Raw genomic sequence first — 72,089 nt, forward strand, 5'->3', positions numbered from 1 at the left:
TTTCAAAGAAAATGAGAGGAAATCAAGGATGGAAAGGCTTCTGTAGATCAATTAGACAAGCTCTGTTCCCTCCAGAAGAGGGCAGGAAAGGAACATTTACTTCTTATTCCCCTAAGAGGCTTTCACTTCTCCCTTGAGAACCAGTTTCAGGCTAACAGACCTCACTGTTAGGAAACATTCCCTGATATTTTACTTAACACTTCAGTTGCTTAAAGTTGTTAATCCAAAGTTAGTTGGATTATATATAGTCATGCTCTTCACAATCCAAAACAGTTTCTGAAAGGCTGTTTACCCTCTAAAATACTTTCTCACATCAACACTCATCATCATTCAGCCAGGCTTTACATCCCCTAAAGTCAACAAGGTAATCTTCCTCCTGGTTTCAGTGGTCTTTTTGTCTATTTCGTCACTAACTTACCTTTTTCCCACAAGCTAGGAGCTATTGTGACATCTTTTTATTGAGCTTGTCTCTCTCAAAGGTACCTGTGCAATATGCTCCAAGAGGAACCATATTCCCAAATTCACTGCAATATTTTGTCTCTATTATTTCAAGACCCTCCACTGAGGGAGATGTCTTTAGTTCTTCCCATGGAAAGCCTTCCTGCCATGTGAGAGCACTTGGAAGACCCAACTCATTGCAGTGTTCCATAACCCCTAGCATCATGAACTCATGTGAAACTAACTACTTAATTGCAAATGAGCTTTTTGGAAAGGGATCCAAGTTTGGAGAGAGGTGGGGGTGGAAGAGAGGGTGGCCAGTGGAACTGTTTACTTAATTTTCCCTCTGGCTGTGACACTCCAGGGAATGACTTGAACAAAACCACAGCCCATATGTACAGTTGGCAACAATCCTGTGGATTTGCAGGATTCCCTCTAGGTTTTTACTTCCTGTTCAAACACACTCCAGAGCATGTCACTGTGGATCATGCTGACTTTTTGAAACTGTGTGAATGTTAAGGATAACTCTACACAGAAACAAAACTGAGTCCTACTACACAGAAATCATTGGCGAAACTGTTCTGTCCTTGGAAATGCTGAGACCACTGGACTATGATGAGAAGGCAGTTCATGAATCTACTGAACTGTAATAGTACTGAGTTGAATACAGGTGATAGCAGAAGATAGAGCTGCTTCCACAAACATCAGAATCACTGCTGATAGCTTCCTCACTGCTGATGGCTAGCTGCTCTGCTAAGAAGCCATGCTTGCCATTGGCCACAAAGATCAGCAGTGCAGTAGCATGAAATGTAGCTGATGTACCAGAGAGCTGAGAACAAAAGATCTCTGGATTAATATAAACTTATACATTGACTTCTGTGACCTTGGCTCTAGTTACATTTTTGCCTATGTTTATTTATCTGAGTAATAAGCATAATACTTATTATCTACCTTATCCCATCATTATGATGTTTCATTTAATAATGTCTGTACAATGTTATAAAACGGTAAATATTGTATGATGGAGGTGGGAAGTAATATAATGTTGAGATCAAAGAGAAGAACAAGAGGGCAGACTCAGCAGAGGTAAGCTGGCATTCTTTTCTTAATATCAAGGAAATTGCTAATTCAGGCACATTGAAAATCTGACTTCAATAAAGCAAAGGTGGAGCCTATCAGACAAGCAATAAGGAAGAGTAGGACTTCTTCAAGAGAAGAGTGGGTTCAATGTTAGGGAAAGAGGGAAAAAAAAAAAAGATATTGACTTCCCCAAAAAAAGGAAAGGAGAAAAAAGAATAAACACACTGAAGATGAAAAAACTCAAGCCTCAGTTAACTATCAGGGGATGGCACAAATAGCTTAGAAACAGAAGACACAACAGAAATAAAGAAACAATGTAAAATAATGAGCAAGGAAGATTGCTGGTCCATCCGAGCAAGAATCATCTGCTGTCGTCTTTGTACAGTACCTAATACACCAAGGTTGTATTCTGAGATGGCTCTCTGATGTGCAATTGAAATCAGCTACTAACATTCAGTAGTTGCATCAGCTGATTGCTATCACAGCCAGAATAATACTTAAGGTAAAATATAATATTTATACTTGTTATTTTTGGCTTCTAGAAGCTGACCAGTAGTCATAGTTGCTGGAGCAGATTCAGGGGTCTTGGAAAGGCATGTGTAGTAAGAATTAATCTATTTTTGACCTGTTTTAAAAATTCACTTAGGAGTCTAAATTCAGCTGAGACCACTGCCACAGTGTCTTTCAGTAGTCCTCAACTCTAATGCAGCTCCCACAGGACTCAAATTAATATTGACAGCAGAAATAACAGAAGTAAGCCAGTATTAATCATTCTTAAATTCCTAGTCTGTAGGAGTCAGAAGAATACAAAAATGTAACTTACCCAGCTGCCTACCTTGCCCACAGGTATTCCAGGAGCATGAGAAAAGCTATGGGGCCACCTTTGCTAAAGGTGTTTAGGTACTTAATCTCATCAATTTCAATAAGAGTCATGCGCCTAACTGCTGTTAAAAATATGGACCCAAATAATTCAAATACCAAACACTTTATTCAGGAAGCTGTTCTTAATGGGAATTCAAAAATATCGGCAGAAGTAGGCTTCTTTCTTTCTTAGGCTTTGATCCACAAAAGCAGTTACATGTGATTCACCATTAAGAAGGAATATATGCCTATTAATTAAAACAATAATAGCCAAAGGATATGTCTTTATGATGTATTCCATTCAAAGAGCTGTTTCATTATGCAGTACTAGCACCTGGAGAATGGATGTTACTCACATTTCATACTTAAGGAAATTGACACCTAGGAAGATTAAAAGACTGCTATAGGATTCACGAAAGATGCAAGAGAAGTAGGAATTTATTGGGTAGTTGAATCTGGTCATTGTAGTTTTTCAGCCAATCGTGTCCTAAAATTCCTTTCTGAAACTTGTAAAGCACCATCTTAAATAGACAACTGAGGCATTTCTGCCCCTATGCCTACAGTCTGACAGATCCCTAAACTGCAGTAGGATTATAAGATTTGCAGATGTATCTTTACATATGGCTTAGCTTAAATGCAAAATTAAATAGTTTGCTGAGCAGGAGCTCAAGTTTCCTGCCACAGATTTGGGGAGGTTTAGCACTGAAGCCATACTGCCTCCACTTCACTCATAAATGCTGCTTCCTGGAAGTGACCTTGGTAGACAGCATTGCTCTCCATTTCCTAGGTCAGCCTGTTGAAAGACAGGAGGCACTGCAGGGCATTGCATCTCCCCTCATGTTGTTGAGTCATCCTTCACTTGCTGTGTGGATCCCTGCCAGCCAGCCACCTGAACTGCTCTGGCATTTTCCTGGGCAGGCGCAGATACCTTCTGCATCTCAGCCCTCACATTCCACACTGTTTGCAAGCACATGAATAACTCATGGCATTTCTCTGGTTATTTTTCCCTAGCCTCCCTAATTTACTAAAATTGGACTGAGGCTGAAAGCTTTTGCTGTATGAGAAAATCCTTGGAGACCTTGTGGAAGTTCCCTTGGCTTGGTGCTGTCAAGAAGAAAGAGGTCAAGGGTATTTCCATTCCTGGCAGGTCCTCAGACTTGTACAACAGAAGACAAGTCAGTTAAACTTTCCACAYCTTATTTTACCTGATAGTGAACAGACAAACAAGATATCTCACTCTACTACTGTGAATTCTGTGGTTTAATACCATAGTGCTTCAGACTCTTCTGAAGGCTGACACAGAAACACAAAATACCTCCCATTGCATGAGCTCAGAAAGACCCACACTTGTCATGGGTAGAGGACTGCCTTCCTAGGGACTTCCAGGAAATCTACAAAACCCTAAATCAGCACACCTTCCTTCTCCTGAGCAGATATTAAACAACAGCACTCCAGGTTGTTCTGTCTGTCACAAAGAAGTTCTTGTCATTGCTGGAGTCCTGATTGATATCTAACTTAAAGAATACATATATATCTATTCCTCATCAGGAATGTAAATACATGCATCTTCAAAATCCTATATGTGCCCCAAGTTCCCTGAAGTCTCAAGTTTTCAATGTTATGATATGCTTGAGTTTTTTGCTAAATAAGGAACACACGGCTTCTCAAAATCTAATTATAATTCAGTATTCCTGTGCTTCTCAGAGGTCTAYGCTCATCTCCTGCTCAGTAGTGAGGCAAAGCCAAGCTCAGATGTGGTCACAAACACAAGACACGAAGAACAGTGTGGGGAGTCGCTACTTAGTCTGATTCTCTGCCTCATCATGTAAAGCCCATATTGCATTCATTTCCTTCTCCTGCCTATCACAATGAAAACTCATGTCTATTTTGCTCTTATCACCAAGGAGTCTCTCAGTATTGCTTGCTTTCCAAATCTACCCTTCTGCTGACTATTTATATTTTTGAATATTTTCTTCCAGATGTTTGAGAAGTTTATTAACTGTATTTCCAGGTCCTACTGTGCAGTTTGCCCATCTCCAACACTRCGCACTTGTAGAATCTGCCAAAATTTTCATCTTCTAACTAATATTAGGTAGCAGAAGATACCTCAGTCACTCAAGCTCTCTTTGCATATCCATTCCACATTGTAAGAGGCATTACTATAGCACTCCTTTACACATACAACCAGTATTAGCAGCAACCCCTTTGTAACTTCTATCAGACTCCAGCACATTCTAAATATTGTGTTTTGCATAACAATTTTCAGTTCCATACATGTATCTAAMTACCCAGCCAGGATGAATTTAGATTTCACATTAAGTGTTCATAATGCAAGCTCCTTTTAAAGTCTCTCTCTCTCCTGCATCTTTATCCACTAATTAGGTGGATGAGCTTGGACAGGTTTATCTAAAAGACTAAGAATTTTTAACTGTGCCTTAATTACATGAGTTTCAAATGCTTTTAAAACTTTCAGTTGGATGAGACTTTCTTTGGAATTTGTGGAAAGAAAAATAAGTCCAAATACAGCTTTCTACACCTAGCCAAAATGAACTGAGATTGCTTTAGATGTTTAGATGATGGCTAGATGTCACTGGAACAGGCAGTGACACAAAGCATACTAGAGCTCTGCAGCATCCTGGCCTTTACACAGTAAAAGGTAAAAACTCAAGGGGTCTTCAGAAATGAGCAGTCTGTACCATTTCTTTGAAGCAATGCTCAGAGCTCAATTCTTTTCCATATGTGAATGTGTGTCAAGCACCGTGACTCTTTTTATAAGCTGCAAAATGATGGCATGACTGAGTACTACACGGCAGGAGATCAAGCCCTTAGTCCAGTGCTGACCAGTTGGCAGTTCTTGTGATTCAGGTAGTTTGTAGGAAAGTTTTTAGGGTCCATAAGAACCAGGTCTCTGTCTCCAACTACCCTACTTTTCCTAGAATGGAGTATCTCCTATTTCCCCATAGGTTTTTGGCACAACACAACCGGGCCCTTGTGCAGTCTGCATGCTGTGATGAGGACCTGAAAATGTCAGTACAGTGACTGAGTGACACAGAGCATCTTTCATTTGATTGTGCAAAGGAGTCAATAACAATTTACGCAGAAGTTGAATCAGACAASTGGCATGACCACAAGAGACCGAATCTGTGTGCTCACTTAGAGTAGAAACATCATGAATTAATTTTTGCATGCCAAGCACTCTGACACCTGTCTTTGTCTACTGCTCTCCTATTCCCTCTACTGTTACAGTCATTCTGCATATACCAAGGCAAAGCCATTTGCACTCTTGCCTTTGCAAAGCTCACCATTTAATGAGAGCATCCCATGATTAGCTTGCCCTTAAYAGGCTCCTCATCAGCTTCTCCAAAGTAGTTGCTGGCCCTTGGTCTTACTGCCTTAAGGAGTGACGATTTCCTGTGAGGATCTAAATGGAATCTTTCTACTAACTTACATGAAACTGAAGTCACAGCCTTTGTGATAAAGCTGAACTGGYTACTGGCATCATACCATTTATATGACACCTGCTCCTTTTCCATTAGGCTGCCCTATACCCATTTGGATAAGAGTGTGATTACTTTGAAATAAAAATAGACTTACACTGCTGTTCAAGCATGGCTRAATAAAGATGCTTAATATGTAAATGTCCTTCTCCACAGGGTAATCTCTATTATAAATATAAAGAGTATTTACTCCAGCACAACAGTCCCGGTCCAAGGACAGGTGAATTACCTTCACTCTCCCTGTGTAATTCTTAAATACTACATCTTTCTTGTGCAGACAACATCCTGGGGATACACTGATTTTCATATATTTTCTATTTGAGACAACCTGAAGATGGTTTTATGGACACTTGTCTTCAGATCTCTCTCAAGATGTTTGCCACATCATTTGCTTTCAGTACCCCCTCTTCTTACTTCTCTGTTCCCTCTGAATAATCAGTCTTGTCAGATGAGCTGTTCTAGGACATGGTTCCAGAATGCATTACTTCCAAAGCCAAGATGATTTCAGCTCTTATGAAATAAATATTTATACTTCTGCAAGAGCATCTGTAGGAATACCGGCTTAAGGTATTTATGGCAAACGAGTGAAAGTCTTTAGAGGAATGGAGCCAAAATTTGTCTGGACATAGGCATTTAAGGCATGAATACAGGAACAAGTGACAGTGGAATACATACATTTGCAGAGTATCAGTTACTTTGCACCAAATGCACTCATGCACGGTTTATTCAATGACAGAAAGGTAAAGCTKCATAGCCATTCCAGAGTGTATGCCAGGGTAAAAGCACTAAATAGCCATCCCAGAGGGTATGCTGAATAAAAAGCCTGGGCACAGATAGTTATTGCTGATGCGCTAGAAGTTCATACTCAAACTTCTCCCTGCAGAATCCATACTCTTCCCTGCTCTGGTCTATCCTTGGTCTTGACTAAAAGCACACAAAGACACTGCAGATTGGTGCGGAAGTACGGATCTCCTGTATTTGGCTTGCAAAGACCCTAGTCAAAGCTTAGCAAGTGGTACAGCAGCTGTAGTAGGGTTTGTGCTGTTTATAAGCCAGCCACCAGAGAAGGTGTTTCCCAGCCAAGACGCTCGAGCAGGTGTGATTCATCCAGCAGAGGGCAGTGATGCCCACACAAAGCATCGACTTGTGTCCATGTCTACCACCTGCTCCAAAACTTCACGGCCTATAATAGGATGACAAACAATGTGGAAAGATTTTCTTTATGCGGTCCCTTACGAACTAGCCACAAAATTCAGCTTTGCCTCCAACATGTAAATCTCCCTTTGGATGCAGACATAGGGCCCAGTCTGTTGAGCTTTACACCCTTCCAGCTTTAGAAGAGAGCAAGTGTCCTCTGTGGAGGAAAAAGCGTGTTCTGCTATGGTATCTCCCACAGATCCAAACAAAGGAAGTACAAAGCCTTTCAGGGCAAGCTTTTCATTTGCACCTAAATTTACTGGGCTTGCCTACCACTAACTGGTATCAAGTTCTGTTAGTCCACCCATCGTTAGAAGAGCAGTGCATAAGAATGTTCTGGGATGAAGAAATGTGATGGGGGGACTTCTAAATGGCAGTCCTGTTCTAGGAAAATTGGTTTTCTGAGGTAGTCATTAATGCACATGCAGAAAAGTCAGGAGTCACTTTTTATTATGGTCTGAACTGGTTCATTCTTACCTAATTAAAACAAAAAGGGGAGGGGGAAGGCTCATTTTATGCTTGGTTAATGACAAGATTGCAGAAGCTACTTCYTTTCCTCTGTGGATAGTTACATGCTGGATTCAGCCCCACCGAAACTAGGCTGGTTAAACTGTTCCCTTCCATCTAAGGTAATTTCAAGAGACTCAAATAAAAAGGCCAAAGTGGCTGTATTAAATCYGTGATGCCTAAGTCTATTTTAAATCTGATTCCAAATCTGACTCATGAGCCCGTCTCTGTTTTGTTCCAATATAGATAACTGGTCCTACTTTTATTCTATTGATCTTTATCCTTAATGATGATTCAGAAGATCCTGAACGACCTTTTCTAGCACTGAAGTTAGCCCTGCTCTAAGCAGGGTATTAGACTTCAGAGGTCTCCTCCGACCTAAATTATTCTGTGACTCTCCAACTATGTGGTGCATATCCTGCCATTCRAATGGTAACATATTGCGCAGGAAGGAGCCAGAAAGAAGAATATTCAGCCCTTGAATTGTCTTCTGCTGCATCCCCCTATGTTCACATTGCAATCAAGGAACCATTCAGGAACACTTACTTCTTAGCCTAAGACCAGTGTTTAGGAAGTACCTTTTTGGATAAGATGGAGCAGAAGGGAAGAGCAGAACAACACTCTTGACACTTACAGAGACTCTGTAATAGACTATGCACAACAAGACCACAGTGCCTCAGAGCACATAAGCATACACTCACTGCCTCGATGAGACTATTCATGAAACTAAGCATAGGCTTATGTATTTAGTCGGATGAGAACCATACGTCATCTTGTGAGAACCTCAGAGTGTTTTTATAAAACTTAATGAATGAATTGTCCTGACAGACAAATAAGCATTAGTTTCCTCTTGACAGACACAGAAGTAATCAAGATCCAGCTTCACAGTCTCCTAAGTACAACCCACTTTTACTTGGAAAATATAACATACAGCAATGTTTAACTACAGGTAAAAYTTTGTCTTTAAAAAGATTTTTTTAAAAAAAAAATTTAGTCACAAGAGTGCCTTAAATTTGCTTGTTTTCTTCTAATAATGTCAGCTGTTTTTTAAAAGATATGCTCTTTCCCTGTAAACCTGACCTCACTTGCAAGRACAATCACATGCAAAGCAGCAGCAGCGATCAGTAGACCACAGTAAACTGATTAACTGAACTGATGAAAWATGGGCTCTAAATTCCACTATATTTTCTTAAAAGCTGCTCCTCTTGGAGGCCTATATGAACAGCTTAGCTTGAATAGTTGTAGAATCACATGACCTTGTTATGCTTTCACATCAGAGTAATTCTGAATTCCATTAAAGTGAGCAGAATTGCACTGATATGAGATTATAATCAGTTAGAAATGGAAAATTCCTAATAACTTATCCAGTTCATAATCCCAGGGCTTGTGTAGAGTTATTCCTTGCATTAAACAATATTTGTTTCTTTAAAATATGGATAGTGGAAAATGGTGTTTGGGAGTTGGTTTTGTCACTTTATGGGGTTTCTTTGATTCCTCACTCAACTTCTCTTGGGAAAATTTTGATTCCTGAATGAAAATCAAAACATCAACTATATTGCACAAAAAATGAACTATTAAATAAGGTAGGTATACAATCTTATGATGGGTATAATTCTAGGTGCTTCATGTTCCCATTCTTCCCTGCTGAACATGGATCACCATTAGACTATTGGTACCTGGAGAATTTGGAGAAGTTATTGCAAAGACATGCAATGTGGCTGGAAAACTTGGTCTATCACCTCTAGGGCTCTATGACAGAATTTCTAAAGTGCTGTGTTAGAAAAACACATTGTATAATTTTTTTATTTTTTTCTGAAATATTTCTGRTTGCTAGTACAATATCTCAGTATTCTACAGCATGAAGACATTTTTTCCCTAAATCCATTTTTCTATTAGATACACTCTTTTCTAAAATTTCTTTTCCTGATGAAGAACAATTTCAACAGAAATATTTTAACTGGATCTCATGGTAAAGTTGTTCCAAACAGAAGAGAAAATTTTTCTTCTATYTTATGAATGGCTAAATATACCTATTTCATTGTTTTCATACACAAGGACTGCTCATGTATTTGACACAGAGTATCACAGGAGGGGAACATTGCTTTATTCTCTCTCTGCTTACTGAGCATGGCAGACATTTGCTAAGAGCCATTATCGTAGGAACTTAGGGTATGCCATAATCAGTGTGCTGCATCCTACTTCTGTGGCAATCAGTTCCAGATGTTGTAGAGAAAGTCACTGAATTCTATACACCAACAATGATATTCAATCTATACATACTATTTCCTAACCTCACATAGTTAATAGCCACTGAAATAACAACTTACTATGTTTAATTTCCAAAGCTGCTGGACACCTCCAGCATTAGCCTTGCCATTTCCTATCATTTCATTGTAAGTTTCCCATTGTTTGTGGCTTAGAAGAGGAAGATGTTGGTGTAAAAAAGCAGAGGTATTCTGGCCAGAGCAGGGAGCTAGTGCTGCTCTTAAAATACAAACACTTTGCTTCAGAGAAGAGCCTTCATGCAGCCTGGGCTTCTGTACATTACAAGGCCATAAGTCCATGATAGTAAACATTCCTTGATGCTGTTGGAAAAAGCTTACAGAAGTAAGCTTCTAGCCCTTTGGTGTTCAGAGAATCTACCCAAACACTGATTAAAGCATTTTAAAATGCACARTCATCAGAACTATAACATTGTGAATAGAGCAGCAAGGGTAAGAACTCTACAGACCTTTAAGATGGAGCTTCATATAATAGGGACTGCATAATGCAGTTGTCTATAACACAAGGGAAATTAAGTCATTCACCCATTCACCTCTTATCCTGTATGCCAGTGAACTCCAAAATTACTAAGTTATGTGATTTCTAAGCAAAATTTCATAATCAGGAAGAATTGAACAATATAAAGTTCCTACAGAGCAAACTGTTTAGCAGTTTTTACAAATGAGGACAAATACTTAGACATCTAAAAAAAGGCTTCACGAACATACTTTTTTTTTTAATGAATGAACCATTTTTCTTACATCTTTAAAAGCTGGAGACTAAGGCCAAACTGCTTGTGAAAGTCCTTGGTAAAGCATGTGAGATAAATATGACAATAAATCACATAAACCACTGAGCAGATTCTGATACTTTTTCCCTGTGAACAAAAAGTGGTAAGAAATCTCACAGCTGCTGTTCCTGCCCTTCAGCAACTTTTAATTTTTACTGATTGACACAACACCCACGCACCACACCATCCACAAGAAGCATCAGGTCTGTTTCAGGAAAAGCAAATTGCTGGGCATTGTCAAGAACTGGCAGAGGCCACCAGAAACTGCTTCTCCATTCATTTGTTTTTCTCAGATGCCCGAGAAAGAGCTGTCATCACATACCAAACAAAGTGAGCATCAGGCAGCACATATGTTTTGATGTTGGCATACAAGGCCTCTTCCTCCATCGCTAGTGAGACCTATCTGCTGTGACAAGTGAGCAAAGCAAGTACAAAGCTCTCAAATACAACTTTTTGGCACTAGTAGTCTCTGATGATCACTTTTGTCATGAATGATAACTAGTAGCACGACAGAGAGGAGAATTTGAACTTATTCAAACCAAGCATGCTGACTCATAAGAAGTTGTATGCGCCCCCTTAACTATGACACTAAGCAATTTTAGCACTTTATTGTGAATTGAGAAAGGCAAAAGAACTTTGCAGGATGAAGTTAACGCTGTCATTATTTGCCCTGAGATAAATTAATCTTTCAGGAATATGCTGCTTTTTTCACCTATGCAGATCTCTGATGAACATTTGTAGGAGTACTGTGCATGCATGGGCAGGACAACCAGGATATCTCTTGAAACCTAGGGCTGGTATATAAAAAAGAGTTTTGTTATGTGTGTGCCAATCATTTCACCCGGTCTCAAAACCAAAAGGCAATGAAGTGCAGCATATCCTTACTAATGCATTGTACTGTAGTAGCAAAGAATAAAGTATTTCATTGAAGTAATAGGAGTGAAACACATTTTCCACCTGGAATGTGACCAAGATACTGGAATAAATGGCAGTACTACTGAGAAAAGACCATAGGCATTTCAAAGCCATAAGCGGTTAGGAGCTTGGTTTCTCAGCCTTGTCCAAATTCAGCATCTCCAGCAGAACAGCCCCCCTTAACGCTGTGTGTGGGTATTTGGTTCAATGCTGACTCAGAGGGAAGAATGCTACCTACTGAGTCACCAGCCCTGCTTCCTCCAGCACTGGGCTCTCTCTGCTAGCTATCCACTCAAGCCCAAACATGCTTAGCTTACAAGAGCTGACAAGAGCACAGCCCAAAGATGGGTGTCACAGAATGAAAGCCTTGTGAATGCCAGTGTGTCAAGGCAACCCAGACTAGCGTTATTATTTCTGAAGTTTGCTGCTTCATTTCTGAAATAAATGCTGTACTCATCTCCTGAAGTCACAGCACACTGTAGATTTTCATCTCTGCACTTCAGCTCTTCCACAAACATGATCTGCATGAGGATTGCATTGAACAAATTGCTAAGCCTAAACTCATACTGTGCAAAGGCCTCCCAGAAATGATGAGGGAAGACACAAAACCCATGATATGTTTGATCTGGACTGAGCTTACCCTAACTCTTTTCCTTGATATTATACTGAACTCACTTAGGGTGGCAAGAAGAGAGGCTGCACTGGAAATAAAGGGTCCATATTTAATGTATGAGCCTTACTCAAAATAAAACACCGTGGCCACTCAAAGTTTGGAAGTTTTGCTTGGATATGCATTCCAATTTATCAGATTTCTCTTATCTGCAGCATGCAAGAGTAGAAACTTTTTAAATATGGAGTACTCGCATACCCAACACACTGGATCTAGAGATATACTTTGGTTTTAAGATAAAACAAACAAACAAAAAAAATCCTCCACTCACACACATCAGGCACATGTAAAAAATTTTCAGTCTTCAAATACTACCCTCCACAGTCTGAAGCAGGAGCAAGTCCCTTCTCTAGTCTCACAAGGCATCATTATTAATTATTTTATCAGTTTCTGTGGTCTTCTTTAGAAAAACAAAATTTTTTAAAAAGAATTATTTTCAACAAAAATATTCACAGAATCGCAGAATCACAAAATGGATAAGGTTGGAAGTGACCTCTGGAGATAATTTAGTCCAACTTCCCTACTCAAGCAGGGTCACCTAGAGCATGTTAGACAGGGTTGCATCCAGGTGGGCCTTGAATATCTCCAGAGAAGGAGACTCCACAGCCTCTCTGGGCWACCTGGTCCAGTGCTCTGTCACTCTCACAGTGAAGAAATTCCTCCTCACGTTCAGGCAGAACTTCCTGTGGTTCAGTTTGTGCCTATTGCCTCTTGTCCTGTCGCATGGTACCGTTCAGGTTTCCATAAAAAATAAGGATGTAAAGTCTAAACTCAGAAACTCAAATCTTTCTATGTTGATACTTAAAACTTCCAGGTTTTCTTTTTTTTTCTTTTTTTCTTTTTTTTTTAATGAAAACCTGGTGTTTCTGTGGGAAAATCATCACTTCCCAGTCACCTTTATTTTAAGTCTTTGTTCTCAATCAGGCTGATTCTCACTTGCAGTAGGGCCTTTTGCAGTACTACAGAGGTATGCAGGGGTTCACAAAGACGCCTTTCTGGTATTGCGGATCTGCCCTGATGTCTTTCAGTAACACTGTTGTATGGTACCTCCCAGATAGCCTACCTTTTTCTATGTATGTTTGGAAAAAAATGCATGAGATGTCAAATCTATTGGTGAGATTTTTCCATGGTACGAAATCACAAAGGAAAAGCAAGTGTGCAATAAAAGCACAATATACCAAAACAACCTTAATAAGGCTCAGCCTGCAATTGTGCATTTGATATGTGATTGATCCTGAGCTCATTCATAAGTAATTCAAATGCTTTTCCTGGTACATATGTGAAACTCTGGTTAAAATAGTTACACACTGGGAGAGATTCTGTAATGACTCCCTGATTGGCAGAGTAGACAATCTTAATGGTAAGTGTGAAAAAGTCACTTGAGCATATCTGCTGTTTTCTGCCTGCAAAAATTTATCTTAGTGGCATTGGTCCCATTTACAAGCCTTGTGCTTGAGGGAATGAGAAAACCTGCCGAGATGATCATGGGAAAGTTTGTACACAGAGATTCAGCCAGCAATGCACTTGGCTTATCATGCTGCAAGCATAACTGCCTACGGATCCAACTCTGAAGGCATTTAGCCTCCGAGGAGATTGGCTCATTAAGCCCATGGATCTGCTCCCTCTGCTCCATACCTCTGTCCCATGCTGCCTACCAAAGCAAGACAGGCATCTGAGGGGCAGTACAGCGCCATGTGATTAGTGCAGAAACAGGCAGGCTACTCACTCTCAGGACCTGGAGACTGTCTGTCCCAAGGGCCAAATCCTGATGTCATTCCTCATCTTGTGAAACTTGACTGTAAAGTACTTGTCCCATGGAAGTAGCTGAGGAGGGATTCTCTGACCTTGTCAGTTGGTCAACACAATGCTTACATGCAATGCTTCAAGTTAGGTGGTTAAGGCCTCTTAAATGATTTCGTGGACACAGGTACATTCCAGTCAGATGTGTCAGGCATACCATCTTTCCACTGTGCAACTGAATACCAACTATGCATGCGTTCCAGCAGGTTTAGCATCGGCCTTATCTCACTGACTGCTAAACTCCCTTTGTATTGGGCATACTCTAACCCAAAGCCTCTAGCTGGCACTGACAGAAAGATCAAATCATGGCATCATCTGCTTCTCCTCTAATGGAAATCTAGAAATCCTATTATCTGGATTTTACCTACATGGCACAAGTGAGATCTTGTATTTTTAATCATTCCCATTACTATGGGCACTCTGCAGGTATAAATCTTGCCCAGGTGGCACTATTACTGAAGACTAGGGGGTAGCCCATGAAAGGGTGCTGCTTTATTGACATAATTTGTTTTCATGACCCATGCAAGTCTCTGGAGTTGCTTTTGCATTCAGTTGCTTTTGCTGAAAATTTCATCACAGCAGAGCACTCAGGCACTTAGTAATAATATTTTGTATGTACATTGGACTCTGTATATTCCAAGTACAATGCAAACAAACTCATTCATCTTACCTTTTTATCTCATGACAGTTGCCTGCAGCTAAGCTGGTTTGATCTCAGCCTCACAGACTTTTCAACATGGGAATTGTTACCTGACTAATTACCCATCTAAATCACCACTAAGGACTGGTGGGTAGGCTCCACTTTCAGTTTTAACCAGCAATTCTAGTAACTTCAGTGAAATGTCTCTAGGCCTTTGCTGCTGAAGATAATAGGAAGGAAATCCTCGAGAGAAATTTAATTTTTTTTTTCATTATAAAGGTGTTCAGGAGGGGCAAAACTGTTTTCAGAATTACAGATACACTTGCCATTGACTTTATGGGAAATGCAGTCAAGCATCTCTGTATAAAATTTGCCTACAGGGAATAAGAAGCGTAAGCCATACAGACCAGCTTGTATTGCCCCTGCCCTTATTGTTTGCTATGCTGTCCCCTGAGGTCCCTCTCACCTCCCTGAGTGAATAATGAACTCAAAGTAAGATATAGGGACTGTGAAAATAGATTGATCTGCAGAGACAGCTGTGTCTTGGAGGTCAAAACGTTTATGAATTTAAGTGAGAATTTTTCTCCAAGCTGAGTTGAGTTAGAGGACGAAAAGAAATTGAAACAAATAGCAGATGTTGCTGTACAGAGAAGGAGAACATGAGGCAGAGATTAGGCACATCCTAGATATTCTCTAAAAACTGAACGCTTTTTTTGAAGCTCTCTTCAGCCTGGGTAATGTTGGACATGGTGGTACAAAGGTAGTATGGTGAATGGGAGGGACTCTTTAGGGATAACAATCATTCTATCCAATGTGAAAACAAAATTCAAGGACCTCAGTTTACTGAAACTGGCAGGAATAGCTAATCTTTACCCCAAAATACTTCATATTCCTATGTAATAAGTCGGTTCAAAGTGTAAAGACATATACTTATAGATATTTTACCTTAAAGTGGTAGCTCATAGGCTGGAAAGAACAGAAGTAAAGAAACAGTTGGATGTACGTTCAGATACAAGATTACCAAGGCAAGCCACCTTGACAAAAGATAAAAGTGATCCTAGGCTGTAGGAAGAGTGGCATTTCCTGCTGAGACTGGTGAGTAATAACAATTTCCATACTAGGGACTGTGAAGAGGTCTTTCTGTATGCTGCATACAGATCTGGTCACTCAGGCCCAGTGAAGATGAACTCTGACTGGAACAGCTGCAAAAAGGACTTCTATGAAGGTGTACACTACGCCCAGTTCATGCTACCTGAAGCATCACTCAGAGACTCTGAAATTTATTCCCAGGGTATTTTATATGACACTATTTTATTAACAGATCCTTAAAACTTAACAAGGTACTATTATCAGCTTTTTGTACCTTCACCCAGCACCTCACCATTATTCTTGAGTGAAACAAAACACATGGCACTAAACTTAGTATTTAAGATAGTCTCACACCTGCCACTGTTGGTACTGTGTGCCAGGAGAACTCAGGACTCTTCTGAGAAATTACATTAGGCTAGTGTCTCATCTCCAGATGGGAGTAATGTACACCTTCACAGAAGTTCTTTTTTGCAACTGTTCCAGTCAGAGTCCTTGTGATCCACGACAAACATATTTTTATGTTACTATTGTTATTTTGATACCTCCTGTTGTATATGTTGTGCCTTGGCCAGCTTCTGTGTGGTTCTTTCCTGTTTTCTTTCTCTAGAGAGAAATTTGGTCTGCAAACGAGAATGGGAATAAGAGACATTCAGACTCCAGCCTCCACATTGTATTGCAGCACTTCCAACTCCAAATATTTGAAGGTTTATCAACCAACAAGATTGGCTTTCTGACTTTCACTTAGTACTTTCAAGATAAAGAATAAGAACTGAAGTATGTACTTATGGTTCATAAAGAGCCAATCAATTAGTACTATGCATTGCAACATTTGGACCCAGGTTACCCAGTGATATTGAAGTAAAGTCTTCAGTTTGCCATCTATCACTCCAACTTTCTGTGTGATATCCTGTTAATGCATGTCTCTTACCTTTATTTCTGAAATCTGACTGCTGAAATTCAGTCCCATGGGTCTAGGCTCCACAGTCAGTCCTCATTGGTCAAGATGTTTCCATGATAATTTCCCAGTGTTGTACTGCTGTATTAAGCACTGTTTTCTATCATTTATGCCATGTTTGCCGGTGTGTTTTGCAGAATACAATTTTTCAGGTACATCTAACCATAGTTCATTATAGAAATGAACGGGCACATTTAACTAGCCAAAGAAAATTCATTTTAAGAGGCAAACAAAATGTGCATTGAGTGTCCAATCTCTCTCTCAGCCTCTTTCTTCTTGAGAGAGGCCTTGTGGTTGTGTTTAATCACTGATCTTAGTCAACGGTAAGCACATGAATTTTCCACTAGAACCCCCTGGAGTACTTACGGCTTCAACATGGTACTTGAAGATGTTCAGAGAAGTACGTAACTTTAACAGTCAGCTCTAAAAGAGTATATCCACTGCTCATAAAATATCACTATAAAAGTTCCCATGCCCCACTATCCTGACAGAATTGGAGATGACAGTTTTAACACCCATAGAGAAGACTCTTCTTATTACCCTTTAATTTCAGCCTGACTGGAAGCAGATCTGTGAAAATCTCAGGTGAGAAAGACTGTGTAAAGTGAATCTCTCAGTCCTACAGATCCTAGTTTCTGGCAGCTGAGTTTTCATTGCCATCCTGGAGCGTGAAATCTGCCTGGGAGCCTTGAACTTTGGTAGCTGGCTACAGGAAAAGCCTGTCCCCATGAGGTGATGTCCTGCCCAGCCATGCCCAGCCTGAACAGAGGTTCAGACCTGGACGACGAGGCTAGTACCACGATTAGGCACCATCTGCTGAAATCTACCTTCAGCTGCCAACTGTGTTTCAGTGCCTTCTGGCATGTGAAACTACTGTTTGCACACAAGATGTAACTGTTTGACAGTGTAGCCTACTACGTCCTTGTTGCTCCATCTAGTACTGTTATTACTCTCCCAGCCTTTGATAAGGCTAATGCCTGAGATAGCTACTGTACTTTCAAGTTTGCCTCCAAATAAGCGGTTACCTTTCATCTTTGTTTTATAGCCAAGGACAGAGACATACAGGCCAGACCACTGGCTGGCTAATAAGTAATAGGGAATTTTATTRAGTCCCACAGTCCTCTTGATCAGATTATATATATTTTTATACTTGTATAGTATAAATATAGATTTTTGTATTTATAAATTATATTGTGCAAGGAGCAGGCAAGGAGCAGCACATGGTACATGCATACATCAGTGAAATATATATCTGCAAAGGGACTCAGGTGTAACTTGACAGGTAGAGCCTGTCTTTCAGTCCTTTGCTCTTTCCAGTACCCAAATATGATAGCTTAATCATTTTCTAGACACAAATTGTCACCAAGATAAAGTTTATAAAGAAGGACTGGTTACATCACGGAAAAATCTGGTAATATATCAAAGCAAAGAAACTCAAAGTTCAGGGAACATTTGTTTTCCTCAAAGCTTCCCACTTTCCTCTATCCTAGCACTCACAATGCTGGAAATTCCACATGAAGGTTTCTTAAACAAATGTTCATCACCATATGGTTGTCCATCTATACCACATCTGGTAAACTGTGAAAGCTGAAACCCATTTGCTTTGTTTAAGCTCTTCAAAGGTACATAGGCACTGAAATTTTGCTGAAATAATTGAAAGAAGAGTTTCCTGTGAATGGCTTACAGCTTTATATGGCTTACAACTATAGTAAGGCTCATTCAAATTTAGACATAATTTTCCCCTCATCAAAGTAAATTAAGTAAGAACACCTTAATGTTTCTAAGTCACATTACAGTTTATACCCTGCCATGTGAGATGGGGGGTCACTGCATCATTTCTCCCTCAAGAAGACATTGCTTGAAACCCAGCAGAGGCTTTCAGTCTCTCTCCTCTGATTTCCCCCACATAAATCTGGATTGTGTATGTGAATTCCAGCTAGAAAACTAGGGTCAGCTTTTGCTTTCATGTGCATAGCACAGTTGAACTCACTCACATGAAATGCCACCACACTAATATCAGCATACACAGTAGGTACCTCTGGCTTTCCACACGTCAGTTTGTGCTATTTGTTTTGCTGTCTGCCTAGCTATTGTGCTAGGTACTATGCAAAGAATAAGTAAATAGGAGCAAGTGCCAAAGAGGAGGAGTTTGTCCTTCTAAGTAATGCATGGCCTTCTTTCAAGCATTATTAATTGTGTGGTTTCTTGTAAGTGCTTTTTGGGTGGTGGACAAATCACCAAACTTTGAGGTTTGTCATCAGTTATTTTCAATAACACATTAGCCAACAGCATGATTATCTAAATTTGATTGCTTTTTATTTTACATTCTTTTAGCAGAAGACCTTTGGGGGTGATGGTTGAAAGTCTATACTAGGACTGGAGCTACTAAACGTGTTTATTTGTTATGTACTGGTGTCCAGAAAAAGCCCTGAGATCTGCAGAAACTCACTATATGATGCAATGCCAGCCCTGAAGAACTTTCATTCTAAATTGAGAGTTACAAAGGTGCAGGAACAAATTACAGCATACAAGCAAAGCCATGAGAACAAGGGTAAAGTTAACCATATTATCCACAGCTTTCCAGGAGAGTTTAGATGCTCAAAGCTAAGTCAGTGATAATGATAAATTATCACTGATAAAAATGATAAAAATTCACAACAGAAATGCACTAATCGTGTTGGACATGTAACTTTCATGGAAGATTGCTACAGTGCCAAGGCATACATCAAGATATCTGATGACTTTTATAAAGCTGTATCTCTCTTTTATCTTTATTTCAAAAAGTTGAAATTTCTTCTTCTTGATTTTGTTTTAACTTCTTCCTTCTAATTTTTGCTTTATTTTTCTGCATCCCTTCCATATCCCTTTCCCATCCTCCCTCCATCTTCGGTAACATCTCCCTCGGGAATTATTTTGCTAGTATAAATCTATGAAATCTCAACTTTTTGAAATAAAGAAGAAGAGAGAGGGAGAGGGCTTGAAGAATGGTTTGCAGCAAGAACAAGCCTAAGCACTAGTGTGCAACACTTTCTCTTTTGAACTCAAGAGTTGACATAAGTCTGCTTTGACTCATGCCAGAGAGAACAGCCACTACACCTCAGCATGCTGTAGACAAACTACCTGCTACTCTCATCACACTGATTTTTGTGGGCCTGAGTGTGAGACAATCAGGCCAGTTTTGCTATCTTTCTGCCTGGCCATTCCTCGTGATGCCACTGCTTGGCCTCAGGAACAGCCACAAGCTTCACAGCAGAGAAAACGGTGTTAGTAACAACTTCAGCCTGCTACCTCTGCTCCTCAACCACAGCAGATAGGTGCACAGGAAGGGGGCTGATAAACATGTACCTCTGAGTCATAAGACTACCACAGCATGTTTACGCTACAAAAAAGAAAGAATAGCAGACAACCAATGCCTGAGCTGAAATGAGAAAAGCAAACTCAGTAGGTTGTACAGTTGAGATAAATGCACTTTCTTGCACCTCCAACCCTGAACCTACTTGCTGGGACTCCTTTCTTTTCCTTTCTCCAAGGACTGTAACATTTCACACTATGGCAGACTGTTATGGATTGTATTTGCTGAATAAATATTAGTGGCTGTAGGCACTGAGCTTGGAAATAGCAAATCTCCTGGGATCTGAAAACATAGGTTTGCCCCTCAGAATTGCACCACTGCCTCAAAGATCTGGATGAACCTATCTTCCCCATGAAGAGTCTTTGAGTTTGATGTCTTGTAGAAGATACCTGGGGTAGGTTGATGGACTGCGGGGTAGAGTGTGGAAAAAGGGAGACAGAGAAGAAAAGGAAGGGAAAATCAAGCTATCGCAAGCAGAGATTCATAAAAGTTGTTTCCCGCCATAAAGCTTTTGAACAGTGCTGCTCGAGGCCTGTTCAGGCTAAGTATTTGGGGTAGGTATAACAGCTGCAGAATGACAGACAGGAACCAACAGTTGTCTGTGGGGGGATCTTAGACTTGCATATTTGAGGTATGGAAATACTTTGTTTAGCACATGTTTATGCTGGAAAATACATACAGTATATCTTTAGATTCTGTGCTAATGAGAGAAGGACAGAAGCCACCATCTTGTGTATAACCAGACATCTCTCATGAAAAGAAGAGGTGACTGGAGACAGATCTGCATACTCTCAGTTGCCTCTAAAAGGGATTTCCAGGCAGCAAAGCCAGGCAATATAGCTCAACAGTGCCAGTTTTAGTAGAAATTCAAGTACCACTTGAAGGTTTTTATACAGGTGACTGTGTTTAGCAAAGAATTTCTTGGGGGAGGGGGTTGTTTTTAATTTCTACTTTTCCAATATTCCTCTTTAAATCAGATTGACCTCACAATTAGCCTAACAGCACAGGTCAGATGGAGACAAAAGAGAAATTAACTTTCCCTTTGGGAAAGAGGAAGAAAACTTCATCTGTAGAACTGCTCTGTAAAGAGCTATGGTTTTCTTCCAAAATTGTGCCTAGAATGAGTGTTAAGAAGCATCCTGGAAACCAGGAATATTGAGCATACTATGAGCCCAATTACAGATTCTAGAATAAGTTTCCTCACATCAATCACTAGAAGACAAATAAAATGCAGACAATGCTTGAAAACTCCCATCTCTTTCTTTCTTGTGCCTTGAGAACAGAAATTGAGAGAGAAGCTAGACATCTATAATAATTTTTTCTCCTGTGATCATCTTCCTTTCTCTGATTGGTAAAAGTTACACATCAGCAGAAAGAAAAAGCAGGTCATGTTTAAAATCGTTCAAGCTGGGACAAGTAGCAAGATGTCACTGAAGACTGAAACACTATGCTTTTATTTTAAAAATTTCTGTGAAGAATAAATGCAACTGATTTGGAAAAGTCCCAATTACAAAGTATGCATTTTATCCACAGAGACAGTCTCCTCCTTTAAAATTATAGTTTGAAGCTATCAGACTTGCTATCCATTCAGTTTATTCTTGGCAGAGCTTTAACTGCATGCAGGACTTGGCCAGTCAGTGGGTGACTTCCACCTTTTTATGTTTTCTTGATCTTCTATGTTCTCTTGATCTTCTATAACTCATTGCTGACCATATTGTTTTGTTTTGCCATTTTAAAGTAACTATGTGTGGGAGCATATTACATGTTAAATAGCAATTTGCATACCTTAGCTGCACTCAGCCAAGAAGCAGCTGCAGAACCCAACCCAACAAATCACAAGAGGGGGAAAACAAAGAGGAGGCAGCAGGGCAATGTGAAGCTGCCTGCTCGCCTGCATCGCAAGGACGTATCCTCTGGCCAGAGCAGCTGTCCACAGCCTGAGCTGAGTGCAGCAAGCAGTGTCAGCCAAAAGGACCGGAAGATGAGTATTATTTCTAGCAGTTTTCCAACAAACAATATTCTCTCACTCAGATACTGCCCCTAGTTCCACTTCATTGCCATTTCCCATATCTGCCCACCTCTCATCATTAATTTCTTCTGGACTTACAAGAAATCAGGCACATAGAAAGAAAATGCTTTCTGGACAAAAGAAGGACCAGCCTCTTTTCAGAAGAAAAGAGGAAAAAAGAAGTTAATTCTACCAAGCGTGATTGCTACTGATCCCTCCTTCTCTGTCACTGCATAACCGGTTTCAGTGAAGGTAGTTTCTCTCACGGTCTCACTTACCACAGTGTCACTAACAAAAGCACAGTCAAGAAGAAAATATACCAAAAGCTAGAGAATAACTGGATGAGCACTGCTATAAGCTTATGGATTTGCCACCATAGGGGGAGACCATGTGGTTTTCTACAGAAAAAGCCATGGAAAAGTTTTTATCCAGTGTCTACCTTGGGATACAGAGAAGAGCTTGGGTGATTGACAGCTTTTATGCTTTTCTGGTGATATCAGGATATCTAGCAGTGGAAACTGTCCTCCTAAATCCCTTGTTTCACTTAACACCTTAGATAGTCACAGTTGTAACTCTGCCAGCTTAGAAATACCTCCAGCTTTTCCTCTTCCTACAGTATGTAGGACATTGGTCTCAGGGCATCTCTTAAGTGCAACTCATCCGTCACCATTCCAGAGAAGTTAGTCTTAGACTCTGTTGAACTGCACAGATCARCTTGCCAGAAGACAGTGCAAACCAGCCAACAGGGCAACATACAACATCCTCTGCTTCAGTATAAAAGGCAAGCCCAGAAACTGGGCCTGTGCCTAAAAAGCTAAATAAATCTTGAAGCTTTATGGTACTTTGATGAGAACTGGTTTTTAATGTAGATCTTGCTTATCTTGTGAGGTTTGATGAAGATTTTGGCTTTGATTTTAAAAATACGCCTTTCAATAATGCAGCAAATGCAGTACTAGGGCTCCTAGTGCTGGATCAAAATCTTCTAAAGAAATGAGACACAAAGCTGTGGTCTGATACAAAATTCACTCTGTTGATTCGAATTTGTCCAAGCAAATCTGATCCTTATCATTAATGTTCTAAAGTTAGGCTTTGCAGTAGACCAAGGGAGGTCTGGGTGAAGGATGGCATAACAGCAAGGGCATCAGCATATCACATGTTCTGGCTGCTTTGATAGAAAAGCCATTGAACTTCCCTGCCTACTTAAGACCTTATAAAGAGAGGTGAGCACTCAGGGGGTGCAAACATCCAATATTAATGATTATGGAAAGACAGTCTCATTTTGACAGCAACTGTGGACCAGTGATCAGAGGCAGAGCTATGATCCCTGTTGCATGAAGGTTTTCCCAGTTAGCAAAGCCAGTAAGAGACCATTTGAGTTTTAATGTTCTCCAACCTGGCTCAGCTACCATTTCACATCCCTGTGATGCAGGTCACCACACCCTCAGTTCTGCCAGTTCAAGGACTCACTATAATTTGAAACAAGGTATGTGGAAAAAAAGCTCCTCTAGAAGTACTATTAGTGATCAATCTATTCATGTATTTATATCTAACTTAAAATGCTTACCTTTAAAATATATTTTTGTTTATGTTTATTTTTAAGTCAAAAAGCTCAGATCTACAGCACAGTACCACAGGAAAGGGTATTTGCTATGGTGGCTTGTTCCTTCTTCCATCCCCCCACCATCTAGCTATATGCTCCCTCAACCTTGTGTTTTACACTTGTCATTTCACTTCTTTGAGCCACTTTGACTAACTCAGCCACAAGCTACTCAAATAGGTTAGGCGTCTACTGCTCAAGCAAGTTAAAGCAGCCCAGACAACCCAGCCAGATGAGCAATCCCTCACTGATGTCTTGCGGAGCTGTGTCTTTAGGATGCATTTCCTCATTTCAACTCAGTCGAACTAATAGTGAGCTGCTCTCAGCTAGCCTCAAGGCAAAGGGAGCAGAAGGAGCATACACTAGAACTTTACGAAATTCAACTAATGCAAGTGCAGGGTCCTGCACCTAGAGAGGAATAACCTGCTGAAAAGCAGCTCTGCAGAGAAGAACCTGGGAGTTCTGGTGGACAACAAGTTAACCATGAGCCAGCAATGTGCCCTTGTGGCCAAGAAGGCCAATCCTGAGGTGCATTGGAAAGAGTGTTGCCAGCAGGTCAAGGGAGGTGATCCTGATGCTCTACTCAGCCCTGGAGAGGCCACATCTCGAGTACTGTGTCCAGTTCTGGGTTTTCCAGGATAAGAAAGATATGGAACTACTGGAGAGAGTCCAATGTAGGGCTATGAAGATGATTAGAGGACTGGAGCATCTCTCTTATGAGGAAAGGCTGCAAGAGCTGGGTCAGTTTAGCCTGAAGACTGAGGGGGGATCTTATCAATGTGTATAAGTACCTGCAGGGAGGGTGTCAAGGGGATGGGGCCAGATTATTCAGGAGAATAATCCCTAACTCAGCTCTCCACAGGGTCAGAAGCACAGTTATACTCAGCCCAYACAGAAAAACCTCGATGTTTCCCCACAACAACTTTCTGTAGAAGTAACACATTTGTCAATAAAAAAATCTGCTGGATATTGAAAACAGAGGATGGATATATATTTTCAAACAAACAACACAGGGACTATCACCAATTGTGTTACAGATTTTTGCACACAGCTAGGTGAAACCCACTGCACTTTTCCTGTTTAAAAGAAGCTGGCACATAATTTAGAGTCTGCTGCCCCCAGTGCCACACATTTTAGCGATGTGGACACTGACTTTAATTCCATCTTGCTACAGATCATATGTGATCTTACTGACAGCCAAATTCAAGTACAGTAATGAACCAAATTAGTTATAAAGAGAAAATGCCAAACAAATTAGACCCATTCCATAAATGGGTGTAATATATTCTTTATATAATTATTCTTCAAGAGCAATCATAGAAGAGAAAATGGAAAGGGAGGAACAGAGTGACAATTAATAAAATGGCTTCCTGAAATGCTGGCAATTCTATCCAAAGACTTTTTTACAGGAGTATAAAAATAAAATAGAAGCAAGCTGAAAATAGAAAGTGAAGTTATCCTGACTCTTTTGTTTCCACTGATCAAAAGTGCAGAAAGTAAACAAAAAGCACAGAGAAGAGAAAGCAAAGGTTAGTTCAAAATGTTTTTAGCTGTAAGTTATCAGCAGCACACTTGCCAGGGGTTTTAACTCTGTATGTGTGTTTCTGATAAAGGGAAATTAATTTGCACTTACATTTTTAAGTACTGGAAGCATCACTCCAAAATTCTGGCTCTATTTGCATCATTGTCTTGTAGGTTAGTGTGATACTTTGCATAGCATGTGTTTGTCTTTCTAATAAGCAAGGACATCCCAAGAGATCCATCCCCAAGTAGTGTTAAAAGAAAGGAAAACCACTCTAACAATACATGGCAGGAATGAGTAAGTAAGCCCTGCTGCTTGTTGTTCTGCAATATACTCAGCAATTCCAGTGGAGGAAATATTTATTTCAGAAGGGTGCATAGCTTCCGCTGCACCTTTCTAAGGGTTTTCACTGGAGCACTAAAAAACAATGTTGAAAGCTTTAATGATCAGATAATTTTCTTTCCCCTTTGATTCACAGAAGTGACTTTTGTTGTGCGTTTTACCTGCTTAAGCAAACAGCCAGTGCTATTTGATGTATTTCAGGGGCAGAACAGGAAATTTCTTGCAACATCCAGGAACAGCAAAAAATATCACCACCTTTGCAAGTTAGCAACATGGATAAATAAAGGAGCAGATTGGCTGGGTCGCAGGTAGGCGACCTCCCCTCCTCCAATAAAATCTGCCTTCTTAGGCTGGGTCTCTGGAATCCCAGCACTGCTGTTAGGCCAAGAGCAGAGATCCTCATGCCTGTGGTATTTGCTCAGAGGGCATGACCACTTTGGGCAAGTCTTTCATGTGAGTCAGCTTTAGCTGATCCATGGGAAAATTCCTTTGTGTTGTCAGGCAGGGTTTGTTCACAATTTCAAAGGATAATCTGACTGAAAGGAAAATGCATCTAAATTTTAGCAAATTTGGCTCAACTCTTCAATTAAACCTAATGCAAAGCAAAGGATGATCAGTTTTCCTTACAAGTCAACTTTAATAAGGAGAACCCTCAATAAGGTACTTGCGCTTTCTGAAATATGCTGCTCTCTTACTGGATTCTATGCCATCTTTGCTCAAATCAAATGTCATGTGTAGAAATACAGTCAAAATAGATTCAGAAGAAAAATGCAAGTTCTGACTACAACCTCTGGAGAAAGAAAACAAAAGAGTCAGCCCTGCAGACATTCACTCATTTGGTATCCTCTTGTCAGATATGCTGCCTGTTAACTTGACTAGGATCCCAGGTGCTTGGCTTGATCTTATGCTCACTGGAAGCAGGAGATTTGCAGCTGATCTCCACGAGAACAGAGTCAGACTAAGAAAATGCAGGATTTGTGTAACTACCAAAAAAATGATATTACCTCCCCTTATCCTAGGCTTGACTACAGGTTTCACACTTGTACCAGCCCTTTTCTAGTGAAATCATAAGGACACAATTAGTTCTTGGCATTATAAATATATTCTCAGAATAAAAGACTACAGATCTTTAGTTTTATGCATTCACTTCTGTTAAATAATGTCCCTTTTTCATTACAGGTACATGACTAGTTCCATGGTAGCATTCTGAAGCATAGAGAACAGGACAGTTTTGGTGCGGTGTACCATGAACAGACCAGGAAAAGTGATGAGTCAGAATCCTCTGCTTTACTGAAGGTACATTTTTTGTATCCATATACAGAGAGCAACCAAATCTCTCTTCTGTGTCCAGCCAGATCTTCAGTTGCCAAATAAGAGGCAGAAAAGTCAGGCCAAAATCAGGGCCAAATACTTTTCGTCCTCCTCCATTAGTTTACATGGGGAGCATCCAGTAAGCTCTATGCAACTATTGCTGTGGAAGAGCTACTGGCACTGAAGCCCCACTGGGCCATGGCACTGGAAATCCTTACGCTAGTTTATTGCCCACTCAATGGCCATAGTCTAGGTATCCATCAGCTGARTTCCCTGAGAGTACATGAGAGGTCAGATCACATATGTGATCTGCATATACGTGCAACAGGAGTACGAATGACAGATGAAGGGCTCATCTTTTTCTTATAGAGCCTGGAGTAACATAGGCCTTATCCGTCCTTGGGGACCAAGGCACCAGTGCCATGTAAATAAATCGTTGTCCCTATAAACACTTGCCAGATGTTCAGAGCCATTCTGAACTACATCTGAAAGCCAAAAGCTTTCACTATCTATCACTGATTCTTCAACAGTGTGACTGTCCACAACTGACAGTTCAATGCTTAGGGCTTTAATTTTCTTTAAACTGAAGTATTAACCAGAGACAGAAATGTACCCATTGAGGAGAGAGAAGATATCTCCATCTATATCAGAGCCATGCAGGGGACTTCTCACGCTACTCATTGTGCTTGGATCTGTCTTCATAGGAAGATGGGTTTGGAAATAAGCAACTCATATATCAAATCTTATCTTGCAATTACAAACACTATCATCAGTGACATTTACTGGTGACTCTGTCCCACATTAATGCCTATTGCACAGCAGCTGTTTTATAGCCTGTTAGATAGCTATAGCTAGACTCCTTCTCTTCCTCCTCTCTCATCCATTTTGAAGCGGGTATCTGTGTGTTCCAAACTAGTAGGGGTCCAGGAGTATCTTGAGGTTTGTGTTGTAAAAAATGTGCTGAACCATTTCCCCCACCTCCTCTGTCCTGGGAAAATCACACCTGCTCTAGGAAGAATAAGCCCAAAAATGCCAAAAGCCACAAAAGTAGCCGTATGAGAGATGTGAAAGTAAATGCCAGCACTGCTAAGATAGCAAAGAATCTCTCAGGTGAAAATGCCAAAGTAGTGTTTTTAATTCAGGGATTTTGTGAGGCCAACACATCCCATTTTACAGAGAAAGAAACTTGTTCACAGTTCATACAGCTAGGGGGTAAGCTCTTTGTAAAATATATAACTCTAGAAAGATACTTACCTTCTAGGGCAGTTTTGTGTCTTTGGTAAAGTCCTGCTCATTTTTCCATGATGCCTCACCTAAAGAGAGAGTCAGGGACTAGAAGGAAATCATATATGGGTCAGCAGAGAAATTCAGGTCTACCAAGATGAAGTTGAGGGTATCTACAAAAAATGAAGAGCTTGCAAACTGATTACCTGGCACAGTAGTTTAGTCTCAAATCCTTGACTGGTATGAGTTGTCATAAACTATTGGTTTCACTGGACAAAGCCGTGTTGTTTTATGCCAGCTGAGAAGGGCAGTAAAAGGTATTATAATCAGTCATGTCAAGAAATAAGTTACTAATCAGACTTTTTTTCCAAAGCAAGTTTCCAGTCCTTTTTATGAAAATAATCTTCAAAATCCCTTCAAACTCACTACAGATAAAAGTCTGTCAAGGTGAGATTTCCTGCAGAAATATGATTAGTTGCAGCTCCTTTTACCCCTTCTCACTTCAGGCTCCAAATCTTCAGAAGGTCACAAACAAAAGATTCACAGGCAATTTCTGAATCAGACATCAAATTCCATAACCTCACCAGATGAAGGTGGTTCAGGGACTTGGGTGCTGATCAGGAGATCACAGATGGAACGTATTGCTCTGTTATGGACATCAAGCGTGAGCTTGGACATGTCACTCCAGGAAGATGCAGAAGAAGTTACCACAGCCAAACAAGGTCCTGAATATCAGCTGATCTCTAAGAAAAAGTATCCTCTTATAAACCTCCTTCACAGAAACTTGAGACACAGCATTTCATCTCACACTTACAGGGATCTCTTAAAAGTTGCAGTAACTTTCCCTAATGTGGTAAGTCATACGTCGGATGAAAAGTCTGGGAAGAATTCTAATGGCCTGCAAATGCACAGAGAATGGAAATCCCACTAGATGTCCCTCTGCCACTTCATACATTTGCATAGCTTTAACATTATGAACTGTCATGGCTGTGTTCAAGTGACGGACTTGTAAAATGGGATCAGTAGATATTTCCCTGTTATATGGAGCTTAGGGAAGGAGCAATATATAAATGTTTGAGATGCTTAGATGGTATAGTAATGGAAATAATCAGCTCCTGTACATGTGTGGTATCTAATAGTACGCCTGCAAATAAACATAAACTGCTAGATTATGTCCCATTTGTTTCTCAGAGGAGTCTTACTGCAGTTTCTTTTGTTTGCTACCAGCAGAACGATTTACAAGGGAAGAAGAACAGCCACTGGTCCTCAGCTGCTTTACAAGATGTTCTGCCTGCATTGGAATTGTTCGTATGACAAAATACTGTAATCTTCAGCCATTTGGGGGGCACATGCTGTCTGTAAAGATTCCAGTGTCTGATAACATTTTATTGTTTAACAAAGGTTTTATAAAAATGTGTTTCAACTTCTAGGCTGTTTATGAAGAATTTCTTGTGACTACTCATTTGCATACAAATTCCCACTATTCCCACAAATATTTTCAAAGACTTTTTTTTTCTTTTATATGTGTGCTTTGCTGTAACGTGAAGAATGTAAAAAGTAAATATAGTGACAAATTTGGGGCTTGACGTTCTGTAACATAAAGCACTGGAAAAATCATTTAGAGTTAGTGTGTCATATGTACAGCCACTTCCAGAGGTGTTCTCAATAAATGCTGTCAAAAGTCCTTATCATGCATAGAATCCTATACAATCAGTCTAAAGTCTCACATGCTCAGACCCTTCTGGTTACATGAAGCTCTTCAGAGGTCACTTCGGCTATCTTACTGGTCCAGTGGCTCATCTGCTCAGTTTAGAAGATGACTGAGTCAGTCCCAAGGCATATTAGGCACCTAAATCCTATTGAAATAATTGACTATTAGACACTGAGCTACATTAAAGGATCAGCTTCTTGAACACTGTATCAGGTGAAAGAGGGGTACAACATTAAGATTCATACACATATACAGTACATGACAAMACAACAGTTGACATTGGTGGTATCACCCAGTCAGGATCAAAGTGAAGTAAACTGCAGTTGCAAACAATAGAATTTGCAAAGCAGCAGGAGCAAAAATCTCAAGACAAATCAATATTTGTTGAACCAGATGCAGCTGTAGAAGCAGTATTTGATTCTCGTGCCTTCAAGTTATGGGACATTCTTGTGTGATAATCACACCCAAGTTTCTTTTTCGCAGCATTTTACTGAGACACTATTAGAGTAGAAGGGCTTTCTGGAAGCTGTTGAAAAGTCCTACCACAATGTGTCAAAAGGGGAAACCACTAAGCCACAGAATATGTGCCAGAGTCCTGAGCTCTCTTTGCAGTTTTGGGTACAGCCTCTTTACCTCTGTCAAGGCACTTTCATTTAAGTAACTGCCTACAGGTGAGAGTGCCTCATATGAAGCACCTAACCTCACAAAGATCAGCCTGCAGTAATTGACAACAGGAGCCAATTCATCTGAGTGGAGTGAAAGACTCTACCTCAGCAAGCTTCTGGAATAATGAGCTTTCTAGAGGTCTGGAGAGTTTTTATTTCCCCCTTATTTTTCACTTATATCACAGCCTCGGCCTTTCCAGCAATGGCTGGGAGCCAAATTCCCTAAAACTGTTAGAAAGGCAGTTCTCATACTATTTACAGCATACAACATACAGAATTAACAGATAGCTCACGAGTAAGCTCATTCTCATGAGATTTCTGATCCAACTTTGCGCACTGCAGGAGATAGAAAAGTTATGATGGGGCCCTATCATGCTAAGCTCCATGCAAATATTGCATGTCCAGACCAGCATATTGCTTTAAACTAAAATATTTTAATAAAAGATGTGCCAACACTCAAGAAGTAGAAGTGAGGGAGTTCCCTAATGACTTGGTTATCACATGTCCTGGAGGGGTTAGTCTTTCAGAGCTGTTTAGCTTTGTACTAGATATGAGTGAAAACAGAAAGCAGGAGATTCACAATCCCCCTCGCCCCGGGCTGGGCTCAGAAGTGGGACAGGCAGGGCAATGCCTGCCATGGGAGTCCATGCCAGGAAGGACAACAGGCCCAATGGCAGCTTTAGAACCTCTCTGCAGAAACATCAGCACCAAGGGGACTTCACCAGGCCATGCCCTTGGAGGGGTAAGGTACAGTAAGGAAAAGGAGCATTTTAAAGTCTAGGAATGCCTAATGTTGGACTTCAAGATCAAATGCATTGCTCAGTTTCCAAAAAACATTTTGTGGATTTGGCCAAAAGCGCACTTTCCCAGTTTCTGGATTTGCAGACTAGAGTCTGTGTTTTGTTCCCAATTTATTTTCAGGTAACAAAGATGAATGCCACCCAATTATTCTTGGTAAATTCCCAGTCTAAACTATCACTTTCTCTAACCTGAAAATATAAGATAAACTTAAATTCATAACAATTTCGGTTTGCTAAGTAGCTACTTATTTGACGATTCATAAACACTTAAGGTTTTCATGTAAACTTTAATGTGATTTGAAATGATGAGTTATGAACTAATATGATATAGAAACAGAAAACTTTATGGGCCTTACTCAACATGATCAGCAAGGCTTCCATTTATTTTTGTGTGTTTTAACTTAACTTTTAAATTGTGCTAAATGCTCTATTTTTTACCTTTTGCATTAGAAAGTAAGATCTGTTCCTATGTCTACTAGAAGTGAAGGCTTTTTGTTTGTTTGTTTTAGATAAAAGAAGGATCAAATCTCTATTTATTTATATGCCAATTTAAAAGTTCCATCTTTCCATCTGGGAAAATGGTGTCAGACCAAATTTGTTACGTATAGTACGTTTTATTTTTGGACCAGGGAGCTAACAGTAAGTTGAGAGATATTTTTTCCCAGTAGAAAAGATATAGCAAATGATTTTAGACATTCCTGCAATTAGATCAAGTTCTGAATTGAAAGCAAAATAAAGAGGGTCACATCATGAAAGGAAAAAAAAGAAAAAAACTTGTACAATTACAACAGGCACAGTTTTAGTAATAGCAGTTATTGTCATTGTTATTTACTGACTCATTTTCAGATCAGTTGGCATTCATGAGGTAAGACTGATTAACCTAATAGGCAGATACCTGTGTTTTTAAACCGAAATATGGTAATTTTTTGGCAAGTTTTCATTCACCTTTCTCAATACACAGCACTTTGAATTCTGCATTTCCTTCGTGCTTCATCTTCACAGTAATCAATACATTAAAGTTTTTCTGAAAATATTTTTCTGTTGTAGCACAAATCCTAAATAAATATTAAAGAATAGTTCTGTAAAATAATTATAATGCACATTTGTGATTTGTTTTAGAAACCTAACTGCAAAACTTATATTCATCAGGGAACAGAAACATTACCTCTGATATTCAAATATTTGCAACAAAATACTTATGTTGATAATTGAGTTATGGATCATCACACTGATGTAGATTAATTTTAAAGAAGTTGATGAGACAATTTGCAGATCTAGTCAGAAAACAAGAATGCTATTTCACAGCAATTTCTAAAATTTCAAAACATTTTGGTTTCTAAGGAGAAGTCAAAGATGAAACTTTTTGAAATATTCTGCTGAACTGTTTTATTACTCAGAAATATCAAAGTTAAATCCAAGTATGAAGATTGTTTTGTTTCAAGAATGCAAAGACAGAATTAAGATATAAATTATGATTTAATCACACACAATAACATGTCCTGCAAAAGTCAGATCAAATATTTTCTGATATGTTCAAAAGCTATGTCTCTCCTTTGGAAGCTTAAGGCCTGATGGTGGAAAATAGAGTTGCATTAATCATACCTAGTTGCTCAGTGTTAGAATGGACAGACATTTTTGTTGAACCCTAAAACGAAGTTGATGCCATCCAAACAAACATGTTACAATGTTATACATCGATGAGGCTGTGTTTCCCAACAGAAACTGAAATTCAGCACAAATATATGATTGTAATTTGTAAATCAAGGGAATGTAAATGCATCAGTTAAATTATTTCTTCCAACTCTGTTAATCTTCTGTTATTGAATATAGAGTTCAAATCATGTTTATTGAATCACGTTCTGGAAGGAGTTTTCTTAGCCTGAAATACATGTATGAATGGTCTTTCATGAGGTTAGGACATGAAAAAGATTGAGTAGCTAAAGAAAATATTTTTGCAATAAGTCTCTTTGAAAAAATAAAAATGATTATTTCATTTTCTAGTTTGTTTTTATAAAATGGAAAAAAAAAATGGTAAAAGAAGCTTGGTTTGGAAACTCCACACACTTTTTGTACCCTGGGCCAATGCAGCCTCAACAGGGAGATGGCAGCAACAGCATTACATGATGTGAGAGTACCTGGTGCACAGGTAAGTGCTCAGGGGGAGGGAGGCCCAAAGCTTTTTATAATGCCTACAGTAAACCCATGCCTCTGGCTAATACTTAATGGGAGTTGATACATTGGAGCAGCGTATGAAGAGCTTGCTGTAGTAAAATTCTGAGATACTAACATATTACTAGTCAGGAAATGTTAGGATACCTGAAATTTGATAAAAATAAGAGCATCTCTATTTTCCTCATTGATTGGTGATGATAAGTGAAAACTTCCAGCCAAAAAAGAAGCAGCAACTTAAATTTTAAAAAAACTGTCTTTTTTATGTTCCCAGGAGATAAAGACTCTTCAAAAGCAGCATGTGTTTAATCAGAAACAAGTTCTGAAGGAAGATCTGGGACACTTCCACTTTTGTTCAGTTCTCACATAACCTGCACATATATTTGTGTATATTACATCTCTGTTAGCTAATACAGCTTAAATGGAAAGGATTCCTTCTGCTCAGTAAAATCTTCAATGCACCTTCAGAAGTAAGTTAGTATAAAAGCTAAATCCAGCCTCACAGATGTGGTATGTCTACACATTCACATTGTGCAGGAAGTGATCTTACTCCACCCTCAAGACTTTTGCACATTAGCAAAAAGAATGAAACATTAATGAGAAGGTACTTACTATGGCAAATTATAACTATTGAGTAGCTTTTATTATTCTCATATCAAAATCAAGTCAGTATTTCTTTTTAATGAAAAACATTTTTTTCTTCAAAAACTTCTAAGAGAACAGCATGTTTGTCATTCAAAACTTCACAGAAACTCACCTTTTGCCAGTCTATGAAGTTTTGTCCTCCCAGAAAGAGAGCATTTTGGAAGGCTATAAACATTTGAAATCAACATGTATTAACACATCACTTAGCAGTTCTTAATGACAGAAGACCCAAAAGATTCTTGCTACAGTTGGGATGAAAAAATTCTCGGTTCAGAATACCAGACTTTATTTTATTTTTTTAATCTCCACATGTTAATTTCAGTGGCAACCTGAGAAATGCTTCAAAACATACATATCCTAGCCACGCTACTTTTTTTTTTCAAAAAATCTTAGTTCTCTTTTGGAGAAAATATGAGCTGCTGGTGGGATGAGACAGAAATGTTTTTTGGAGTTTCGGAGTTCTGATCAGTTTGTGATATTGTCTTGTTTTGTCAGTTTCAGATACTGGTTTACTGTTTTTATGAAAGCTAACTTAATTTTATGGTCTGTAACCAAACAAATACCCTTGTGTTTGATCACTGGGGCTGTTTCAAAAAACATGCATGACAATTTACTCATTAATTTCTCTCAAAATCTAGCATTTGTCTAAGCAAGGTTCAACAATACCACCTGACAATAGGAGACAGAAGAATTTATTGCTTATGATCTGCTATTTCATAAGCGCTTCTCTAGCAGGAGGAGTACAAAAGTTGCTTAAATACCTTGGCCTGCTAATGTGTTGATCCCTCATTGAGATACATTCTCCCCTTGCCATCTGTTTGATTAAGAGTCAGAGTACTGTAAGAGTTCTTCATTTCAGCCTGCCAGTCTGAAACACACTTTTATCTCTAAGAAACATGCCCTCAAGGGGAAATGCTGAGCGATAAGCCTTCTGCTATGACTGTGCTCACTCCCACACTGGCATTACAGACAACATTCAGGAGAGCTGAAGAAAACAGGGATTAGAACTTCTGATACATATTTGAATTAGACATGTACAAGAATATTGCTCAAATAGCACATTGCCTAAATTTGCATCTGTTCCAGGTCACATCATGTTCAATGTCCATAGGAGGTAAGGGCAAGCAAATGGAAAACAGATTACAGAGTTCATTTTTGCTATCCACAGATTTGATTGTACAATGACACACAAGCACAACCTGAGGCTCCTATATGGACACGATATCTCTACATGGGAGATTCTTCTTAGCTGCCTAGTTGGAAGTATGGAGCACCCACAGAGGATGCCAGTGCACGAGGCTGAAGGCTTGCTGAACCAGTGGTGTCCACAGGAGTGACAGCTTCCACTGTATAGCCTCAGCCTGAAAAGACAAACTTCCAGCAATCTGCTGCCAGAGCTGCAGCAAAGCCGATGGGTGTCCAGAGTGGCACGCTTACGTGCCTCCCACTATTTTCCATGCAGGTTTATGGAAGTAGAAGAGGTGCTAACCTTGCTCTTATCCAGCTCCTTACTAGGACCCCAAGTGCAGCCTCCATGGTTTGGTTGCCTGTTCCTGAGGCCAGATCTTCTATGGTTCAGGTGTGTAACTTCAGATCAGACTTCTGGGAAAGAGCTGTGTGCAGAAGAGCTGTAAGAAGCCTCTCCACTTTTCTCAGTAGTTGCTTTTAAATGTGAGCCTTGAACCTTAGTCCTTGCCTGAGCTACACTGCAGCTATCCTTGTTCCTGGCCACGTACTTCACTGATTCAGACCTTGACTTGACTTCAAACGTGCCTCATCATCCCATATTTGTCTGCCAATCACTGAATTATTGGCTGACCGTGTTCACCACTGCCACAGCTGCATGGCCCTTCACATTCTGATACTGCAGGCCTGCACCTGTGTCAGTGACATTCTGCCCTGTCTGCCTTCCTATTTCCCTCAGCTCCTAGATCACCTTCCCTCAGGAATCAGCACACTCCTGCTGCTCCCTGACACTCCCAACATTTTTGTTGTAGGTGCCTGGCTCACAGCAGCAGCCAATGGCAGGAACTCATGACAGAGAATGATTGAACCTGATTTACTTCCCTCTCATTCTATCTAGCTTGACCCACTGGCTTTAGGGATCTATTTCTGATGCATGGTAACTGAAAGAGAATCATTGCATATGTACCAAGGGAAGAGAAGTCTTCTTTGTCTTTTCTGTCAATAATGCATTATTTCCTGCAATCTGTCCACCTGAGATGTGTCTTGCTCATGTTCACATGACTAGAATTTTTATCACTTCCTAGGGAGATCATAATACAGCTTTAAAAAGATCTCAGCATTAGGAAATATTAAGAAAGAAAAAAAGATCTTCTGAGAAAAAAATCAGAAGCCTATGAATTGAGCTGCTGATCCAGTAGCAGTTTCTGTTTTAAGTTGGGCAATGTTTGTTAACCTTACATGGATTGCTGGCAGTCTGTAAGCCATCAATATGAGGCTCAAAGAAAACTAACCAATATATTCCAGAGAACAATAGAAGAGCCCAGCTTACCAAACATGCAAGGGCCACTGAAAGTCATAACAACAAGGAAGTTATCTGAGTAAGTATGTCTGTATGTTCCCATCCCTTTGAAAACATGGCATGGGCTCTGAAGCAGCTGAGGAACCTCCAAGATTGTCCCATATTTTGTTGCTGTTGTGGTAAGGATATATTTCAGGAAAGATTTCATAGATGTTCATAAAGACAATTTATTGGTGTTTAGCAAGAACTTTTTGTATGAAGATCTGCTCCTCAAGTAATTTTTCACTTTTTGACCTGTATAACAGATAACAATAACAGTTAAAAAAAGTCCCACAAAACCACTTGTTTTCTTGAGAGGCTCAGCCTGACATTGTTGTCCTCTGATATCCTTCTTTTTTTAAGGTTATACAAATATTATTTATTTCATATTGGCATAGTCTTTTTTTAAGCATTATTATTAAAGAAAGGAGAGAAAGAAAAATTTTCATTTAAAGATAATGGAGTACTTCTCCCAGGCCCCTTGCCCACTGCCTGTCCTAGCATTAGAGGGTGTGTGTCTTTAAGGCTGTTTATGTGTTCATGTAACAGGGCAAGTGCATACGTGAAACAAATTTTTGCTGAAGCTTTAAGTCTGTGGGGGAACTTTTTGATGATCGTTTTTAGTTAGCCATAAAATGTTAGCTGGGAAAGTCTTTTCTTGTGTGTGCCAATTCCATCCCCTGCCCCCCTTCTCTCTCTCTCTCTCTTTTTTTTTTTTTTTTTTCTGTCATGGATTTAGTTCCCACAGCTAATGTACCTAATAATGAGACTGGGCAAGTGAATGCCAGTGTAATGATATGAAGCCTTTTTTGGCCCTGACAAAGAACTCAGAGAGTGGCTGGATGGCCTCAGTGGCTGGTCAAATGCTCTATTCATCCTCAGTGCTCTTCTTCCTTCCATGCCACCTAATCCCACAGCGGACTACACCTCAGACTAGGAGAGGTGTCCAGCATGAACTCTGCTGGGCCCCACCATGCCCTCCATTGCAGTGCTTCCTGTTAAATAGTGGCCAACATGGAGACACAGTCAAGGGTTAAGCCCTTGATTCAGTTTTTTAATCACTGTTTCCTAACACACAAAAACCAATTAGAGAGGGAAAACATCCTTTATAACTTACTAGACAGGTTATAAGGACCTTGCTTAGCCCCAGTTCCCCCAGCTTTAGTGAAAAGAGGAGTATTCTGCCTTTTTAAGTAGCATTTTCCCTTCAGTGACTTTTCCCTTCCCTTTCCCCTCTTAATAAACGCTTAGCAACTTATTCCACAGTGTCTGTGTACAAAGAGTTACCACTGAGACAGCAAAATCTACTCCTGCAAGAATTCAATTATAGCACTTTTAACCTCAGCCTCTTGGCCTGCTCCCCAAAGGGAGGTGCTGTTCCACTCTGCATGGGGCCCATTTCACAGGTAAGGCCACCATGACTCCCTTCTCTGACCACTTGGTCTCTGCTGAGACATGATCCAAGCTTCCCATTTCCCAGCAACTCTCCATTTTTATGGCTTAGCCTCAGTTAGGCATTCTCAGCCCACCAAATTCCTCCAAACTCAAGGAACTCAGAGTGTGCAAGGAGAGCAGGTTAAATTTGCTGTGTGCACAAAAGACCTTGGGACAAGGTAGGGTAGGAGACAGATAAAATTTTCATTCTGTCCTAGAAGACATGGTTAAGATTTTTTTTTTTCTTCTGTTTAAACAGAGATCAAAACACATGAAATAATTAAGGGCTAAGCCTTCAGGTGATAAACAGAATTACCTGGCCTTTTACTACATAAAATATTTTTTAAAGAGTTTTTCCTACAAAAGGTATTTTTCTGAAAATTTTCCTTCTTGCAAAAATTTTTCTATTTTTTAAAGTTTAGAGCTAAGAGATTAGACACCTTCAGTTGCTGAAGAAAAAAAAAATAGATTCCTGGTCCCTAAATCTTCTTTTGAAAAGCAGAAGAATTAACAGAAAACAATCTATCAAATCTTCTAATTTTTGTTATGCCAACATTTTTCATAAGAGCAAACAAAATCTTTTTAAAGTTGCTCTGTGGATAAGGAATTTTTGAGAAACCATTTACTTGCCATTTACTTTACCATTTACTTGTATGTTTCTGCTTATAGAGTATCTACCAGCAAATGATCAGCAAATGGTCGTGTTCTCTATACAATACAAAAATATTCAGCACCAAGGAGATTTTTGAATATTTTATTTTCTATTGAATGATTTCAAACAGTTTTCTCTCTGTTTCCTACAGGAAATAAGCTGCTTTGTTGTAACTGGTCTGCTGAGCCTATGGCACTTGCTTCTTTTTCCTAGATGGGTAGCCATGCTACCTCCATGGAAATACTGATCTATCCAAGGCTGAAACCTGACTTCGCTAGTTAGTTCAGACAAATAAGCTGAAATGAGTGGAATAGTAGCATGGTTGGTACATCTGCTGTACTTCTGTAAAATGGCCTTGCTCACTAATTATGGTTTTGATATCAGGCACAGCATAAACATCATTATACAAACACATTAGGTTCTTTGTTCGTTTGTGATGAATGCGCTAATTCAAGCATACCTGTAACTTTAAAAGTCAGGTAGCTTACACATGAGGTTACGTAGTCTACTTTGCTACTACATACACTCGAAAGAAGTTCTCAAGAAGCAATAGTCTGTGCTATAGTTTGTATTTGAGGTGTAGCTTTTTTTTTTATCAAAGCTTTTTACACTTTACTAAAAAACCCCTATTAGCATTTTCTTTTCAGATGCTTTCCTGCACCACAGCTGCTATGACTCTGTATTCGGGAAAGCAGAACTGCTGTGACTGCCATTGAAGGAAGAAGTTGAAAAGAGAGAAGAAAAAAAAAATAAGGCTTTTTAAAAGAACTAGAAGAAAGCATGCCAATTAAATTTTTAAAGAGAGAAAGGGTGGGTGGGGAAAAAGCTAAAAAGCTGGAAGAACCTGGGGAAAGTTGGGTAGGGGAGAAGGGGAGAGGGGAAGGAGCATAACAGAAGTACAGAAATGAAAAATGGGATGAAGGCCAGAGTGAGGAAAGTAAGACTCTGTACAGCAACAAGTGCACACATTGAGTCCAAGTACTGAAGGAGAAGAGGGAAAGCAGGACTTGTAGAAGACATACATTGAAACAAGGAAAGAAAGATCGTTGCAGAACGATCAGAAAGAAGGGAATCTACACAGAAACAGGAGAGAAAGCAAAGAGAGGAACATGTCCAGGACTTTTTTTTTTTTTTTTTTTTTTTTTTTTTTAGTGGAAAGGCAGGAAACAAATGAGAAATTACAGGTAATATGTACTAACAAGGCAATGGGTTCCCTACATGTGTTCAGTCTGTGTCACTTCAGTGCAAGTTTAAGTGACCAAGAACAGTTTAAGATGTATTTATTTCCTTATTTACTGGTGATTCTTGAAAAAAGCAATTTAATATTAAGAACACAGGGACACATTACTGAAATGAACATCAGAAGATTCATCCTCCATCGTAATTACGTTAGAGTCAATACTATGACATATGCCAAAAACAAACCAATGTTAATATTATTTCAGAAAATCCTAAATAATTTGCTACAAACTATTAGACTAGTACAAATAAACAGCTCAGTCTCCTCTTAGAATAACCTTCATGTATCATTCAACACAGCTCGATGCTTAACTTTACTCACAAAAAGTTTTCATTGAAGACGATATAGTTTCCCGTGCCTGTAAGATTAAGCAATGCAGAAGGCTTTGTCCAGTCACAATTCAGATTTCCTGCTGCCAAATCAGACAGTGCAGTCCTTCCATTGCAGCCTTCAGAACTGCAGATTACTTCACAAGCATTAACTGATGAATTATATATAAATACTCATTTCTGCAACTAGATGTAGCTTCTATAAGAGAGTCTTGGAAGTTAGGGCTGATAAAAATAAGGCTGGAACTGCACTGATGTTGACAAGCTTCACAATTGTGCTCAAAGCTAAGGAAGAATAGAGCTTTGCTTCATCTTCTGGTGATTAAGGAGTAAGATCTGAAACAAGAAAATATTTCTCATGAACCCTCTGAATATACACAGACATTCTCAGAAATTATTAGAGTACAAAGTCTCATTTTCAAAATTCTCTGTCTCCTAAAGGATTTAAATTCTAAAAATAATCAATGAGATTCGTGTTTTTTCCCTCTACTTTCAGTTCTTTCAGGAATCATGATTAACACCTAGAAACTCTGTTTCCCCTATATACCATACATTTTACACAATCATTGTCATCCTTACACTGCAAAGGTATTTAATACAAAACATGCTGATTATGATTTTTTAAGCCAGATATTTCAGATTTGTGGATGCTTAAAAACAAAGATGGGCATTAGTAGGCTTTATAAAAGTCTGTCAAATAGCAACTATTGAAAATTGTATTCATTCCCCTAAAAGAATTCATAGCCAACACAAGAAATGTGTGTGCATGTACTTGTGCATGCACAGAAGTACTTGGTTTGTTTGTGGCTGAAGAAATTTGACTACTCTTCCTATGCTGGCACCCATAACCTCGGATTGCCTGAGAGGTGTCCCATAGTCACACGCACACAGAAGATACCATCAGAGAATTTCTCCTCTTTGGGGAAAACTTTGGAATATTTCATACAATTTCCTGTGCTTTTTGAGGATTTCAGAGTAGCTCAAAGACATCCTTTTACTAGACAACAAAACAATAAAGAAAACTTACCATTGTCTACTTACAATTTGAGGAAAGAGGAGACCATTATATCATCCAAGCTGGTCCTATTACAAGCCTCAGAATTTCACCTATTCCTTAGCTCTAACCTGTCAGAGAAAAAAATAAGTTTGATTATAGCAAACCCCCAACATTGTCCAGAAGAAATCACAAGTTTTACTGAATAAAATCTGGTTAGGGGGTTGACCCAGCACTTCTCATTCAGAACTCTCAAAATATTCTACAGCTAGGATCAGTGCAACCTCCAGTGCACAAGTGAGAAAACAAAAGGACAGGAAGTCAACCAGTATGATTAGCCCAAGAATGATACTAAGCTCCTGTTCTGTTCTTTCTGAAGCCTTCCTGTGCTCTGATACCTATATAAAGTATAGATAAATGATCYGTTTCACTTCTGCGGCACCAGAAGATATATACAGGAATCTGAAATATTTTATTTTACCAGCTCATATGTTTACTGTCCCTTTTCTTCCTCTCTTAATTCTCTTCAGACTTACACTTTTTTAGCATTGTAATACAAGGTAAGGATTTGTATTAAARGAATTGTACTGCATTGAACAAGTGGCCCTATGATTGCCTAGGAATCAGCTAGACTTTCATGTGTTGCAAACTAGTATGTGTCTGCTAATTAGTATGACAGTTTAAACTATCTGAGGATCTTGTTAACTTACCACCAAGTTCCTTTGGAGTAGGAAGATAATAACTGAGTATATGTGGTATGCATTGAAAACAGAATTTCTAGGCATCAGTATGTTTCCTGGAAAATCCTGAAACCCTTAAGTAAACATGAATCATTACCTTACAATAATGTTAAGGAAAGAGCTGCTCCTGGGATAGGGGCTGTCAAAGGTACATGGGCACCTAGAGGCACAACTGAACACCCACAGGATTTTCAAGAACACCTCAGCTGCCTTGACACTTTTATAAAACCTGCATAGTGCCTATCTGTATATTTAGGTGCCTACATACCTTTGAAAAKATGGCCTTTAGCCCTGTATCATTGTAAAAGTATTTCATCTCAACTAAATAACTGGCAGTTAGTTTAAGAACGAGGGACTCCCTTTTAGATCCAGTTAAAATCACTAGGGTTGATAAATTACCCCAGGGTCAGTGACTCCAGATAAACATTTTGCAAAAGTAATTCATAAAAATATCATTTTTAAGTTATCTGCCTATGTTAAAACACAGATAAAGTATTTAAATCCTGTTGCAGAAGGATTTGAAATATAGCTCTCACTGAGCAGCTGTTTTCCGAAACTAAGGTACTAAGTAATGCCAGAATTGGTGTGTTAAAAATGACCTTTTTTGAAAACTCATTTCCACAGTGGTTTTCCACAGTGAGTTTCAGAAGTGAGGGAATGATTAGATATTTTAAACAATAAAATTTGATAATAAAGAGAAAAATGGATACAAGATTCATTAACTATTGGTGACAAGGAAGAAACTTCCCTCACAAGTATGTTGGTGCAGTGTGGTACCTTATATTTTATGTTACCAGCTCCTTTTAAAGACACCCAACTATACAGACATCTAACCCGATACAGTGTAATAATTCCTACAGAGATGGTTTTTTACTTTTCTGAGGAGTATCTGTGTGTTCTCTGGAACTACCCTGATATTTTTGTTTTCTACCTTTAACTACTCCCCCCTCAGTCATTTATTTCTCTTGTGCATGAGCGCATCTCTTCTTGAAGGCTGCAGTTTCTGTGCAAGAGCATGCACTAGTTGTATAGAGGGGACCCCGACTTTGCTGAAGTCCCTTGGCATTGCTGCAGCAAAAGCATGATCCATAATAATAACAACAAAAATAAAGTTCACATTCATCTCCATTAATGTTCATTGCCAAAGATTCCCAACAACCACCAGCTATAGAAAAGACCTTCAAGTTAATTCAAGCATTCACACATGATTAACTGCTGGGGAGGAACAAAATCCATTAGCAAATATGGACAAGGAGGAGGAAAGTTATTGTTGAGTTAAAATGAGCAACAGGGAACTCCTTTTCAAAATGGATCATCAACTTCAGAACACAGACAATAAGCCTGAGTTCTCTATAAAGGAAAGAATATCCTATGAGTATAAACTATTGATAAGCAGCAGGAAAGAGAACTGCTGGCACTGGTGAACATGTATGAAACATCTGGTGCTGGCGATAGGCACACTAAACCTCAAAAGTCAGGCAGAACATAATGACACCATTGTCATTTAGATGGCAAGTAGGCTGATGAAATAACAAAATCAGTGGATGAGAGGATGTAGGAGATATATTTGGACTGCAGTCCATCATGTTTTTGTCTAATGAAACTAAAAACTCAAAAGTTCTTCAAGTTTGCTGAAATTTGGACAGTCTTGCATAGACAGAAAATCAATTAAAACACATTGAGATTATATCTATGCTTGCTATCACTGTAAATCATTTGGCTGCAAAAAACTCATGCTGATTTACATCTGCTGAAGCACCAGTCCCACTTCCAGAAAAAGTTCCAAGAAATAAAAATGTTCTGAGCTGGGAAGAAGTCTAATGCATTGATATGGTTTGGTCTGATCTGCATTTCAGATATAAACTGTGATTTTCACCACATTAGGAGCAGAAGGGATGAACAGTTACGGAGAGAAGAAAATACTCAAAAGAGACAATGCTTTTAAAAATAACTAGGAAATAACATGACTCGGTTTGGAAGCATATTTTATTTAGTTAAATACTTTCTATGTTTTATTTTGGCTGATTACATTACTGTGGAAAAAAAGATTGGGGTACTTGAAAGAGACGAGAGGATGGGAAACCAACATGAAAGAAAAGACCTTGACAAAGAGGAAGAGACAGAGAGGGAGAGACATGCTATGGAGAAGAGCTGCAAAAGTAGACTTTTTGCTTAACCAGCATCATGATGACATCTAATAGGTCCTCTTTTGCTGCAATTATCTTACTCATGAAGGTACTCTCAACCATAACTGAACACCACTTCACCTGCAGTGTGCAGTTTGTGTCTTTCATGACTCCAGATTACTTCACAGTACCTGGGATTCTAATATTGCATCCAAAGTGCCTTATTACTGGGCTTTTCCCTGCCTGCCAGACCTCTAGCTCTCCTGCAGCAGACAGAGCAGTGCCACTCGCTGGTCGCTGATGTAGCTTAATCGGGAAAAAAACTGCACGTGTGTGTGTGGGGGGGGGGGAGGAGTGCACGCATTTGTGTGTGTGTCCATGGGATCTGCTGGTTAAATGTTTTCCTTTCCCAGGGGATATATTTGACACCAAGATAAAGGGGTAGTGTAGAAAACAAACTTACTTTCCCCCCCCCCCTTCTCCTTAGAGTTTGGTATTGTAAAACAAGCTTCACTAGCGGAGATTCTTTTTGAAAGTTCCTGGTTATCTTAGCAGCTGTAATATAAACCACAGTCTCCTTCAAATATCTCTCCGCCACAGCTCACTTCCAAGTTGGGGGTGAGGGGACAACATACCACAATATTCACAAGGAACAACATTTTTTTGAGAAGTTCAGGCATTTTTTTAAGCTGACTAATGTCATAGCATATGTTTTCTCCTGGAGCTCTGCAAAGCCTGCTGGTTACATATGTGCAAAATGCAAGAGTCTATCTCTCTGCACCTCATTAGTAGTATCTCTCTTGCCTTTTGTTTCAGTCATTAAGAACTACACTGAGAAGTAAAATGGGTGATAGTTATGAAGTGTGTGGGCAAAGGGCATAATTGGAGTGCTTCTGCATGAGTGTTTGTTTTGATGTTAAGGCTGTATGGGGTACCTCCTACTGAACCATGTTCCCTAAGAGACAGCTCATGCTTGTGTACTGCAGAGGAAACTACTCTGTGATTTTGACACCCTGACAGGAAGATGCTGGGAAGACAGGCACCTGTGTACTGGGTGGTCACAAGACTTCCAGCTGGTTTTCTGCTGCGGCTGCCCGAGGAAGCCTTCTTCCTCCTTCTACCTCTGGCCCTTGAAGGCAAGAGACCTGGCAGGGTGGGGAGGCTCATAGATGTATTTTTGCTATCTGACAGGCAATGGTCTTTACATTCCTGTTCTTTAACCCACTTAATTTGTTTCTCCTTCTCAGTTTTCTATCTTTTATAGATATGAAAATGACTGGGGAAGAAAGAGAAAAGTGAAGCTGTCAGGCTGGAGAAGACATTGGCTCCCCCTTCTGAAACTTATTTGCCACTACAAGCAGTAGCATAAAATCTCCCCCTCTCCGTGAAGTCCCGGCCCTCTGCCAAGCCAGGTAAAACGACTTTAGCAATACCACCACAGGAGTCCCACATCCAGACCGGCAGAAGGCAGAGGAATAAAGGAGTAGGTCATGGAAACCTGTTTTCTATTATTGTACTTGCAACTAGTCCTCCAAATTATCCCATTGTTATAGCCTACCTGTGATATTTACATCTCCGAGGAGTCAACTGCTTTTAAACATTTCAATAACATTCCCTTAAGAGATGGTACTGTCATGGGCAGAGGACCAGCAGTGACTGAACTCACAGATTTGTGCATCTGTTGTGCTGTATTTCTCACCACTTTCAGACAAGTTAATTCTTGACTTCCTGAGAGCACTGGCTGAAGAAGAGGTGACAAATCTGGAGAACACTCTTTAATCAAGTGCATCACTAGTTAAGCCACTCTGTTAAGAGACACGTCTTACAAGTATCTTATTCTGTAATCTGCACTGCAAGACATGGCCTGTGATGGAAACTCCTTTTCTGCACAACAGATTTATCACTCTTTCTTATTGCTTCAAAGAAGAAAATAAATGAGCAACACTTTCAAAGCCACTGAAGTAGTTCAGAAGTCTGTATTCCATTGTTTTTTATGCTAAGCATTTCTGATGTTTTTTGAAACCTTGGGCCAAAACCTAATTTCTCAAAATAATTAAAGCAGTTAGGAGCCACAAAGTCTAATCATAAATGGAATTTGGTCTCATAAGTCATTTGCATGTTTTGGAAATGTTAACCTTGATGTGAATGACACAGTGTAACTGGCAGCATTTATCAGAGTTGTGTTTTTTTTTTTTTTTTTTTACCTATATGCCATCACTGGACTAGAGGGCTCAAATAACACTGGTTACCACAACTCAGCAGATTAAAGCATGCCAGCTGAGCCAAGGTAGCTGAGTATGTGTATATGCTTTTACCCCCTGGCCATCATAAGGTGAGAAGTGTTAAACTTCTGCCGCTTTTGTTTGAGATTTAATGTAACCTGGTTTACCTCACGTTTGCCACAGGCTAAGAGCATGCACAGAGTCAGCACAGCTAAGATAAAAATCCTTAAATCACTAAGCTGCCAAAGAGGCAGCTCCAGAGCCACAGGGGAGATGGAAAGGAGACAGCACCAGGGGCTGAAAAAGAAAGCAGAGACCACTCCTAAGGAAAATATCAGGGAGGGGACATCATTGGTTTCCCTCTGCCTCTGCTTCTGCTACTTTCTGAAGGTGCTGAGCTGGTGCGGGTCTCCAGCCAGCTCCTCCCCAGGGATCACAGGTCAGCAGCGAGGGAGGACACACAAAGGGGTATATGCTATGACTTCTCGAGATATTTAAAAAATGGGAAGTAATCACAACAAAGGCTTTTTTTAATCAAGGTCAGGGAAAAGGGCACATTGAAAAAGACAGAAACGTGAAAAGTCAGGAAACGGACATTGTCTTGTAGCACCCAACAGCCAGCAAATCTAATAGGCCAAATCCAATGAGGAGAAAGACAGAGAAATGCTGCAGGGTTATTATCCAGGTATTATTTCTGGTCTTGTTTGTTATCACTTAAGACATCAAAAATTCCTGCAAAATCAGTGGAGGTATACCAGGGAGACCGCACCCAGAAACCAAAACTGAACCCAAGAGGTCTCTGCTATGGACTAGTATTCCAGATGCTACTTACGCTACTTTTATTTATCTTCTTTTTTCTTCAAGTGATGATCAAAGAGCTTCATCCTTCCCAGAAAAATAATAACTTTCATTATTTGTGGTAATAGAGAAGACAATCAGTATATTAAGATGTGTCTGAACTCCTCTAGTCTCAATCACTTCATGTAGTTTGTATGAAAAGGTGCTTCACAAAAGTGTTTAACATGCCGTATCTGCACAACCTCACAAATAACAATGAAATGTGAAAAGCCATGAATAATTGCAGACAGAAAAAAAATCACAAAATAAAGAGTTTTTCAGCTCCTAAAATAAAATTGGTTCCTTGACAATGGTCCATTGTGCAGCACATCAGAATGGGATCTAGCTGGCACTGTCTTGTGTTCATGCCTCTGGCATTGATCTCTCTGCAACATCAGTCACATTTTTTAAACTCTTCCCACCTTCATTTTCTGTAATAAATTAAAAATGTAAAAAATGCTAACATTCTTTAGGAATTTTAAAAATCAAAATGTGCCAATATCTCAAAACCAAAAGTGTTCATGGAAATGCACTGGTTCTGACAAAAGCTAGGGAATGACTGCTAGGATCCCAAGTAGATTCTGCACCTTGTCTGCATTGCTTCAGGACAGATCTAAAGGCAACAGTGGGCAGAGCATGCAGGGTTTACAGCACACACGTGGGATATAAGCACTAGGGCTCTTCTGCTCCTGTTTTAGTGGAAGAGCCGAAACTTTCTCTTGTGTATCCTGAGTAGGAGTTTCCTCATTTCAGGGCTACTGGCTGTTCAAGATCAGTCTATGTGCTTATAAAAGAATTGGGAAGATCCTGCTTTCATCCATCATAAAAGAAGAAAAATGTTAAATCTGAAGTCCTGAAATACTAGGAAACTTCCCCAACCCAAAATAGTTACATTTGGCATTTTCAGGCAAGGCATGTCTGCAGAACAAGCAGGGTCACTGTTTCAAAATAAGTAATGGGGCTTGCTTTCAAAATCACAAGTTGCTTTATCTGTGCATATTTCTTCAGCGCTCTGCCAAGTTGCTGCTTTAAAAAATAATCTGGTCAATTACTATCTGCATTACAGTAATGCCCAGAGGTCCTGCAAAAGGAGGGTTTCCCAGTGCCAGATACATAATGAAACACAGCCTCTGCCCTGAAGACCTTCCAGTTCCATGATTCTTTTTGCAGATAGAGACTTGAAGATGGAGATGGTAGGGGAAGGGCCGAGACCACAGATGCAGTGAGCTCATAGTAGGGACATAGACTGGAGCCCCCTTTGGAACTTGCCCTTGCTCCAGCACGGTCTCAGTTTTCCTCAGCCCTCCCTTGCACAAGTGCCAATGCAGCACCCCTTTTTCCAGAAAGGGATTCCCTCTGCTTTTCTGCTTGGTGCACCCTGCATGGGCACACCATGGTAGGAGCATCCCATCACCACACACAGCCCACATCCCTCCAGGATGGGGACAAGCAGCACCAGTCCTCAAGCAGTTTCTGGGTGGACACTATATCCTTTCCAAAACTGCTCTTATGTAGGGGAGACACAGCACTCCTTCACATGCTCTTCCTGCTCTCCATGGGACATTTCATGGTTCCCTTCTCCTTCAGAGAAATCACAACTCTCTCCCATAAAACTAAAAGTATTTAAAAGCTCACGCTACAGCTGACGTCCAGGCCAAATTTTGATCCGTTTAACGAAGAAGTGCCAGAATTTCCGTGAGAGACAGAGAGTCAAGAGCAATTTCATGTRCAGAGACCTCTGCCCTGTAACAATATTTTACTGAAACGCTAACTGTAACGTTGAGATATTTTTCAGCTCCACCCTTTGGAAAGGATTTTCTTAGAGAAGAAGAACAATGTTTAATGCCCTGGTTTTCTAACAGCCACTCAGCCCCCACTCACAAACAAAATTTTTTGAAGTATTTCTTTTTCTATTACAACCTCTCTAGTTTTTTTGGATGCCAGCAGCTCCATTGCCATGTTGCAGTAGCACTGCCTTTCCCCTATGTTCCTGACTCCTGTTGCTTCTGCACTAGGACAGCCTTTGCAAATCCTGCCAGATACTCATAACAAAAAGCTTTTAATAAGCTTTAGGCAGAGCAGCTACCCAACCTCCTGTGTGGCTCTAGCTAGCTGATGAATAGAGCAATAGCAGGATCTCCCAACATTTGAGAAAGACACTTCCAAAGAAAACAGACAAGTGCAAGGAACTGCATTTACAAATCAAAAAATTCTTTCCAAATCTGTATTTGATCCATCCTCTAGCTAGGGGAACAGATGTCCTTTTTTCAGCCTATAAAACTGAGCTGTTGATGACCTCATATATTCAGAATTTTAGTTTTCATTTGTGCAAATGGACATCACCACACAGCCTCCAGCTACCATGTTAGGCATTCATTGGTAGTGCCAGTAAGTTTTATCTTTGCAACCTGCATTCAAATGAAATACTTTATATACATGAGAGATAGCTTTCAAAACAGAAGAAAACAGAACAGTCATCTCTGGAAGCTGAGAATATACAAAAAAGCATCAAAGGAATCAACCAAAATGTGTGCCTGGGGATTTTTGTATAAGGCATAAAGAAAAACATGTCTGCCTATCTTCAGTCAGACTGAAACACTTAAGTATTGAAGTGATGAACATAATTCACTTAATTTAGTTCAGCTTAGTCCCTTGTAATCATCTGTCTTGGCCTCCTGCAAAACATACAGACCTTTGGCCTTGCCCAATAATCTGTACAGCTTTTTTGAGAGCAGGAACAGGTCCTTAAAAAAAAGCAACCAATCCCAAATCCAAGCCTTCAAATTTCAAAGAATAAATCAAATCCAGGGGTACAATTTTTCAGAGGCTAATTAGCCTCCAGGTTAAACATTTGTATCTAATCTGAACTGGTATCACCTCAGAGGCTCACTACAGTTCTGGGGTTTTTTTGTTTGTTTGTTTTGTTTTGTTTTGTTTTGTTTGTTTATTTTTCTTTTAACTGTTAAAGCTCTTTCCCTGCACAGGTATTACTAACCATGATCAAGTTGTCTCTTAGTTGTTTCTTTTGGATAAACCAGACCGGATCTTCTCAAGTATAAACATTACAATACATACCAGGAGTCGTGACATTCATTAAGACAAGTTAACATCTAGGTGCTTTAGTAAAGTCCTATCTGAGATTACAGAAAAGAGAACAAAAGCTATGCACAAGTAATATATTGAAGGAGACAAAACCATTAACAGTAAATTGCAATTTACTGTTACTCCAATTTAACATTAAAGGAGGTGTGAGCAAAATTTTCAACCATTGAAAAGTGATGCTGGTGCGGCTACAGCAATTTTAAGCAACTGAAAATGGTCTTACCCATAATAGGCATCATCTTACAGTAATTCTAACAGAATAATGTATCAGTTAAACTATTCTTCAAACATACTACCCAGAAATGAAGCCTATATTGGACTTGGAGTAGCTAATCTGTAACAGCAGAGTCTGGGCTTAAAAAAGGACTCTGCACCACACAGTATGAGCCTAAACACCTTCATACCCTTCTATTTTTCCCAGACAGGACACTGTTTAGCCAAATATGTTTTCCCCAAGGCCTCTTTCAAAAGAAAAGAGGGTAATACCCCATAATCATCATCATGGGGCACACATCCAAAATTAATGCAGCCTCAGCTTATTTTGTACATATAATGTTGCGGGATTTTTAAATAAAATCCACATTTAACATAAGAGAGCAACAAATTCCTCTACATATCTCCTTTCAAGGTGCATGAATATGAATAAGATGTATTTATTTACACATGTACATATGCTATATTCTGATATGGCTGTATTCAGTGAATTGTGCTGACAGTCATGAACTATGTCACTGAAAGATTTACTTTGTTATCAGAGCTACATACTGCCCTATATCATTTTTCCTCTACAGCTAAGTAGATGAGATATGAGCACTTCATGTTTAGCAGATTTCCATTATTAGAGTCCCATCTCCGATCAGCTGGTATTTCACTAGCTGCCTCTGTCTGGTTTCCTGTGCTGAACAAATATCATTACTTCCTCAAGGCTGTAGGAGATATGGGATTGTCCACTCCACTTGGCTGAAAGCCTTTGGATACAAAACAGCTGCATGAAGAACCATCAGTTTTACAGAGATAGATGGTCAGAAGCTGCTGGAGGCTGAAGTCCAGAACCACTTTGTTACCAGTGATTTATGTGACGTTCTTAATTTCTAAAAGCCAGCTGCTTCCAAAAACAGCTACAAACAAAGAGGCCAGACTCTAATCCTGGTTATGCTAGCTTAAATCTTGAGGACCTCCACTGCTTGCTGTAGTTACTCCCAATTTACACTAGAGAAACAGAGATCAGAATCTAGCTCGTCTAGCTTTGCCTTAACCATAAATAAGCCAATTAAGATTTGTCCCAGTGATGTAATGCTTTAATGCAATACCCCACCTCCATTTGTGTCAGTGGAGTTGCTGTGGGGGCCGATAGAGCTAGGATTAGTTATTTCCCCTGTTTCTCACACAGGGAAAATTAAAGTTTTATTTCTAACCACCATCTCCTTGTTCCTAACCTTCCACTCCAGACAGCTGCTTAATGATTGTTCCAAATGCAGCATTTTGGACAAACAACAGTGATATAGCCTGCCCATTTATTCTGAAAAATCCCAGAACGAGACAGAATGGACAATGATCATGCCCTTTCATACGGAATGCTTTTAACTGGAAAACCCTAGGATTACCAGGCAGGAGTTTGTTACTCTTGAGTAGACAGCCTCCTAAGGGGTGCTTTTCAGGTAGTTACATCTTAAAGGCAGCTTGCTACAATCTTTAGCGACCCTTAGATTTGGCCTAATTAAGGCCTTTGTACAATCAAAATATTAAATAATAATTTAATCAGCTGCTACTAGAGATCTAAATACTTAAATGCATCATGAAAGAGTTTGCAGTAGAAGGAAAAAGTGGGTTGCAGCAGAAGAAAATTTGGCACTTACTACTACAATGTGCTGAGCACCTCTCATAAAATGATAAATGCCTTCCGCTTCTATCTATTTCCATGAGAGCAAAAGGCATATCCACTGGGTAGCATCTACACTACACTGGAGAGACTCCTGATTTACATCCAGCATAAGAACATATGTACATATATGCATCTTGTCATGTTCTTGTAAGTCTCATAGCACTGTTTAATGAAACTCTCCTGAGCTCCTGAAATCTTGTAATATAGTGAGAATCTCAGCTCCCACATTAAAAAAAAAAAAAAAAAAAAAAAAAAAAAAGTATGTTACTGTCCAACAGTTGCAGAGAAATGCTTGTAAACATGAACTAAATGAACACTATTAGCTTAAAAAGCAAGTAGAACAAAAATTAGAGGAAAATGGCATTTGGGAGAGGTCCCCAAAATCTGGAAGCAGTGCACACACAAACTCTGCCAATCTTTCCTGGTGCACCCAGCAGTTCATTAATGCTACCTTACCAGAAAGTGCTGTTATGTGTGTTGTGGCATACCAGTCCCTTGTCATCCACTTCAATTTTGGGGATACATCTGGAATTCAGGCTCAAATGCTGCAGTTTCCCAGCCTGATGTCTCTATAGGCTGTAGCCCTAACCAGGTTTACATAAACACTCACAATTTTCAATGAATTAACAAAAGGTGGCTTTGCTAGAGAAGCCAGAACAAATTACTGCTAACACCCTAGGTACAACTTCTATAATAGTTACAAAATAGGAACAAAACCAAACTTCCTAGCCCAGCCCCTATGGACAGTCCAGAGAAGAGTTATAAAATAGGCATCCTGTTGGGATACTGCCACCCCAGCTCCTCACCTGCAGACCAGAGCCCTGTGTTGTTCTGCTCTGGCTACTGCAGGTTCCTCGCCAGCAGTAGGGTGGGCCCATCCGGCTTTCAGGGCCTTCAGCTTCCTCTTCCTGCTTCCTCAGCTCACTGGTCTTCAGCCTCACAACAAAGCCAGGTCCTATGCTGCTGCCTCCAGCCCGATGCTTAGACCTGTGTACACTGTCCCATCGACTGGGGCCCCTCCTGCCTGGAACTAGCTAGGAATTCATAGAATCATAGAATCAGTAAGGTTGGAAAGGACCTCTGGAGATCATCTAGTCCAACCTCCCTTGCTCAGGCAGGGTCACCTAGAGCATATTAGACAGGGTTACATCCAGGGGGGCCTTGAATACCTCCAGAGAAGGAGACTCCACAACCTCTCTGGGCAACCTGTGCTAGTGCTCCGTCGTTCTCACAGTGAAGAAATTCCCCTTCACATTCAGGCGGAACTTCCTGTGGTTCAATTTCTGCACATTGCCTCTTGTTCTGTTGCATGGGACAACTGAAAAGAGTTTGTCCCTGTCCCCTTGACACCCTCCCTTCACATCCTTGTACACATTGACAAGATCCCCCCTCAGTCTTCTCCAGGCTAAACAGCTGTTGCAGCCTTTCCTCATAGGGCAGGTGCTCCAGCCCTCTGATCATCTTTGTAGCCCTACGCCAGTCTCTCTCCAGTAGACCCATGTCTCTCTTGTCCTGGGGAGCCCAGAACTGGACACAGTACTCCAGATGAGGCCTCAGCAGGGCTGAGTAGAGGGCCAGGATCACCTCCCTCGACCTGCTGGCAACACTCTTCCCGGTGTACCCCAGGAGACCATTGGACCACAAGGGCACATTGCTGGCTCATGGTCAACTTGTCATCCACCAGCACTCCCAGGTCCTCCTCTGCAGAGTTGCTTTCCAGAAGGTCATCCCCCAGCTTGTACTAGTACCTAGGGTTATTCCTCTCTAGGTGCAGGACTATGCACTTGTCCTTGTTGAACCCCAGGAGGTTGCTCTCCGCCCAGCTCTCCAGCCTGTCYAGGTCTCTCTGAATGGCAGCACAGCCCTCAGGTGTATCAGCCACCCATCCCAGACTGGTATCATCAGCAAACTTTCTGAGGAGGCACTCTGTCCCTTTGTCCAGGTCATTGATGAATAAGTTGAACAAGATGGGTCCCAGTACTGAGCCCTGGGGAACACCACTAGCCACAGACCTCCAACTAGACTCTGTGCCACTGAGGACGACCCTCTGAGCTCTGCCATTCAGCCAGTTCTCAATCCACCTCACTGTGCACTCATCTAACCCACACTTCCTGAGCTTATCTAGGAGGATGTTATGGGAGACAGTGTCAAAAGCCTTGCTGAAGTCAAGGTACAAGCTACGCAATGTCCACTGCTCTTCCCTCATCTACTCAGCCAGTCATTCACAGCCACTTCATGAAAACCAAACATCTCCAAGGAAATGCATTTGAGTCAAGAAAACAAGGAAGAGAAAGTCAGACCATAGTAACAAGTGGTCTATGCCATGGGCTAGAAAATTTTATCATTTTCTGTCCCAAGATATATCCAGCTATCTATGCAGATAACTAGAACAACTCAAGAAGGAAAATAGTGAAGGAAATTCTGCTCTGGGCTATTGGAATATTTCCACCAGATCTGGTAGATGCAATTCACCACCCCTGTTCAATGGCAGGTCTCTGATTTTCCCTCCATTATCAGCTCTTTTCTTTGCCACTAACAGATATAGAGGAATCCTGGTGCCTTCTGCTGACCTAGTAACAAACCACCAGACTCATCTTCTATGTTCATTCTTCATCAAAGCAAAAAATGCATCTTTAAAAGTGTAAAAGCTTCAAATAATTATAAAACATACATAAATATGTAAATAATAATCAAGGACCTCTAAATATTTTTGAAAAGGAAATATGTACCTGACTCATCAGCGACTACATGCAAAACATAGTTCATTCTGGCTTCTTTCTATCAATATATACCAAAACAACAGGTACATTTCCTGTGCCTTGAAAGCAGTAGGCGATTTTTTTGTGGCATATCCTTGTCAAAATTTCTCAGCMATGTTCCTGCTCATGAGGGAGCACATAACTGTCCACAATTATGAATGAATAATGCCAGCATTTGGTTGATTAACAGGCAATTTGTTGAAGCTGATATCATTTGCTCAATGTGCAAATGTATACAGAAATTAAATGCCAGTACTTTCTTGTCATCTCCCAGTAATTAGAGCTTGCCTTCATATGAACATCAGTTGGTTTGCAATGCTATCTAACTGGAATGTAAGGATGTAACATTTTTAGCTATTCAGGCACTTGGGTGAAATTCATGACTGTATTTTGGGCTTATAATGTGATTTGGAACTAAACATTCTTTGAAATCTTGAGTGACAGAAAGAAAACCATTACAATCTCAAAATCATTATTTGACTTCACCAATGGAAACAAGCATTCACTCACAAAATTATGCGTAAGAGCTTTAAATACTGCAAAATTTATTAGTCTTGCAAAGCCATAGAGGATATGATTTTATGGCTCTGTTTAATCAAAATGAAAGTTTTGGTTCTAACATTCTAGTATTCTTCCAATACATTGAACAATGTCCTTCTCCGCATGCAGACCTGCAGTGGGACTGTTTGCAGGGTAAGCTGCTGCTCAACATGAGTTCAAGAGCAGAATCTGATCTTTCAGGTAACAGAATTGACAGATTAAATTTAGAAATCTGAGTGCTAAGGAAAGAGTCTGAAGAAACATTGTCCTATTGTATAGACTTTATGGGAGTTTGCAATGCAGAACTCAATTTTCTTTCTATCTTCACTGTTTTAAGAACTATCTACAGCTCCATGCTCCATTGAAAACTTTGCAAAGTAAAAGAACAACAAACTGCTTAGATCAAAAGCACTCAAAAGTCAATACTTTTGAGTATTTTAATCCCTGTACAAAACCTAATCCTAACAAGTGATCATCTCTGACCCTGGTTAAGAAATCTCCTCCTAAAGGAAAGATGACCTTAATTCCTGGTAGATAGTGTATTATTTTTCAAAGTCAATTCATATGTGACTTAAATCCAAATATTAAGAAAACTAACCTGATTTTCTCCATGCTTTGTATATTTCTTGTGTTCAGTTCAAATGAATTACCACAAAGAACATACATCTTAGTAATTCAGAACTGTTTCCCCTTGCAGCCCAATATCCCCATTTTTGTTGTTGTTTTTTCATAGAATTGTAACCTTTCTGTCTCATGTTGTACAATAGTAAATGCAGCTGAGTCCAAAGCTTTTACAGAATATTTTGCTGCAGCTGCACAAAAAAAAAGGAAACATTATTCAAACTCATAATAACTCCACCCAGAAAAACTGGGAAATAAAACAGCCTGTAAGTAACAGTAGTATTTCCCTAGTCACCTTCAAGGAGTCTGGAGTTGTTTAATCTACAGAACAGAAGGCTGTCCTCCTTCAATTGCTCATCAGTAATAACAAAAGCTCCAGGAATCACCTTCTGTTCTTCAGACCCTCTGACAAGTCTCCTGTAGTCCACAGGAGCTTCCCAGAGAACGTCTGATGCCATTTGCCATCCTTTAGTCTTCCAAAGTGAACAAAAATGCCTTATGCGCGCATCAGCACAGATCTTCCACTCTGAGAAGATCCTCTATCTACTTGGAGTGTCTCAGGGAGGTCTGGGTGGTTTCCTTGCCTGTTTGCTATCATGTTTCAGCAGTGATTGTTTCTATCTCACTTTCCTCCTCCTCTCCCTGCTTGGACCTGCATTCAGGCTGGGTCCTCAACTGATCCTCAGTGAGATACTGTATGCTAGATGTGGCCAAACAAGTGCTGAGCAGAGGAGGATAATGATCTCCCTCAATCTATTGGCTGTGGTCCCACTGGTGTATTTTACTGCCAGGGCCCACTGCTGGCTCCTGTTCAGCTTGCCATCTACTAAGACATCCAGGTCATTTTCAGTAGACTTGCTCCCCAGGTAGTCAGTCCCCAGCCTATATTGTTGCCAGAGGTTCTTCCTTCCCAAGTGCAAGATTTGTCATTTGCTTTGTTGAAATTCATAGGGTTCCTGTTGGCCCATTCCTGCACCCTGTTTAGGTCCCTCCAGATGGCAACCCTGCTCTAGAGTGTGTTGGCTAATCCTCCCAATTTGATGTCTTCCACAGACTCCATCACCTCTTCCGGGTCACTGATGAAGTGAGTAAAGTAAGACCCCTGTGGGCTGTTATGGATCTGTTATGGTAGAATATGATCCATTATCCACTACCTCTGAGTCTAATCATCCAAATAGATTTTTACCCATCTACTTGTCCACCCATCCACATCATAATGTTCTAACTTGGATAGAAGAATACTGTGGAATACAGTGACAAAAACCTTGCTAAAGTGGAGGTAGATGACATAAACTGCTTTTCCCTCTCCCACACATAGTCCTTTTATCATACAAGGTAATCAGCTTAGTTAAGCATGATTTACCTTGTTAAGTCTATGCTGACCATTCCCAAACACATTATTCCTCTTCATAGCTCAGACATGCATTCTGAAATGAGCTCTTTCAAGGAAAGAAAAGACAAAGAGCATGATTTGTCCCACATGCTGCTGCTTCTTGTGGATAAGATGCAGACAAACAATGACCAAAGGAGAACTGTAAGGGGTAGTGTTGATGCTGCCTCGCTGCACTTCTAATGCTGACACAGCTCAGCAGTAAGGCTCAGGGCTGGTCAAAATGACCTAACTAACTTGACTCTGTATGCCGAATAAAGGCACAGAGAAAGTTTCAGGTGACTCCTAAATTTAAGGAGCCATGCACATCATCTTGTCCCACCACTCTCTGCACTGGACAAAGAGCCTGACCTTAGGTGTTCAAAACCCTGCCTGGCACTTTACCTACTTTCCTCTCCTTCATCAAGGTCACACTCTCCCATGACAAATTTAGCTGAAATAATAAAATTGGTGTGCAGTACCAAGTCTCATGAGCTATGCCAGAACTTCCAGATGAAATAGTCTTACTGTACCCAAAGCTAACTATACAACAAATTCCTTTGGTCCAGGGGTCTTCATACTTTAACAGGCTTCACAAGTGACTGCTGGGGAGGAGAAGAGCAGTGTCATTATTACTATTTTTGATTGTGCATGGTGTTGAGATGTAGATGTAATAAGAGAAGACATATAAATGCCTACATACATGCATAGTCTCTCTGCTCAGTCCCTTCAAGTTCCTTGAGAATGCTATCTCCACTTTAATTTATGAATCATTTACAATTGTAAATGTTGCTCATATCTCAGTTGAGAAATTTGGATGGATATTTTAGATCTGACTTTGTGCTTCTGATTTTTTATTCAATATGTGCAGTTGGTTTCTCACTAGTGATCATTTTGCTATTGCTTTTGCATTACTGTAGATACTAAACTGAAGAACAGAAAAGGTCAGACAGCCAACACAGCTAAAGATTGCTTAAAATGTCTGTGGATGATCAATGGCAAATAAAAGGAGATTTTTTTTTTCTGAATGGAGAATACACCTGAAAATTACATATTGGGGAGGGGAAATGTGTTTGAAAAGAGCTTTCCGTGAATTAGAATGTTTTATGAAACTGAATATTTTTATGGATATATCCATTTTATTTCGAGTTTGACAAGTGATATTCAAATATTTATGCTGGTCACAGAAAAAAAGCTCCTTAGTTTTCTGATAAGACTTCAAAAAATCTGTTTTCTTTTGAATCTGCTGAAATATTTATTTGTATTGTTTTATAGTTTTTTCCCATATTGGTATTTGATCATCATTTGGCCAAGCTTTCAATAGTGAAAGATATTCATTACTCCTTGAGACCAAAGGGAGTCTTCACCTGCCTCACATGACTTTCAATTCACAACATCATGCCCTTGCCCTCCAAACCAGTACTTCAGATTTGAATGGCTTTCTTGGCAAATTACTGGGAGATTTCTCTTCTTGGGATCTGCCAACTGGCCTGCAAGTATCAAGAGAAAACAGTTAAGTTAAAAAAAGCACTAGAAAGTTTGGATGCGTATCTGAATGCTAGCCAATTCCATTAGTAATAATACATTGTTTAGTGAGAGAGCTAGTGCTAATGACTCTGTTCAAGAAAGCATTTAAACAGAGACTTAACTCTGCCCCTATTCAAGCTGGCACTTATGTCTCTGTACTGCCATGAATGGAGGGGATTTTTTCCTAAATCTGGGCCAATTTCAGTTCATCATCTCTGAGGAACAGACTCATTCTTTCTCACCTTCTGACAAATGTGGAAGAACATGTAGCTAATATTTAGCATGGAAGGGCAAATGGTCTAGGATAAAAATAAGAAATCTCCTGTCTTCCTATCAGTGCAGACCTAAATACCTTGCACTTCCCTTCTACTCAGTGGTACTCACTTGAGGCTTCTCACAGATGGCTGGTGGAGGTCACTGCAATCCTCCACTACACGAACCAAGAGAATGTGTCATTTCAGCTTGTGCTAATGGAGAAAATGCCTCCCGATAAATCCATACTTACATTTTTAGGAAGCAGCAACTCATTTTTGCAAAATGCTGCAAGATTCTAGGGAAGAAAAGCCTCAAAGTGTAAAATATTGTTAGTCACCATTCATTGAATTAGGATTGATTACTCAACATAGGTACAATAATAAGAACATGCCTCAACTCCTAAGGCTCAACTATGGCTTTAGGACCAGAGAAGGGGAGTGAGTGTAGCAACTGCACTAGGTTAGTGGGGAGGCTTATGACTGCACATGACAGAAAAGAGATATAAAGAAAGATGTTGTAAAAGGTACAAAGAGCTGCTAAGCACCCAGTTCCCACCCATATTCTATGGAAGAGGTGTACCTGTCCTTTACAGCTTTTCTTAAAAACTCCAGGAGTGTTTTCCTTCAGCAGCCTCAGCCACCCCTATTACTGCATTTCCCTGAAAATTAATACTCAGGACTCCCATTCCATTGGAAATCTCTCCCCACAGAGAATTTCCATAGAAAAAAGGTTACCTGAGCCTTGGAGAGCCAGGGCTCTCCAAGGATCCTAAGCATCAAGGATGAAAATAGGCATATTTCTGTAAGAATTCAACCCAAGAAAAGAAAGGTGACATTGGGACCTTGTGGATGTGATGTTACCATAGGATATAACTTGCAGGGCTAATGGTAAAGGCAAATTGAATGTTCTTTGTGTTCAGCACAAGTAGAGAAGAAAGAAATTGTAAGATTAATTAAAAGTTTTCTAGGAAGTAAACAAGAGGACTAGAATCCATGGAGCAGATCTTGGTTCCACTGGAAAATGCTATCCTGATGTCTTTAGCCCTGGTATAAAGCAAAAGCATCTCTATCACTAAGATGCTGAAACCAAGTTAACTAGAAATTGGACATTTTCCTTTAATTTCACTGAGCTTATCATTTAACATGGAGAGGGAAAAGAAGAGGAATGTGAGGAAGGTGCCCTCAAGTTTGCTGAAAGCTATGTACTAGAAGAGTTTTGGAAGTGCTGCAGTGAGCCTGGAAAAGTGACATCTACATCAAATGCTGGCATTGGACTATGACAATGTTTTCACTGTATTCAATGTATTTTACAAGGTTAAACTATGTAAATATATGGACTGCTTTTTTCCCCTCAATACAGAGTGCAGCTCGCAAAGCCAAAGGAATTTCTAGTTGCATTTTCTCATGGATGATCCAGTAGCCTTCCTTTCTCTTTCATATTATAAACATATTATTGCAAATAGATGGTGAATAGACCTTTATTTTTTCTTTAAAATAATATGCATTACTTCAAAAATGAATTGTTATCAGATTTAATGATATGATAAGCTTTAAAGTTCCCCTGGGAAGCTACTACAGCCATTCTGATTTACATAAGCATTTTCCAACGCATAATACAGCATGCAAGCTCTCTGATCTCATTATTCATTAGAAAATTAATGATATCTCTCAAATGTGAAAGCAGACCAGTTCTGCAGAGAGTGCTGGAAATTGGCTAGTTCCTGACGCGGTAGTCATTTTCAATTTACTGGCTTGAAAAAAAGATGCTTTTAAGCAAATAAAAGGGTGCTGACATCAAACAGATACTTGTCCTGCTGCCAGGGAACGAGAAGCCTTTTAAGGCAAGAAGGTGGGACTTGAGTGATGTGAATAGGAAGAAAAGAAAACAAGCAAGTCAGAGTTAAGCAGCTCTGCCCCATTCATGAAAAATGTCTAGGCTCATTTCCTCATTGCCAGAGGTCTTTCTTGCTTAAATTCTAAAGCCTGTGCTCTGTTCCTGCCAATAATAAATAGCAGTCTGTTGTTAGAAAAAGTAAAAACTATGGAGTTCTTTAAGTGCTTTTCCCCAAGCTACCCAAATTGTGGCATCCCACAGATCAAGAGGCAATGCTAATAAACCCCTCAAAACTTTACTGATAACTATATCTCAAAACTGAGACAGTCTGAGTTTGTTGCAGAATGAACTGTGGCAGTTTCACTCATGGAGAGCAAGTGTTCCTAATCAAGGATGGCATGAATTACCGTATGTCTGACGAGATTAAGATATAATTTTTACCCTGGTTCTTTTTAGGTTGTAGTATCAATAATTAGCAAACACTAAATCCACTGTGCAAGTCTGCTAATTTTGGATATGCCTAACAAACAGGATGATTGTTTCTGTCACTGTAGTAACACAACTGGAGTGGCAGGTCTTGTTGCACAGTGTCTCAAAGTGGGAGCACCTTTTTCTCCATCTCTGACAATAAAATGGATGAAACCTGTGCCTGCTCCTTGTGAAATAGATATGATCTGTCTCTGTGTGATTTTATTGCTGTTTTTAATGCAATTCATAGCTCAGATAGCAACAGAAATTGTTCTCGGGTGTGGTAGAAAAGGGATATTAGACATGCACTGCAACATCCTGTTTTGGAACTAGTTTAATATGAGGCACACAGATTCATCATTACAAAATTCTGCACTCAAGATCACTTGCCAAATTTTAGTTTCTTTTTTTTTCTTGTGATCAGTAGCAACATAAAAGGAAACATCTGGTTCTACTGTGTCTGAATTAGGGGATGCTATAGGAAATACACACTAGAGCAACTTCAGACTTGAAATAACCACGGAATGTAAGAAACTCTGCAATGTACAAACTTTCCCAGTAGGGAACTAGAAATCCACCACTGGAATAGGAATTCCACGAGCTTTCTGCCAGTGTAGAAATAGCTCTGCTGGTGCATTGATGCTTTAACCACAACTTCCACCATTATGATATTCCAACAACACAGGATATGAGGCAATTAAACAGGGTAAAAGTCATCCAGTTATAGTGACATGACTGTCAGTTGGAGATTGGAGGGATAATATTTGTATGCATTTTCTGAGTCAAGATAGATGTCCTCCAAGAGAAGCAATGATTCTATCATATAATACTGCTATAGGGGTTTAACAAGCCCCTCTTTGATTTTTATGTTTGGTTTTTAGACAAGTCTTTATTAGTAATAGATGCTATTAGGCCAGAATATCAAGACATGTTTGGAGACAGAAAGAAAGATCTCCATTTTGGCAGGAAAGAAAAATCTGATTCATTCTTACTTGATTCACCAGCTGCAAGACTTACATGGAGCCCCTCAAAACTGCATCAAAAACTACTGTATATGAAACAAAATTCTCTTTCAATTATTGTGATTATTGTTCTTGCACTAATATCTACTAGCCCCGTGGACAATGATACCGTTGTGTTAGCCTATATAGTCATACAAAAAAAAAAGATGGTCCCTGCCCCAGAGAACTTTCTATCAAAGTGCTAGAGACAGAAAATATAAATTCAGAGGAGCACAAGGAAGTAATATGGTGAGAAATATTTTTATAGATATTTTCCCTAAAGTTACAGCTCAACAGATAATTTATGTTGACATAAGACAGCACTGAAAGTAACAAATTTAGATCTCCTGCACTACTACTCCTTTCTGCCAGCACAGCTGTTTCTACAGCCACATGGTGAAACATCTTAGAGAGCTGAAAAATAACATTTGTTTCATTTCTGGGTTGTTTTTCAGCCAGATCAGCTCTCAAGTCAAGCTCACTATAAGCCATAGAAAGGATGTAGTACAAGAGTGGGACTGCTCCTTTAGGCAGCAATGCTAGCTGCAAGTCTCTCTTGAACCAAACAATGCCTGAGCAACCATCAGTCCAATAGTGAGACCACTTAAATGATAAGGATGCTTTTAAATGAAATATTATAGATAAGGATGTTCCCAGGACTAGTGAAACAAAAGCCTACTCTAGAATACTCAATATCTGCATCGGAAAGGAGCATCTTGTCTTGTAGTGATTAGTGACCAATCAGCATGACTGATACCCCCAAAAGGAGGGAAGATTAAGGAGAAAAACTGGTTAAAGAGCTCAAAAGCTAAGTTCACTGTATATAAAATAATAGGATATACCCTATCTCTCTGGAGAGATGGGACTTACGAGTTTGAAAGAATGTTACGGATATTGAACACAGTTCACTACAGAAAAACTATGAAGCATTACAATGTCTTTAAAATATGAGCAGCAAGAAAGCTGTGCAAATTCCAAAGATTTTGCAAAGTAAGGAACACGAAAAGAACCATGAGATGATAGAAGCGTGTGAAAGGAAAGGGAAGATGATCCGTTCTGCTTTCAGTCAAATGATGACGTATGTTGGGAAAGTCAGAAAAAAACATGTGAAAATGAGGAAAGGTTTCACAGGGGAATTAGCAAAGGAATAAAAGAGGTTTGTCTAACTTCAGGGAGGATCATTTGTCTCCAGGGACACACCTAAAACTTAACTGTGAAAGATAGCATTTAAGATATAAGATGCCCCTGGAACACCTGTAAATTTCTACAGCTGAGGAAAGCCTTGATGAGTTCTCTGGGGACACTGCCTCCATGGAGACAGTGTTCCGTGGTCACTCCAGTCTGGAGAAAACCCTAAAGGACAGCTAATGCCATGAAATGAAGTCAGATATAGTCTGAAAATGGAGTCTTCTTGTTTTCTTTTAGGAGTTATAAAATGCTCCAAAGTTCTAATCAAATCCTGAACTTCGGAGTTTCCTACAATGAACCCTACTCTGCTCCTCCTAGTTTTGCATGGTTTGTATTGATAGACAGGACAAATGCACAGCGTCGTATTTCTGGTTTAGTGCTCAAATTTGAAGTCTGGGTAGTGTTGTTCTACTGTGGGCTACATTTTTAAGATGGTGCCTAAATCTGCACTTCTGTGTCTAAAAGCAGGTACTTAAGCATCTAAAAACAGGTCTGCATAATTATCCTTCGGAAAGCAGTTTTTAAACTGTGCAGCTGACACTTGGGAATTCCAAGTGGCTGATCAAACTGAATAGAAAACTGTAGCTATAAAGTGAATGAGCAACCAGACTATATTGAAAGGATCAGCTTATTATGAGGAGAAAAGCCAGTAGCACTTTTCCCATGATCACCCTTTAGCACTCTGATTTCCAAAGTACAAAGGCCAATGAAGACAAGGAGAATTCCGTCCAGTAGCATGTATCCAGGTGTTGCCCTATTCTGTAGTTTGTTTTGCATTTTTAATAGAGTTAACTTTTTATTTTGATGAGATATTCTCTTTAATTTGCAAGGTGTTATGAGATAGCTTGTGTATTCAGGAAGCTATTAACCACAAGCCTCTGATTCCAGGGGAAGAGAAGGGAGGGCAAAATTACTGGAAACTGCTATTTAGAAAAAAAATGATATGGATATTAGCTGAAAAAAAGCAGAAGGTACTGCTACATGAATCTCACTAAACAGGTGAAAGTCTATGACTGAGGGGGGATCTTATCAATGGGTATAAGTACCCGAAGAGAGTGTGTCAAGGGGATGGGGACAAACTCTTTTCAGTAGTGTCATGCAAGAGGACAAGAGGCAACAAGTACAAACTGAACCACAGGAAGTTCTGCCTGAATGTGAGGGGGAATTTCTTCCCTGTGAGAGTGATGGAGCACTGGACCAGGTTGCCCAGAGAGGTTGTGGAGTCTTCTTCTCTGGAGATCTTCAAGGCCCACCTGGATGTAACCCTGTCTAATATGCTCTAGGTGATCCTGCTGAGTGGGGAGGTTGGACTAGATGATCTCCAGAGGTCCCTTGCAACCTTACTGATTCTATGATTCTATTTTCAGGAGTTTCTTACAAAATTATTTTCCATCTCGAGGAAGTCATACCATGGCGAGTGCCTGATACTAGCAAATAAAGGCTCACACAAAGAACCGTAGAGTCAGAACACATCCTAACTAGTTCCAAAAATAATAAAAAGGTAGCATCAGTTTCAGTATTGCTGCTCGTGGTGTGATCTGGACAGTTACTACTTTAAGTATCTTCTTACCTTTGTTCTGATCTAAAGGCAAGCTTGGGCCTGGAGTCATTGTACCTACATGATCTCGCATAAAGCTAGACAGCAACAACACACAATACCTGATCTGGCATAAACCTTGCTGCTACAAAGTTAACCTCCCAACAACTTTTAACACATTTGAACTGACAAGATAACATGACAGAATTCTTATCTTGGTGTCCTGTGGACATAAGACTTCTGATCTGGTGTTAGAAGTTGTGAAGCTAGGTTCATTGTGATGTCAAACTATGGCCAGAGATGTGTATGTTCAATGAATTGAATGCCCGCTGCAGATACTTTTCTTTCTCCAAAAAGGGACATAAGAGAAAGATCAGAGCGCTAAAACCCTCTGGGAGCACATGTTTCCCTTCACTGGCTCCAAAGGGAGCCCACACTGCTAGCTCAGGTAGAGATGGATGGAGATGAGCAAGATGACTGCCATTCCTATTGATGCCTTCAGCCAACTAAACCTCAGGTGTCTAGTCTCATCTGGACACCTAGAGCTGGTGAGCTGAAGTTTGGCCTGGACTTCCAGAGAATTATGGAAGTCTGTCTTTTCTTGGCTCATGGAAGGTTTCTCAGCTACATGTTGCAACTCTGCTGGGACCACGAAGCTTGGGATAGAGAGATACCAGAGAGACACAGACTGTCTGAAGCAACAGTCCTGATCTGCTGCAGATCCTGGAATATTAAGAGCATGGATTAGATCTGAAACTCATCTTATGGAACAGAAGAGACAAGCAAAATTTATCATTTTTTCCACCACATTTGAGCAGGAGGGGATCTGTAAGAGTTGCCTCACATAGTTTTCCTTTACTCTTCCCTGCAACGCAAGTATCACCCAGTGTTTTTTTCCAGTAAACATTCATATTTTCAGTCACATATTATTAAACAAACATATGTTACATTTTGATCAATATTATATTTGCATAAGACTTATTATATTTAGCTACAAAATTTTATGCTGTGTAGGAAGATGAAATTTGCTGTTACTGATCAGCTAAAGTAACTGTTATACAAATGTGCATGCGAACATGCACACAACAGTAGGAGAATGCTAAGTACAGCAAAAGGTGATGGAGCTCCTGCAGTGATTATTTTTGTYTTTCCTGTAGGCAGAAGGCTCAAAGGCATGATCCATCAATGCATCACCTCCTGTTCAGCTTGCTTGGGTATTGACTTAAGTGCCAATAATAATAATATCAGCTTTTTGAGAAGATTTTCTTTAAGTTCTTCACATCCTGAAGCTAAAGACAAGTTCCAAACTCCTGTGACACTTTTTATTATGGACCCTCCTGGGGGATCTTGTAAGGCTGCTCATTGTTGGAGCAGGGTCTAAATTGTGTGAGTAATAGGAAATGAATTGCTGTGACCCAGTTAAATCCCAGTGCCTGAGAGGCTTGAACTGCATTTTTGGTACCTGAAACAAAGCAGGAAGAGATTATGGTGAAGCTATAAAGACAGAAACAGTCATGAGATACACCAGCAGGGATGGCTGTGCAGTGAACTTGATGACCAAGCAGAGTAAGTGTTATTACTGACAGGTGGAAGACAGATAAACCAAATTCTTCTATCTGGTGGTTCAGTTCTGTTCATTCATAGTTGGACTCTCCTTTCCTTCTCATCACTGCATACTTACCGAAACTCTTTTGAAGCTGATGAAGTTACTTCGGTATGAAACACAGATGAGTGAGACTGCAGTTTGGATGGTGACAGCCGAATCCCCTCAAGTACAGCGCTGCTCCACACAGTGCAGGAATGGAGAAGAGACGAGTTCTTCTCCTTCTGCTACAGTGTCCTGGGTTTTAAAGGCAGTAAATTGTCACTTTAGCTGTGATGAAATAAAAAGTAGCTGCAGAATCACGTTGTGTTGTGCCAGCTGCAATAAGTCCCTCCTGGCTCTTCCAAAACAGGTGTTTCACTCTGGAAGTGAGAAAGGGGGTGCTATTGGTGACAAACTGAAGCATACCAGCTTTGTGCCATTTAAGGATCCCACTGTGGAATCTCAGCTGCCTTTCAGGTAGTATTAAACCTCCTTTGTCATCTCACAAACGCCTTCAGTTCTGCTGTCAAATGTCAATGGCCAATTGTATAGTCATTGTACAAACATAAGGTACTTTTTACTTCTTTACTGGAAATAAATCATTTTCCATGCAGATGAATTCACACCATCAAGGCCAACAGTGACATGCTGACMACGCTCCCTGCCAGGTAAACACAAGCTGTGTGGCAGGACTCGGTGTGATCTTGCAGTGTTAAGTACTTTCTCTGGTGCTCGGCACCTCTCTGGCACAGCAACCAGATCTGAGACTGGATCTGCCTCATACATACTTAGCCTATGGCACAGGCAAAATTTGAGTCTATAGGAACTGTCATGCCTCCAGGCAGCAGAACTTGTGGAAACCTGTGTAGGTAGGCACGTGATTGTTGTTGCTCTTGTTATTGTTTATCAATGCTGTTATTAATTTGATAATATTCTGAAACTTTTTTTTTCTCTTGAAGAGTATGCTACTCCTGACAAGAGCAGTTCGGTGAAATTAGTATAATTAAGCAATGGATTATCTAAAAGTTGTTCTACATTTTATATACTTAGATATTTCTGTTCTACAACTTCCATGGCATAACTCAAGGATATTTTTTTTTTACTTAAAACCTTTATTTTGAACTTTTTTTTAAAGAAAATTTTTGGAGGGGTTGTCACATTCAAAAAGGGAAGCTCTCAAATGGCAAAAGATACCTAAATTAAGGTTTCATGTAAATATAACACATGTTCACAGGCAGCCATATATTAGAATTCCACCTTTAAATATGTGATAAAGTGACTGATAAAGTGGCAGTGCCAGGTCACAAGGGAGATCAGAGCTCCTTTGTGGGAAGTGCTTTCCAAATACACATCAGAGAGTGGCCCAGTCTCTCTTCAGTAACATTTCTAACAGAGGATGCAATTAGAAAAATGAAAGAGGAGTCACCACAGGCAACTCGTAGCAGAACTCCAAAACAACACTTTCAGATTTTCAGGTGTCTAAGTGCTATCAGAAGGTCCATAAAAATGCAGCTGTCTTTTGAGTACTGCCAGTCTCCTGCTGAGACTGCTGACATATCAACACACATACAAATGGCTACATCGAGTTTTGCAGCCCCTACTTCACTGATCAAGCCCCTTAAGTCTTATTCTTTGTGTTGGTTAGCACCACATCACTGATTTTTTTTTCTCAGATCTCCTGAAAGTGTCTTCTCATAGACCTGAAAAACATCTGTACCAAAGCCAGAAACAAAGTTCTAGCTTCTAAGCAGAGCTATCAAAAATTTTCCAACAAGATATTTTTCATTTTAGAAGGTGCCATTTCACAGAATTACAGAATCACAGTATCGGTAAGGTTGGAAGGGACCTCTGGAGATCTAGTCCACCCCCCCTACTCAAACACAGTCACCTAGAACACGTTGCACAGGATCACGTCCAGGCGGGTTTTGAATATCTGCAGAGAAGGAGACTCCACAACCTCTCTGGGCAACCTGGTCCAGTACTCTGTCTCTCTCACAGTGAAGAAGTTCTTCCTCATATTCAGGTGGAACTTCCTGTGGTTCAGTTTGCCCCCATTGCCTCTTGTCCTGTCACATGGGACAACTAAAAAGAGTTTGTCCCTGTCCCCTTGACACCCTGCCTTCAGATACTTGTAGACATTGATAAGATCCCCACTCAGCCTTCTCTTCCCCAGGCTAAAGAGGCCGAGCTCTCACAGCCTTTCCTTGTAGGACAGATGCTCCAGCCTTCTGATCATCTTCACAGCCCTATGCTGGATTCTCTCCAGTAATTCCATGTCTCTCTTCATAGAATCATAGAATCAGTAAGGTTGCAAGGGACCTCTGGAGATCATCTAGTCCAACCTCCCCGCTCAACAGGGTCACCTATAGCATGTTAGACAGGGTTGCATCCAGGTGGGCCTTGAAGATCTCCAGAGAAGGAGACTCCATAAACTCCCTGGGCAACCTGGTCCAGTACTCCGTCACTCTCACAGTGAAGAAATTCTCCTCACGTTCAGGCAGAACTTCCTGTGGTTCAATTTCTGCCCATTGCCTCTTGTCCTCTTGCATGACACTACTGAAAAGAGTTTGTCCCTGTMCCCCTGACATCCTCTCTTCAGGTACTTGTACATCTCTTGTACTGGGGAGCCCAGAACTGGACGCAGTACTCCAGATGTGGCTTTACAAGGGCTAAGTAGAGCAGCAGGGTCACCTCCCTCGAGGCAACACCCTTCCTAACTCACCCCAGGATACCATTGGCCTTCTTGGCTAGAAAGGCACCTTGCTGGCTCATAGTTAACTTGTTGTCCACCAGCACTCCCAGGTACTTCTTTGCAGAGATGCTTTCCAACAGGTCAGCCCCCAGCCTGCACTGGTCAGGGCATGGGGTTACTCCTTCCTAGGTGCGGGACCCGGCACTCGCCATTGTGGAACTACATGAGGTTCCTCTCCACCCAATTCTCCAGCCTGTCCAAATCTCTCTGAATGGCAGCACAGACCTCCACTGTATCAGCCACTCCTCCTGGTTTGGTATTGTCAGCAAACTTGCTGCGGAGACACTCTGTCCCTTCATTCAGGTCACTAATGAATAAGTTGAACAAGACTGGAGCCGGTACTGACTCCTGGCAGACACTGCTAGCTACAGGCCTCCAGCTAGACTCCGTGCCACTGATGACAACCCTCTGAGCTCTGCCTTTCAGCCAGCTCTCCATCCATCTCACTGTCCACTCACCTAGCCTGCACTTCCTGAGCTTGCCTAGGAGGATGTTACGGGAGACGGTGTCAAAAGCCTCGCTCAAGTCAAGGCAGACAACATCCACTGCTCTGCCCTCCTCTCCCCAGCCAGTCATTCCATCCTAAAAGGCTATCAGATTGGTTAAGCAGGATTTCCCCTTGGGGAAGTCACGCTGACTACTCCTGATCACCTTCTCTTCCTTCACACGCTTAGAGATGAYATCCAGGAGGAGCTGTTCCAGCACCTTTCCAGGCATGGAGGTGAGGCTGACTGGCCTGGAGTTGCCTGGGTCCTCCTTCTTGTCCTTTTTGAAGACTGGGGTGATACTGGCTTTCTTCCAGTCCTCAGGCACCTCTCCCGTTCTTCATGACCTCTCAAAAGTGAGAGAGAGCAGCCTGGCAACAACATCTACCAGCTCCCTCAGTACTCGTGTGAGCATCCCATCAGGGTCCATGGATCTGTGGATGTCAAGTTTGTCTAAATGATCTCTAACCTGATCCTCCTCAACCAAAGGAAAACATTCCTTTCTCCAGACTTTCTCTCTCACCTGCAGGCTCTAGGATTCCTGAGCGCTGCCCTTAGCAGTAAAGACTGAAGCAAAAAAGGCGTTCAGTAACTCTGCCTTCTCTGTATCCTTTGTCACTAGGGTCCTCACCCCATTCAGCTCTGGGCCCACATTTTCCCCTGTCTTCCTCTTGCCACCGATGTATTTGAAGAAGCCCTTCTTGTTGTCCTTGACATCCCTTGCCAGATTTAATTCCAAATGGGCCTTAGCCTTCCTCCTCACATCTCTGCATACTCTGACAACATTCTTATAATCCTCCGAAGTGGCCTGTCCCCTCTTCCACATTCTGTGTACTTTCTTCTTCTGTTGGAGTTTTGCCAGGAACTCCTTGCTCACCCATGCAGGTCTCCTGCCCTCTTTGCTGGACTTCTTTCTCCTTGGAATGCCCCGCTCTTGAGCTTGAAGGAGGTAATGCTTGAATACTAGGCAGCTCTCCTGGACACCCATTCATTCCAGGGCCTTAACCCATGTGATTTCTCCAAATAGGTCCCTGAAGAGGCCAAAGTCCACTCTCCTGAAGTCCAGGGTTGCAATCCTGCTTATTGCTTTGCTTCCTCCATGCAGGATCCTGAACTCCACCATCTCATGGTCACTGCAGCCAAGGCTGCCCCCAACCTTCATATCTACAACCAGTCCTTCTTTGTTGCTTAAGACAAGGTCCAGCAGGAAAACCTTCCTCGTAGGCTCCTCCACCACCTGTGTCAAGAAGTTATCTTTGATGCATTGCAGGAGCCTCCTGAACTGTTTGTGCCTTGCTGTGCTGTCCTTCCAGCACTTATCAGGATGGCTGAAGTCTCCCATGAGAACCAGGGCCTGTGATCATGAGGCTACTTCCAGTTGTCTGCAGAAGGCCTCATCTATTACCTCTTCCTGGTCAGGTGGCCTGTAGTAGACACCCAAAACCGTGTTCCCCATGTTAGCCTCCCCTTTGATCTTCATCCATAAGCTCCTGACTGTCTCCTCCTCTACCCCTAGGCAGATCTTGATGCATTCCAGCTGCTCTCTCACATAAAGAGCGACTCCATCACCTCACCTTCCTGGCCTGTCTTCCTGGCCTGTCTTTCCTAAAAGGCATGTAGCCATCCATGACAGCATTCTGGTCATGTGAGCTATCCCACCATGTCTCTGTGATTGCAATGAGATCAGGGCCCTGCAACCACACACAGATCTCCAGTTCCTCCTCTTTATTCTTCATATTATGTGCATTGGTGTACAGGCATTTCAGAGAGGTAGTTGTGCATGCAGGTTTCCAGGAGGAGTGTAAGGGGGTCCCCCATAGCCATGTCTCATATGCACACCCCCGGCTGCATGCAGCCGCTGGAGGCCTCCCAACTTGGGCTGTGTTTTATTGACAACTGTCTCTATACAATTCTCCCTTTCCCCCATCCTACTTAATTTAAAGTCTTCTTTACCAGGCTGGCCAACCTGTTGGCAAAGACACACATGCCCCACTTACTGAGGTTGATCCCATCTCTCCCTATCAGATGTTGATCTTCATA

This window comes from Rhea americana, unplaced genomic scaffold, assembly GCF_003343005.1.
Source record: "Rhea americana isolate MKP2758 unplaced genomic scaffold, rheAme1 scaffold_142, whole genome shotgun sequence".
In the NCBI taxonomy this organism is placed as follows: domain Eukaryota; kingdom Metazoa; phylum Chordata; class Aves; order Rheiformes; family Rheidae; genus Rhea; species Rhea americana.